General features: G+C 46.2%; 3 protein-coding genes and 1 non-coding gene across 6 annotated transcripts in view; 2 read left to right on the top strand and 2 right to left on the bottom strand.

Annotated features, from left to right (window-relative positions):
• The window catches only part of ZNF185 (zinc finger protein 185 with LIM domain), a 63,228-nt gene extending 57,362 nt beyond the window's left edge, over positions 1-5,866 (bottom strand). For all 3 annotated transcript variants that reach the window (XM_044911575.1, XM_044911577.1, XM_044911576.1), the window contains exon 1: positions 5,828-5,866. The gene's annotated coding sequence lies outside the window, so the exon portion shown is untranslated. The remainder of the gene's footprint in view (positions 1-5,827) is intronic.
• Positions 5,867-29,388: 23,522 nt separating this feature from the next.
• NSDHL (NAD(P) dependent steroid dehydrogenase-like) lies at positions 29,389-58,489 on the bottom strand. The gene is made up of 9 exons (XM_021683558.1): positions 58,403-58,489; positions 51,041-51,081; positions 48,839-48,950; positions 45,299-45,457; positions 37,661-37,807; positions 34,324-34,452; positions 32,385-32,527; positions 31,261-31,363; positions 29,389-30,365 (listed from the first exon to the last, which is right to left on the bottom strand). The coding sequence occupies exons 3-9, from the start codon at positions 48,908-48,910 to the stop codon at positions 30,033-30,035; spliced, it is 1,086 nt and encodes a 361-aa protein (XP_021539233.1). The 5' UTR covers positions 48,911-48,950; positions 51,041-51,081; positions 58,403-58,489; the 3' UTR covers positions 29,389-30,032.
• Positions 32,694-32,768, top strand: TRNAE-CUC. The gene has a single exon. It is a non-coding gene; the product is annotated as a tRNA-Glu (tRNA).
• A 211-nt stretch (positions 58,490-58,700) lies between the features above and the next one.
• LOC110574752 (centrin-2) lies at positions 58,701-62,881 on the top strand. Its single transcript, XM_021683547.1, has 5 exons — positions 58,701-58,813; positions 59,759-59,917; positions 60,244-60,372; positions 61,713-61,850; positions 62,303-62,881. Exons 1-5 carry the CDS (start codon positions 58,715-58,717, stop codon positions 62,390-62,392), a joined length of 615 nt encoding a protein of 204 aa, XP_021539222.1. The 5' UTR covers positions 58,701-58,714; the 3' UTR covers positions 62,393-62,881.
• Positions 62,882-70,942: the final 8,061 nt, after the last annotated feature.

Raw genomic sequence — 70,942 nt, 5'->3', positions numbered from 1 at the left:
ATTCCCAGTCTCAGTGGCCAGACGACAGTACGCAGACAGGTTGCTTTCCTCCAGGAGGGGTGGAGCAAGCACTGAGCTGTTGCTCCAAAGATACCCAGGATCCAGAGGGTCTCAGCAGCAATTCAGGACTGGGGGCCCTTCAGAGGCCTGCCAGAGTGATGGCTGAGTGGCTGGGTCATGTCAGAGCTCCCCCAGCCCCCAGTCTGCTGCTCAGCATGCAGCTCCCAGGAGCCCCAGAAGAGCAGGGTACCTTGACCTGCATATGATGCTGCAGTCGCAGGGACTCCTGCATGGAAGCTAATAGGGCAGGAGGAAGGAGGCGCACCACGTTGAAGAAAGAGCTGGAGGAGACTTGGATTACAGAGGGAAAAATGTAATATGGAAAAAGAATGCATGTGTGTGTGGGGGGGGGAAGTATTTGTAAATGTGCTTTACAGGTAAATGACTTCTACATGAAAGTCTGGAATTTCACCTCCCCCCCAGGCCACCCCCAACATCCCAGAATCTAGACTTCTCGGCGTCAGTGCTGGAAGGCCCTGGGAGGCAGCTGTCTGAGAGTCTGAGGCAGGCCAGCTCTTTCCAGAGGCAGTGAAGAATTCAAGCCCCAAGGGGGCAAAGAGAGCCATGGCCGCCTGTTCCTCCTGAGGGGCTGGGATTTCTCCTGGCTCTCCTGTGCCCATTTTCTAGCTCTCTATAGGCTGGATACAAGTGACTGCTTGGGGTGACTGAGCCATTTCAGAGATGGCTTAGCCTCAAGGGCCAGCAAGGGCTTCTGGGCAGGGTCCTCTGAGATGCTCTGTAGAGACCAGGGGCCTGGGCAGGGCTAAAATGATGGGGATAGCAGAGCCCAGGAGGCCTCACTCCAAACAGAACCCCTTTCCAGAACCACCTATATGAATTATTCCCATTGATTCCAGGGCCTCCTCCTCCCCTGCTGTAGCATGAGAAGGAGCCCAGCGGGACAGTGGGAGTTCTCCTTCAGGGCCTGGGCTGGCTCAGTCCTCCACTCCCTGTACCCTTGTAGCCTGGGAACCAAGCTGGTCTTAAGCCTATCGCAGTGGGGCAGAGATGCTTTCCCAATCTGCACCCAGACAGCCAAAGGGACTCAGGGGTCATGGAGCCCACCCCCAGCTCAACCAACTCCCTCTTCAGGAATACCCCTGTACCTTCACTGCTGCCCCCTAGTCAGCCTGGCAGGGAAATCCCCCCCACTTGCTCCTGACTAACATTGGCCAAAGAATTCCTTTTGTCCGCGTTACAGGTGATCATGAGTAAAGCTCAAGAGGAAAAGAGGTACCCAGCCCCCTCTCCCACACAACAAAACCTCCCACCCCAGCAGAGCTCCAACAGGCCTCCTCCCAGCTGTTTTCTCCCCTTCCTGTGTGCCCCAGACCCAGAGTCTCCTGCACTCCACCCCTACCTATTATCACTGTCCCCATTTTTTGATAAGAATATGGAGACTCAGAGAGGAGAAAGCATTTGCCCAAGGCCACAGTTTCATTTATTCAACAACCATTTATGGAAAGTTGGCAGCCAGCCTGGGTGCTGGGCAGACAGACCGACCGACAGACAGGAACCTAGAGCAGCCCTTCTAGGGCACTGCCAGACTGCTGCATTTCCCAAGGAAGTGCCCTTGGCTCAGGCCTTCCCAAAAGACTGAAAGAATGAGTAGGAACTCACCAGGCAGAAGTGGTGAGGCAAATCCTGGGTCTTTGTTTTGTTTTTTTAGTCTAAACCAGGCACTGCCTGATGTAAGCATTTTCACCCATTCCTGTGATTGGAACCCCTTGTCACATCAAGCTCTCTGGAAAACTGACCTAGTCATCAAAAAGTGGTGTGCTGAGCCAATGATCACTGGAACCAGACTAAAGGGTCCAAGGCCAGGACCATCAGCGACAACCTGTGGGAGCATGGGGCCTGCCCACCACTGGCCCCAGAGGCCAGGTCTCCTCTCTGACCCAGGGCATGGCCACGGGGCTCCACAGCCACCTCCATCATCACCACCAATGGCTCTGCTTCTTGGTTCTCTCTTGAAGTGGGAAGTGAGCATGTTTCCAATGGGAAAAACCTAGACGGTGTTTCTGAAAGTGGCCTCTCAGTCCCTCTAGAATCCAAAACTCCTGGGACATGTGCTTAAGCTGTAGGTTCCTGTCTCCCCACATTAGAGTTTGACAATGGGCCTCTTAACTTTTCACTTTTCAGGCCCTTCTCCACCCAGACCTGTCCCTCCTGCTTTCCTACCCCCACCCTTCTCAGTTCTCAGTCACAGCTGTCCCCCGTGCCCAACACAGGCAAGTAATCAGAAAACACTCACCAAATGCATACATGCTTGTCTGTGAGACAAGGTAACCTGGCTCCATTCCTAATCCTCAAATGAGTCCTGAGTGAGTGCCCCTCTGTGCCTCAGTTTCCCTTTTGGAAAAAAGAACTGACGCCAGCCCTGCCCACTTCCTGATCCCTCCATGGCCACTCCTCAACGAATGTTACTGTCACACAAGTGCTCCTGAAGAAAACCATCAGGAAAGTTCACAACAGGGAATCCAGATGAGGCTTTGAGGGAGTTCTTGGTATCATTCTCACAACTTTTCTGTGAGTTTTAAATCAATCCAAGATAAACAGTTAAAAATGAAAACAGCAAACATTAAAAAAGAAAGCAAATCAGATTTTAGTACGCATCCAGAAATGATCTAAGAATTAAGTGTTCTGTGGCAAATAATTTAACTGTGGGTAGACACCATCCACATCATTGGAACAGACTAGCAGGGATTTTTAAACCATTTGTCTTTAGGTGGGGAGCCCACATTCCTCCCAGCCTGGCCCCAACCTCACCCTGGCCACCATGGCCCCTGGGGGACACTGTGGTCCTGGCTCAAGCTGTGCTCCCAGCTTCATCCTCCCTTCTGTAGAGGTGACAAAACCGAGGCCTCCAGAAGTTGTGTGATATGCTCAGGTTTGCACAACTGGCTGGTGGCTGAGCTGGGGTTTGAACCCAATCTGACCTCTGAGCTGCTCTCTTACCACTAGGCTGTGGAGGCACCTCCCTGTTCCATCACACACTCGACTACCATTCATCTCCCTGCTCCACTTCATGAGTCTCCTGCCAGCTCACTGACTCTCAGAAGCAACGGTTCTGTCCCTCCTGCTTTCCTACCCCCACACTTCTCAGTTCTCAGTCACTGCTGTCCCCAGTGCCCAACACAGGCAAGTAATCAGAAGACACTCCCCGAATCAGCCAACTTCCCCCGAACATCACTCTCAGAAACGTGGGTCCCCCGCGTGCACTGCCCTTGTCCTGCCATCAGCCAGCTCTCTGCAGGCACAGTGGACATGAATGCAGAGTCCCTGATGACTCCCAACCCCAGGACCCCAAAGGCCTGGGGCACCATGTGGGTTGCTGTTCAGAGCTCTGAAGCCATGGAAAACAGCTCTCCTCTTCTCCAGCCATGGTTCTATCCCATCGCAGGAGGGCCCGGCAGTGGGGGCAGCCTCAGGGCTCAGCAAGCAGAAAGCAAGCTGGTGTTATGCATGAGCTGGCACCTTATGGGCTGTGGCTTGAAGCAAGATCCAGACCAAAGGGATCAGTCACCCGTGGAAGCTGAGTGGGGAAGGAAGAAGGCAGGCTTCCAGCTTCCAGAGTACATTGAGCCAGATTTGGGACTTTTCTTGGCATGAGACTGAGGACAGTTCGGGGACCAGGTGCTGATGCCTCTCTGCCCTGCTAGGTCTCAGGAGGCTACAAGGGGCACCAGGCATGCTACGGGAGGCTGAGGTGAAACACTGGCCACCGCTGGGGTCACTGCCCTCAGGTGGGGGACTGTCTGAAATCTGGACTCTGATTGAGGAGGAAGTGAGGTGGATACTTTTGATGCTGGTGGTAGCTCCCTACTGAGTGGCTGTCCATCTTCCCAGCCAGATTGTCACTCCTTGCGGCAAGGCCTGCATCTGATTTCTCTCCAGGCCCCCACTGCCCAGCTCTGGGTAGAACATATAGGGGCTTAGGAAGAACTGGTTTTGGTTTTTCAGGAACAAGAGGGAGGCTAGACTCATGCAGCCTCAAAGGACATGGAGACCTTGACCGGACAGCTGCTGAGCTCCTCCCCTTGCTTCCAAGCTCTCCTCCTCCAAGAAGCCTTCCCTGATCCTCCAACTCAGAGCTGCTTCCCTGTTCCAGGCTCCCACAGCCCCTTGTGTTTATGCCACTCAGAGCTGCAGCACCCAATACGGTCATGGGCCACCCCTGTTGCTGACTTGTGAATGTCCAAAGGGTGGAAATGAACACATCTGGAGCACCTGCTGTGTGCTGCTCTGGGTACCTTCCATCAGCTTTCCACAGCTGGGTATAGAGCCTCCAGGCAGGCCAGAGCATCTGAAGTCCAGGCCAGGAAGGCACAAGGGCTGGGGCTCATAACTGGTGGAAGGAGGGGGTAGGGCAAGTGAGGTGGATCTGCTCCTTCCCATCCTGGGATGGCCCAGGGGTAATGAGACAAACAGCACAGGCTGGCCCCTGGGCTGTGCATCTAGTCCTGGCCAGATGCTCTAAGTGGCAAGCAGGGCCTCTGAGCTGGCCCCTGGGCTGTGCATCTAGTCCTGGCCAGATGCTCTAAGTGGCAAGCAGGGCCTCTGAGCTGGCCCCTGGGCTGCCTCTGATTTTTCAGATGGAGCAGTGGAGGCTTTGGGAAGGTAGGACCGTCCCCTTCTTCCCCTTCCCAGCATGATGTGAGCTGGTGAGGAGGCAGCAGGAACCCAGAGCCCTTCCCCACTGCCCAGGCTAATCAATCAGCCCATGGGGCCCTGCTTCCTGTCCCCAGCCAGGTACCATGACCAGAAATCTAAAGGGCCATGAGACCAAAGCAAGAGTGGGTCCAGGTGAGGGAAGTCTCAACCACCGCTGAATGGGGTGTGAGGGGGCTCTCTCTCAGGGTTCACAGAGTGTGATCCTGAGATGCACAGCCTTCCACAATGCCAAAGCTAGGTGCAAACAGCTCAGTGAGAACACTATTCCTACCATACCTCAGATGTTCCAGAGCCCAGTCCCACTCACACTGAACACATCTGAGCCCCCAGCAGCCCTGGGTGGGAGGAGGCCTGATGTGTTACCTCCTTGGACTGATGAGCTGCCCAGATGCCCCCAGCTCAGAAGGGGCAGAGCAGTCAGAGATGCTGAGCATTCAGTCTTCTTGAGGCCAGGTATCAACTCTGCCTTTCCAAAGAGGACAAGGCTCTTGGCTCCCCTGCCCCCATCCAAACAATTCAGCCACAGAGCCAGTTTGCTGCAGATCCTGTTGATAACACCCAGTGACACTTGATTCGGCGCCTTCTGTCTGGGGCAGCTACCTTTCTGGTAGCCCTCCAGGAGGTTGCCCTGTGTCCAGCATATCCTCATCACAAACGACCCTCAAGCCCCCTGCTCTGGGCTTCAGGGTGAGCCAGCCTCTGGATCTCAGTGTTCTTACCTATAAAATGGACACAGTGAACTAGCTGATCTGAAATGTCCTGATTCTTTTGCCTGCAATCAACTCTCAGAGCACCCTGGCTCCAGGCCATTCACTAACAATCAAACCTTCTCTTCCAGAAGGGGTGAGGAGGCCAGACTTCTTTGGCTCTCTGGGTTAGTATCTTTGCTTACAGTGAAAACCAGAAAACCAAGTGCACTGCCTCCTGATGGGAGCCCAGGAGAAATGCGTGGAGCGGGTGAGGATTATGGAAGGGGAAACTGAGGCCCCGAATTGTCCCTGCCGCCTGGCTGGGCATGGGCCAGGCGCCCCCCCCCCCCCCCACACCGCTGCCTCTCCACCGGGCCACACCAACAGCGACTCGACAGCCCTACCTGGCAGGTGCCCGGCTCGCGGGGCGGGCAGAGGATAGGGCGGGCACGGGGCGCGGGCTCCCTCAGGTGGACAGCGCCCAGCCGGGCCGAGCCGGGCCGGGGCGGCGGGTGCGGGGCGGCGGGCGCCGAGTGCAGCGGACAGCGCGCAGGGCAGCGAGAAGGCGCGGACTGGGCTCCACCCGCAGGAGAACAAACAGGTTTTCACCGGCGCCCAGTGCCTCGCCCCTCGCCCCTCCCCTCGGCCGGCCCCCTTCCTCTGCCCTCTCTTGGGGTAGGTAGATGCGCCTGGCACATTCCGCACATTCTCCCGCCAGTGTCCTCGGCCCGCCCGCCCCTTCCCAGCCCCGCCCCGCGGGGCTGCTGGAGAAATCAAGGCCGGGGCTCCCCACGCCGAGCCCAGAGCAAGCTCCAGAAGGCTCTGCCCCGGTGGAAAACTTCCAGGCAAATTCCTTCGGGCTTGCGGCCCTAGGCCGGGAGGTCCCCGCCACATGAAGGGCTCCGGCCGCCTATTGCGCCCCTGCCCGCACCCGACGCGATCTGGCCCCCACTCAGGGCCAATGACTTCCACAGATGCTGCGGGTTCATTCTGTTGAGAACTACTGTTCCTAGATCCATTTTACAGATGAAAATCCCAGACAGGGGCGGGGAGGGGGGCCGAGGGGCCAGAGGCTGAGATCATACAGGAAGTCCCAGAGGCTGGGAAGGAGGACAAGAAAGTGAGGGAGCCCGGCTAACCGGCGGCACGAGGGAAGTTCTCACCCTGGAAAGCCATGCTGGCAGCACCTTCTCAGCAAGCCGGGCCGCCTCACCGGTGACACATCCAGACCCCTAGGGCAGTGCAGTTTGATCAGTGTCATTCATTCATGCTTTTTGAGTACTTGTGTCATTGAATCATGCTTACTGAGTACTTGCTATGTGCAAGGCAGGGGGCTAGGGGCTAGGAAGGAGGGAGCATCAAAAGAAGCCCCAGCCCTACCTGTGGGTCCAGGGAATGCCTCCGATACAAGAGACAGTTAAATCAGTCCAACAGAGGTATAGAGTTGGCCAAAAGTTGGCCTATCAGGATGACAGGCTCAAGTTTATATCCCAAATGGCCCGCCAATCTATAGACTTCTGTGCATGCCCACTGCCACCACCCTAGTCCAAGCCTGGGCTATGGGACCAGCCTCCTTGCTGGTTTCCCTGCCTCTGGCCTTCCCTTCCTTTCCATCCAGTCTCCACACAGAAGTCAGTTTAGTAGTTTACATGCTTGCAACTCTTTTGATGGCTTCCCATTGCTCTCAGGATAAAAGCCAAACTTTAAGAGAGCCCAAGGATAGGTGGCACCAACCTCTCTCTGCAGATCCAGCCACACTCCCTTCCTTCTGCCTTTCGAATATATCACAAGTCCTATCTCCTTGTGGCATTTGCTCCTGGCACTCAGACTCCCTAGAATGTTCTTTGTCCCCTTGCCTTAGTCATTCTCCAAACCTTCACTCAAGTGGCTGTAGATCCTTTTCTGACTGCATGGGCCACCCAGGCAAGTAGATTGCCTCCTTCCCCATTTCCTCTGCTGACATTGATCTAGCATAGTGGACATCACCCTCTATTGTTCTAGATGGTGAGCTCCAGGAGGGCAGTGCCCCATCTGAGTCATCACTGGGGCATAGAGACAAGCACAAGGGGTCAGAGAGGAATTGCAGAAGGAGGGGATTGAAAGGTGATTGAAACTCTGGAATCTATCTTTATGTTCTCTTCCTGGGCTTTGTCAGGTGGGAAGGAGGTGGCCCTGTGTCTGTGTGACTATGTGTGTGAGGGTGGGGATGGGGGAATTATATATAAAGTCACTTCGGTTCATCTGTCTCTTGCCAGTCAGCATTTTTCTGCTTCTAGTCTGGTGACCAGCATCTAACGCCTTCTCATCCCCCACCTTGGGCTGCTGGTGGCCATGGATTTGGCTTGGTGTCTGAACTCCTAAATATACCCACTATATGACCTAGGGTGTGTCACATCCCCTTTCTGGGCCCCCTTCCCTTTCAAAAACCCCTAGCCTAAAGATGTAGAATGTGGAGGGCACGGTGATGGGTTAGATGTAAGGGTGAGGAAGAGGGTGGCCCTTGCCTCCCAAGGCCACCAGTGGGAAAGGGCAATCTTGGTCCAGAGCCTTAAGTGTGGGTGGGCCAGCTAGAGAGCACAAGCAAGAGTGGGGTCCAAGGACCCCAATGGCCACTCAGTGAGTGCTGTCCTGGATTGGGCTGCCCTGGCGCCTTGAGCTCTTCCCATGTCCCAGGTGATTCAGCCCTTGCCCAGCCTAAGAGACCAGCCTTTCCTCAACTCCTCCCTCCCTCCCAGACTGCCAGGCCCTGCAGCTGATCTCACCTACAAACGGGTTTGACTCGAATGGCAACTGCCTTGCCCTACCCTGCCCTGCCTTGCCCCCCTGTTCACTGCCCCAACAGAACCCCCACTCCTGCCAGGGCCACCCCCAGCCACCTCAGCCAGGCTTCAAGGCCCCTGCCAACTTCATCAGCCTCTTCTTTGACCCTTTGTCCTCAGACACCTGGGCCCAGACACAGCAAGTGCTTTCATACCACTGAGCCCCTGCACAAGATGTCCCCTTGGTGGTGACCTTCTACCCACTCTCAGCCACAACACTGGCTTCTTCATGAACTTCACCTTAGCCTACAACTTGAGGGCCAAGACCCTGTGACTGTTGGCTGCCTCCAGACTGGGCTTTACCTCTGCCTGGCCTGAGTTTGGCCCTGTCCCTTTCTATTCTCAGCTCAAGCCTTTAACTAGGGTGGGCTTGAGAGTGGGGCCAGGCTGGGCTGTTTGGGGAGGCAAAAGGCCTGGAAGGTAGAGGCAGGAGAGGGTAGGTGAGAACCCCTCCGAAGCGGAGGGAGGTCACAGCCAATGAGCAGGCAAGAAGACAGATTATCTAGGAGACCAGGTTGAAGTAAGCAGACGAGTAGGGGGATAAGTGGCTCTTTGGAAAGAACGGGCCAGCGGTGCTCCTAAGCTCTAGGGAGGCTCCAGGGCCGGGAACAAAACTCGGGCAAACCACTGTAGCCAGAGTTCCCAGGCTTGGGAGGGGGATAATGGGTGGGGTTCTGAAAGCTGTCAGGCCCCAAAGCCAACCCTCAAGCAGGGTGTCCTCATATTGGAGGGACCTGGAGACGAAGCACTGACCCAAACTCTGCCATTGTATAAATAGGGAAATAGGCCCAGGCAGGGATGGCATCTAGCTGGGGCCATACAGCCAGTCTGAGGCAGAGCTAGGACTAAAGCCAGGTCTTCAGTTACTCTGGATGGAGCCCCTGTCCAGCTAGGGTGCTCAGGTTCACGTGTGGGGAGGGCTGGGCTCCTGTTTGCGCCCTAATCCTCTTCTTCCCTCCCTCCTTCCAGTGCTCACCCTGCTGCCTCATCTTCCTAAGCTCTTCAACCAGTTTCCACTTGCTGGGTGACTCTGCCAGCTCCAAGCAGGATGGGCCGCCTGGGGGCAGGGGTCCCCAGGCATGGTTGCACCCACAGCAGCCCCTACGGAGCTCTGAACCTGTAAGGCCAGACCTCTGAATCTGTAACCAGCTCTCCAGGTTACTGGGAGCTGATCCAATCTGTCTGTGAGACCCTGCCTGCCCAGTCTTGCCCTTGGGGGAGGGGCCCGCCCTGCCCTCGGCCTGTATTCCCAGCTAAGGGGCTGGTCCCCTTCCCTGGCACAAATGCATACTCTCACTCACCAAGTGTCCCCTTTGGGCCTCCTGTTCCCCACCACACTGCCACACCCTCCACCCACTCAGAGACCAGTCAGACCCAGTCCTGTCTTGGAGCAGCTCCCAGTCTGATGGGAAAGGCAGACCAGTTCAGTTCCAAGGGGCAGAATCCATGCCTTGGGATTTCTTGCTCTGTGGACAGTGGCCCCACCAGGAGCAGGGAGGTCAGGTCATGCAGGTCAGGTCAAGTTGACATCTCCCACCCCTACAGGCTGGACTCTCCACTGCCTTTTGAATCTACTATTTTGAATAAGTCCAGGAAACACTCTGCCATCAGTTTTGGCCTATGTGACCTGATGCCCCAGAACTCAGATTGCTTCTCATCTCTGGCTCTGAAGCAGCCCCAGGCCAGGCCTCCAGAGCACGAGTGCACAAGCTGAGCCAAGGCCTTGCTGGCAGATAATCCCTGAATGCCCTGAAGAATGGCTTTTTGCTGCTTTAAGAATCATCCACAGATCGGAAAAAGAATGTTCTAATTGGAAAACCTCCCCGCCATGGTTTTCCGGAGTTTTAGTACAGTTGGCCGGCAAGGAGGCTCCTGGGATGAGGAGGAAGGGAAGTCATGAGGAGGAGACAGTGGGCTCCCTGCCCAGTCCCCCCTCATCCCCAAGCTCAGCTACTCTGGGCGAGGGGCCATGCTGAGGGTCCCAGTGACCGGGGTATCTGGAAGCTGTCTGGCCCTGCTGGGAGCCCCTCCCCCAAGCCAGTCCCAAGCCCTGCCCCCTAGAAGCCATGCTGATGCCCCAGAAGCAGTCCAGGCTCCCAGGACCCACTTGAAAGACCGATTTCCACTGCATTGTGAGCACTGGCCCAGAAGAAAAAAGGTGTGGAAGCTACCACCTGCTCAAAAAACGGGAAGGCCAGAGTTGGTGTTGGGGTGTGTGGAGTGCCTCTGACTTGACTGGTGCCCAGGGCTGGGAGACCTGGCAGAGGGGGATGCAGGCTGCAAGGGAAAACTGGCCTCTGAACAGCTAGATCTGTCTGGCAAGGATGGGAGCTCTCACTCAGGGACCCTGCTAAGTCTGGCCTGGCTAAACAACTGGCCAGCAGAGCTGAGGCCACAGCAACCTGAGGGTCTGTCCAGCTCCAAGAGTTTCTGATTTGTTCCTTTTGGTTAAGCATTGCCCTTGCACTTGGGAAATGCCCACCTGGGAAGGGGAAATGCAGTGGATCCTTGAAACTCTTTTACACAGGAGAGCCAGGTTACTGTGACTCACCTCTTTCAGGATGTATGCTTCTCTATTAGTCTTTTCTGGAAACCTCCCTGGACGCTTAGCTGACTTGATCTCCGCAAGGGGAACAGCCTTTGAGAGACTGGAGGGAAAAGTTCAGAGGCTGCCTGAGCAGGATCAAGGTGCTGCTGGCCAAAGCCCTCTTTGGTGGCAACTCACATCTTCTCAGCATAGGGGAAGGGTCTGGCTCTCATTACAAGGGATCAGAAAAGCCAGGATGTGGAGCATACCCGTCCCCTGTCCATTCTACTTGGCCCCAGTAACCTGTACCTGTACCTTGACCAAATGGCTCTAGGCTCCCTGGCATCGTGTCCTGCGCCCCTTCCCTTCCCTTCCCTTCCCTTCCCTTCCTTCCCAACCTGCCCAAATGTGACTTTGAGGACTGCAGCTCCCTAAGCAGCACATTTCTCTAGAGCTTCACTGGCCATTAGAGTAGCCACTGGCTGCATGTGGCTATTTAAATTTAATTGATCACAATGAAATAAAATTGAAAATTCAGTTCCTCAGTCACAATAGCCACACTTCAAGTGTTCAATAGCCACATGTGGCTAGCAGCTCCTGTACAGATAGAACTTTCTGTATTGGATGGTGCCACTCTAGGTGCTCCACTTCTCCTTAGAAGGAAGCTCTCCCCTACCTCCTTAACTGAAACAAGTCTTCCTGCAGCCCCACCCTGTGGAGGTTCTTTCTTCTCCCACACCCCATCTACCTCTAGATAGACTAGTCTGCCCTTGGATGAAAAGTTCTCCTTCACAGGTCAGGCCAACTGGTTTACACACCATTCAACCTTCAGGCAAGATCACTTGGATGTGAGTAATAAGTGTGTGACTTCAGCATCCGTGCCTGTGGACCATTCGTCAGCACCTTTCAGGCCTCCCAGTTCTTTGACCTTGACATCTCTGAAGACCCTGTCAATTCCACTGCAGCCACCTCTTCCAACAGGCACAGCCTGCATCCTGTCACCTCTGGAATCTTCCACTTTCTGACCCCTACCTCTTCTCTTTCCAACAGGCTTGTTCATCGACTTTCGAGGAAAGATAGCAACAACTATCTGTCCAGATCACAGGGACCTCCCACCCGTTTGCTCCTCTACCTTATCCCCATTCATTAGCCCTTTCCTCTGTTCACTTCTCTCCCTATACAGCTTAGAGACAATGGCCCATCACTTTGACAACTCTCTTGTCAATACCTGAATATCCTTTATTGCACTGTCCCTCTGACCTCCACTTGACATGGCATCAAATCTGGACAAATGTAGACATCTGCTTTCTTCATACCTTCCCCAAGACAATGATGGTGCTGGCACAGAATAGTATCAACACAAATTTCTGGATCTTACCCTTTCTCACATTCACAAGGACTCCCCTCTTTGTAATTCTCCCTTTTCTCTTTTGCATCATTTGGAGCATTCCCATCAACATTAAAAAATAAAAGAAGAATCTCACTTAACCCACTCCCATCTCCAGTTCATGTCCCTTTTCTCTGCTCCTCTACTGAGGAAATCTCTGTGAAAGAGATGTCTAGACTCATAGTCTCTACTTCTCCCACTGTCTCATAAACCCATTTCCATTAGGATTTCAACCCTAACACTCTCCTAAAATGTCAAGGTTACAAATGAACTCCATGTTGCCAAACCCAGTGCTCACATCTCTGCCCTTGCTTTATTAACCTTTTAACCATAGTTGATCACACCTTCATTCTGGAAAAACATGCTGCTCTTGGCCTCCCTGACACTCCACTTATCTGGAGGTATTGAAGGTTAGGAGCACAGCTTCTGGAACTGGACTGTCTGGGTGCAAATCCTAGCTGTGCCAATTAATAGCAGTGTGACCTTGGGCCAATTACTTGCCCTTTCTGGTTTCCATTTCTAACCTGTACAATAGAGGTGAGAATAGCAGCATCTGCCTCCTGGGGTTGTAAAGGTTGCATGGGAAGTACTAAAAATAGAGCTTCTATTCTTGGTATATATACATGGAAACATGTCAATGAAATCACCACATGGCTGTGGATGGGGTTTAGGACATGCTACCCTAAAACATGGCACCTTGGTATATTAAATATTAAGATGGAGTTTGAGAGAACAGCATAAGCAGGAAGCTTTCTGACCTTCCCCCTCTTCCCCTCCCCACGCTTACCCCCGAAGCAGATCGTAAGACCCTCATGTGAGAGATGCCCTCCCTATATGCCCTGAGGAAAACAACATCCAAGGGGAAGGTGGACCCCAAGAAGTATCTGAACAAACAGGCCTTGCTAAGTTTCCCCGCAGTTTACTGCACTTAGCTCCAACTCTTTATCCTATCATATCTTTTCACAACTTTCCACTCTTCACCAAACCTGGTATGGAAACACTCAGGTTTAACCATTTCTTCAGGTCTTCTCTTCCTTAGGAAGGCTCCCATGTCACATAAAACTTTAAATAAGTGTGTATGTTTCTCTCTTGTTATTCTGTCTGTGTCAGTCTAATTTCTAGACCCAAAAAAGACCCTAAAAGGGTCAAGGAAATCTTTTTCCTCCCTTTCAATGTCTGAAGGTCAACTCAAACTAAACATGTTCAAAGATTTATTTATTTATTTATTTATTTATTTATTTATTTATTTATTTGAGAGAGAGAAAGAGAGCACAAGCAGGGGGAGTGGCAGGCAGAGGCAGGCTTTCCACGTAGTGGGGAGCCCAATGTGGGGCTGGATCCCAGGACCCTGGGATCACGACCTGAGCTGAAAGCAGACGCTTCACCGACTGAGCCACCCAGGCGCCCGCAAACTAAACATGTTCAAACAAAGGTCCATGCCCTCCAAATCTCTCTTCTCTAAGTCTTCCTCATCTTCATCAGTGACATCTTCCAGATGTGCCAGTCAAAGGATTAGGTGGCTAACTTGATTTTTCTTCCTTCCCTCATCTCTACATCCAACCAGTCAGTAGGTTCTGATTGCAGCTCTACTTTGAAAATATACCCACGGGGCGCCTGGGTAGCTCAGTCGTTAACCGTCTGCCTTCGGCTCAGGTCATGATCCCAGGGTCCTGGGATCGAGCCTCACATCAGGCTCCCTGCTCTGGGGAGAGCCTGCTTCTCCCTCTCCCACTCCCCCTGCTTGTGTTCCCTCTCTCGCTGTCTCTCTCTGTCAAATAAATAAATAAAATCCTAAAAAAAAAAAATGAAAATATACCCAAACCCTGAGCATGTCTACCCATTTCTACTGCCACCACCATGCTAGTCCAAGCCAGTGTCCTCACTCACCTCCTCCATGTCTCCCAGCTTCCACCCTTGCTCTACTCACAAGTCATCCAGAACCATGTCCCTGTATGCTGTCAGTCTGAGTGATAAGGTAACTCCATTCACCCAGCTGTCCAAGCTGGAAACTGGGGTGCCATTTGAGAATCCTCTTTCCTTCTGTCACTCCAAGACCCAGTTAAGTGTCTCTTCCTGGGCTGCCCTTCTGCCCCAGCACTCACTCTTCTGTAAAGTCACTGTCTCCTGTCTCTCTCCTTCCTTCCTCCTGGATGTGGTAGGAAACACATCTCATGCTTGCCCACTCACCCAAGCACCTGGTATAGTGCCCAAGTGGGCACATAAGAAATATTTGCCAAATGAAGGAAGGGATAAAGGTTAATTTCAAATGCAATGTATGATCGGAGTGGCATTTCACATCAGTGGATTAAAAGTATATCATTCAATAGATGATGTTGGGATAACTGGCCGTGTGGAAAAACAAGCTGGATTTCCTACCTCGCACTCCACACTGAAATAAACTCCAGATGGTTCAGAAATGTAATGTAAAAAAATTGAAACCATAAAAGTACTAGAAGGAATCCTGGGGTGTGGACGGCCTTTCTAAGTATGTCATGAAAACCAGAAATCACGAAAGAAAAGAGAGAGAAATTGAAAACTTCTGTATGGCAAAACCCACTAGAACTGTCATTAGACAAATGACAAATGAGGAAGACTTATTTGCTATTTGCACCACATATGACAGGGAAAGGCTTAATCTTCCTAAAATAAAAAAGGGCTCCTTTCAAAGCAAGCAATAGGAAAACAGGGGGCAAAGAAGGGAGCAAACAATTCACAAAAGAAGTTCATTAACATATGAAGGATATGCAAATGTAGTCAGAAATTCCAATCCCTCCCTCAGATATGGAAAAGTGAAGACAGGGTATAGGAAAATGGTCCCTCTCAGGCCCCAGGGGCCCTAGGGGTGAGAGTATTCATTGTTGCAAACTTTTTGGAATGGCCATCTAGAAATATACAACAAAATGAACAATGAAGACTCCCTTTGACCCAGCAATACTAACATTCAAAAATTCCTTTTATTATCTGATATATATAATGGTGTATATGTATATATGTACATATGTACAATACTGCTCTGAACATATGTACATATGTGTACATATGTATATAGGTAAATTATATAAAATGTGTTGCTGATAAACATCTATCCGCTAGCCAGCATCATATCTATGCCTTCTGTCCTCAGTCCTGGTACTCAGGATGACCTGTGCTGGCTTGGGATGAAAGGCCAACTTCTCTGCTTGTGCTCTTAATCCCATCTCCTGCCACCTACTCAGGAACATCCCGCTAACATTTCACCCTTTCTCTAGGGTCATCAATTATTTCCTCTTGGCTGGATCATTCTGATCAGCATGCGAATATGCTATAATTTTTCCCACCACAAAAAAGTTTTTTCTTGATCAAACCTTTCTCTTCAGCTACTCTCCATTTATTGCCCTTCTCCCCTTCTTCCCACACTCCCTGTGTCTGATTCCCTTCTAGCTCACTCCCAGCACTAAACCCAGATGGCTCTTGCCAAAGCTACCCGTGCTTTCCATGTTGCCAAATTCAACGGTTTTCAGTTCTCGTTTTACCAGACATGTCAGCAGCATTTGACACAAGAAACACTCCTTCTGGAAACACTTTCTCTTGGCTTCCAGGACACCTTACTCTCCTGGTTTCCCTTTTACTTCACTGGCTCCTTTTAAGTTTCCTTTGACCTCTTCCCATCACCCCTACCTTGTCAAACTTAACTTTGGAGGGACCCAGAACTCTCATGCCTTTAAACACCATCTGAAGGCTGATAACTCCCATATTTACATCTCCAACTCAAGGCTTTTCCCCTGAATTCCAGGTTCCTATATCACAAGACATAGGCAGTATCGCCCCTTAAATATCTATTAGGCATAGTGGCTCGGGCCGAAAACCTTGGTGTGATCTTTGACTCCACTTTCTCTCACTCTTCCCATCCAATCCATTAGGAAATCCTTCCCCCACCTTCTCCCACCTTCTCAATATATCCAGAAATCTGGCTACTTCTCATTTCTACCATTTGGTGAGTTTCTAGTTGTTTTGCTGTTAAGAACAATACTGCTCTGAACATTCTTGTACACATCTGATCACACAGGCAAGAAATTCTCTATATGAGCTGTTCTCAAACTTTGGTGGACATCAGAATCCTCTGGAAGGCTTGTTAAAACCCAGAGTGCTCGACCTCACCCCCAGAGTTCCTGATTTGGTTTGGAATCCATCTGCATTTCTAACAAGATCTCAAGTGATGCCGATGGTACTTGTTGGGGAAATTACACTTGGAGATCTATAGCTCTAGGGTATATTATACCCAGGAATGGAAATGCTGGGTCATAGGATACACACATGTTCTACCTGACAAGAGAACACTGATTTTTATTCCTATCAGCAGTGTGTGAGAGTGCCTAGTGTTTCACATCCTTGCCAACACTTGATGTTGTCAGATGTATTAGTATTGCCAAAGTAGTAGACACAAAGTGTTAGCTTTTTGTGGTTTTGCATTGTATTATTGGTATTTATCCTCAGGTGGCTATTGCATGGGATATTGGGGGGGGTGGACAAAGTAGAAGTATATTTGTTGTAACATTGTTTATGATATGAAAAAACCAGTAACAATCTAGATTTCCATCAATGGGTACTTTCAAAATTTACAACAGGATAATATATGACTGATCAAGATGATGATTATAGGGTCTCTAGTTATGGACATGGAAAATGCCTATAATATATTGTTAAACGAGAGGGGGAAAGCAGTTTACATAAGGTACATGACGGCATGTATAGTGTGATTTCATTTCTGTAAAACTGTTCAAAAGAATTGAGAAACACCTTGGAGAATGTTAATACTTGTTATCTTTAGGAGATGAATTTGGGGTTACCTTTACTTTGTTTTCTAAATTTTCTGTAATGTTGATTCTTTTTAAGTGTACGTATCTCCTTTTTCTTTAAAAGAGTGATTTTGAAAAAATACATTCTTAGATTTCTGTTTGTATATGACAGAAAGTATCTGGAGGTTTCACATGAAACTGATCAGAACCAGTGCTTCTTGGCAATGGGTTTGTGTGGGCCGAGTGGGAAGGTACTTTGAGTTTTCTCTTTATTCCATTCTGTACTCTTTGATTTTTATGACAGTGTATTACTTCAATAATAATAAAAAAAACACTAATAAAAACAAAAAAGAAAAGAGAGCTATTCTTAACACCCAAGCCAGCCCAGCCCACCCCACCTAGCTCTGCTGAGGTTCCAAAGACTTCACAAGGAACCTACTTAAGTCGTGCCAGACCTCCTCTGGCCAGGGAGCTTTCAAGCTGTGGAGCCAGGGCCAGTTATTGGGCTGCCCAAGAAAGAGTTCCTCCTGCTTCTGGGTGCTGCCTTGAGCCAAAAGTAATGTGTCACCCCCATAAAGCCTGTGGCTGTGGGCTCCCCAACCCTCTGTGCTGGAAGGAGAGGCCAGCCCCCTAGAGGGCCCAGAGAGAAATCATTAACACAGCCAAGGAGATGACGGACTGTCAGAGGTGGGCAAGCTCCGATAATGAAAACCTGTGTCTCTAACAAAGCAGTTTTAAGTCTGTAAAGATCAGAGCTAGGAAGAAATAAATACTACAAAATCAGAAAGATGTAGAGATGGTGAACATGAACTCATTTACAGCACACTTGGATGGCAGAATCAGAAATCATCCTGAACTGAGAAAGAATTAATTTGACCTAAAACAAACAAAGACTTCACAAAGGGCCTGGATCTACAATGGGACTGTCCACAGTTGTAGTTTCTTGAAAGCCACCAGAAGGGGATGCTTCCTCCTCACGGCAGCCCCTCTGAGCTCTGGGTGACTACCACGTCAACACATGTAGCTCAGTCCCTCCATGGGGTGTATCATGTGGTCATCATGTGGTTTTCCTCTGTCTCGCCCACAGCCCACAAGCTCCAGAAGGCAAAGACCAGCTCCCATTCCTCTCCTGCCTCTTTGTAACAGGCATGGGGCCTAGCATACACTAAGTGCTCAGTAACTGTTGGGACAGTGGAACAGGATCATCTCCAATATAGAAAGAAAACAAAGGGGGGCCTGGGTGGCTCACTTGGTTAAGCGTCCAACTCTCGATCTTAGCTCACGTCTTGATTTCAGAGGTTGTAGGTTCAAGTCCCATGTTGGGCCCCATGCTGGGTGTGGAGCCTACATTAAAAGAAGAAAGAAGAAGAAAGAAAACAAAGATGCCATTTTGCAAACACCCAAGTTCCAAAACTCCAGGTAGACAGTCATAGCTGGATACCTCCCAACATCACTGCCCAATCTGCTCTGCCCCAGTATGCCCACCAAGTGGGTAACACAAGGGCTTGGCTCAAACTGCTGGGTTCTAGACCGAGATAGCCTCCTTTGACAAGTGGGTCCCTCTCCAGGGAGTGGCTTGTTGGAGGTGATGCTCTTGAATATATACTTTCTCCTTAATAAAACAGCCATACAAAACAAAAACTGAAATCCAGTGGTGGGACTTCATGGTGAGCACCCCCACCTCTACCAGCCTTTAGCTGTCCTTCCATGATTACATTTGGCCACTCTTAACATTTGTATGAGGATAATACTTGTTCACAAGTAGGAGCCCAGTAAGGACTTGGTGTATTTTTAAAACAGGTTCAATTGTGTTTTAAAGTTCTTTTAAAAGTCATACATATTTGCTATAAAATAACAAAATTGTATAGGATTGTATGAAGTCACCCCAGAAGGTGCTCCCTGAGCTTCATCCGTTAGCCCCTCTCCCCGTGATACAGGACAGAGGGTAATGAATCCAGGGGCAGGTTTCACGTGGCAACACATATGTTCTGAGTGCCTGCTTTGGGCCAGGCCCTGGTCCCAGGTGGCTCTGTCTGGTAGGGGATACAAAAGTGCCTAAGAGGCTTAAAAAGTCATTGAGTCCTGGAAGACTAGGGCAAGGATGTAGTGGGAGCCAGTGGGGAGAGGACAGAGGGATGTTTGGGAAAAATGGAAAGAATAGACTGGAGTGGAGCCTGGATGTGGCAGAGACCATACCCATCTAGAGCCTCAGGCCTCAGGAAGGAGGAGGCAGAGGTAGAAGGTGAAGTCATATCTTCCTAGGGTGGCTGAGACCTCCTTCAGGTCACAGGTCTTAGCTCCTGGCTGTGCCCACAGGGGACACAGGCTGCTCTGTCAATGTTTGCAAAAAGAGGGAAAGGAGAGGGAGAGAGGGAAGGAAGGAGCGAATCTCCTATTAGTGAAATGCCACCATCAGATCAAGGTTCTTTGCAGCGCATTCCCTATGTGTAAAAGTTGGACTCAACAGCAGTTTTTTTCAGGATGAATACATCTTTATTCATTTATTATCTTTCCCTAGGGAAAAAGGCAGGGGAGGGAGAGAGGGTCAGCATGTGTTTCAAAATAATAGAAGGAAGAAAAAAAATGATAGAAGAGATAAGAATCTTAAATGCCATAAACCAACCCTAAATGGGGGTGGGTGAGAGAGGGGGCCCTCCTGCTGCATGAGCTTGGGAAGGAGGGAAGGGGATCGGGAAAATGGCACATGAAGTCAGAACTCCACATAAAGCTAAGTAAATGTGGACTCACATTCATTTATCTTTTATTAGCTCATCTGTGGCTACTTTGATATACTTTCATCTCCCCTTTCCCTGGCTGCCACTCCCAGGTTCGACAAGGGAGACCCCCAGTAGCCCTCTCCTCCCTCAGTTTAGAGGGGTTAAACTGTTAGGCCTATGCACAAAGAGGATGTTTGTTGTTCATTAGAATAAGGAATGGGCTTAACCCGGAGGGAGTTTGGGCTACGAATGAGAAAGAGAGAGGGTGCCTACTTGCTTCAGTTATTTGGACTAATCTTTTACTTGGGAATTAGATTTATTCATGTGAAATAATTGAGGAAGGGAATGGGAAGGGAATGGGGTAGGAATTTAGGACTGCCTTTCTGAGGGGCACATAATAAACATGGCTTGAGCGATAGTGAGACTGAAGGGCCCATGTGATAGCCAAGTGGAGAAGATGAGCTGACAGCAGGATATTATGGGGCTGAGGCTCAGAAGGACTGTCCAGGGTGGAGGCCTGTTGGGGTAGAGGCAATTTTCAATGAACCCTGGAGGTCACAGAAGACATGGCATCACTTAGGCAGTATGATAATGGTTGAGTGCATGTAATGATAAGGAAGGTCAGGGAGGAGCCCTGACCAGCTCCACCAAAAGGAATTCCTTATGAGGAAGGAGCCTGAGAAGAAGAGGTCAGAGATCAGGAACCAGGAGTCACATATTCCAAAACACATCCTGTTGCAAGGAACAGAAACTTGATCTGGGAGGGAGTGAGTATGGCAGAGAGGGAATAGGATGCCCACTAGGTTTCACCTGCTTGCTCCCAAAATGGCACCAGGAGCCAGTCCCAAATGATTTGTTCCCACTAAGAGCCAAGCGCTATTTTAGCCGCCAGCTAAAAATGCCCAGGATGTACAAAAGATGGCAATACAGGCCTTGCCATTGTCACTAGGGAAGGAAGGAGAGCAGGAGCTGGTTGGTGCATGGCAGGGGACTGACAGTGGAGAGGCTCCCAAAGAACCCCCAAAGAGGATGCAGTGGCGAGAGAGCCAGAGAGAATGAGAGAGAGAGAGCACATGAGAGGGGGGAGGGTCAGAGGGAGAAGCAGGCTCCCCGCCGAGCAGGGAGCCCGATGCGGGACTCGATCCAGGGACTCCGGGATCATGACCTGAGCCGAAGGCAGTCGCTTAACCGACTGAGCCACCCAGGCGCCCTGCTTCGGTTTTGATAACTGAAAGAGAAGAGAAACTTCTGAAACCTGCCCAAGATGCTGTTAATGGATGGGCAAGGCTTGCTTGATGAGAGTGATGAGCAGTACACAATAGCTGACATTTATTTAATGCCTTTTATGTTGGACACTGTGCCCACAGCTGTTCAGAAATCATCTCAGTTCACCCTCAGAGCAACCCTATGAGGTAAACACTACGATTGTCCTCATTTTACATGTGAGGAGATAAAGGCCCAAGGTCACGCAGCTAACAAGTGGTGGAGCTGGACTCTTAACCTCCACTTCTATTAGCTCAATTAGCCAGTAAATGCGGAACCAGATTGGGGGCATTTTGGGAGCTGCACTAGTCATACCACTAGTGATACTAATATTTATTGAAGGGTTACTATGTGCCAGACACAATGCTAAGTGCTTCTGTTACTAGATGTCCTGGGGAAATCCTCTTGAGGGCCTTGGCTTCCCTTTTCTCTGCCACTTTGTAAGGACACTTTCTTCCTTTGGTCAAAATTAAATTATTGGAATTGTATGGGCTTTAAATACAAGAGAGGCTGATGCAACTTGCTACTGATGCCGGAGTTTAAACATCTGCAGAAATCCACATTTGAAAGAAAGCATGTAATTGGATTTTAGCTGGGTATTTCTAGAAAGATCAGATGACTTGCATTTGGGCAGCCCAACCTTGACCATCTTGCTGCTTGCAAGGAGAAAGAGAACTACATATAGTCCAGATGACACTGAAGCTTAGAGCGATGAGGTCATTTGCCCAAGGCCACTCCACTCAGGAGTGAGAGCCTGGAGAGCAATCCAAGGTAGCCAGAGCCCTTCAGAAAAAACTCCCTGCTGGGTCCCACGAACTTTCCCCAGGAAACTCAGCTGCCTGGCTCTGAAAGCCCTAGAAGGGACAGTACACACACACGGATGCACACCTCTTGTGTGGGTGGGGTGCCAAGAGACTTTATATTTGACAAATTCTACTTCCTCTGTCAGACAGAAGGTCAAAGGTTATCTTGAGAGGAACCTTTCTGAAGGTGCAGGGCAGGAGGGGCAGGGACAACCTTTGAAACATACACATGTCCAGGCTCTACTCTTAGAGCTCCAAATTCTTTGACCTGAGGTTTGACTATTGACATTTATAACAAATGTCCCCAGAGACTCAGGTGCACTCCAAAGATTAAGGACTGTGGCTCCTGAGTAAGGCACCAGGAGAATAATGCAGGGGTGGGGCTAGAGCACCTGTAGGGCTGGGAACCTTCCTCAACCCGGTTTGTCAGCCTTGGGTCCTGGGGCATGAAGGTGTCAAGGACACCAAGGATATGAAGGATGTTATTTGAAATGCATTTCATTAGAAAGTTTGACTGTTGGCGTGTTATTGTTCTCAAATTGAATTTCATCATTTACATTAATATGAGCTGACCCTGCAAGACTTGGTTTGCAATTGCAGGATAATCTAGAAGTTCGAAACAAAATACAAATTCACAGAAAAAAATGCAACTTAGAAAGGTCCAACTAGTCTTATAACCTTTTAAAAATTGAATCAGCAATTAAAAGTCATCTATCCCATAAAGGTTGATTTTACATGCCAACTTGACCAGGCTACCTTCCCCAGTTACTCAATCACTCTTCTAGGTGCTGCTGTGAAGGCATTTTATCGATGTGATTAAAGCCATAATCAATTGACTTTAAGGGAGATTACATTGGATAATCTGGGTGGGCCTGATTCAATAACACTGAAAGGCCTTAAGAGCAGAGCTGGAACTCTCTAGCAGGAGCTGAAGTTGCCATTCCCAGGAGGCCTGCCCTTCTTCACAGCCTGTCCTGTGCATTTCAGGCTTCCTCATCAGCCCCCACCGTGATATAAACCAATTCCTGGTAATAAATCTCTTTATACAGCTACTATTGATTTTGTTTCTTTGCTTAAACCCTGACTGATACACCTCCACTCAAAAAAAAAAAATTAAAAATTATATGTAGTATTTTCTGTATTAAAATATCTTTTGAGTTTTTCATTCATTTCCTGAAACATAGTAAATGTAGTTCTTTTATAGTATGTGTCTGATAAGGAATGGTGTCACAGGTGAGCCTGGGAAAGTGACTGACAGCTGAACTGTGAGACCAGTGGACATGTTACCAGGGGGTCAGTATTCCCCACCCATTAGTTACTTGTGTGCTATCTTCACCAATTTTTGCCATATCTAAGTACCACATATATAATTATTTACTTAAAATGTGTTATTTAATTGACTCTCTTTAAAACTCATATATATTTAAATAAAAGGCAAAGTTTATATTGCTATTGCAAATAGGAAACTAGTCATTTGTCATAAATCGAAGGTAGCCATAAAAAGAAACATTACAATAAAAAGAGAATAATATGACACATTATCTAAAATATTGTAGTTTTATGAATGCTTTAAGGCTGAGACCTGCTCTCTTATTGTGAAAATAGAAGATTTACCAAGTGTTGGAGAACCTAATGAAATGCTAGCACCACCAGAAGAGGATGGACTTTCCAATAAACATTATCTATAACATGATATTAAAAACACTTTTCTTGTCATTTTGCAATCGTCACTGCAAAAATCATCAATGGATGCTGAATCTAAGGGGAGGGGGCAAGTTTTGTGAAAATTATTTGCATGGAGGGGAAATGTAACTACGCAGGGGAGAACTTGGCTATCACTTTGACTAGGTGATCAAAATTAACATCATCTAGATGATACCTTTTTTTTGAAGATTTTATTTATTTGACAGAGAGAGACAGCGAGAGAGGGAACACAAGCAGGGGGAGAGGGAGAGGGAGAGGGAGAAGCAGGCTTCCCGCTGAGCAGGGAGTCTGATGCGGGGCTCAATCCCAGGACTCTGGGATCATGACCTGAGCCGAAGGCAGACGCTTAACGACTGAGCCACCCAGGTGCCCCTAGATGATACCTTTACAAGGACACAACATCACTTCACTGGGTACTCATATAGAAAAAAATGTCCATGGATCCTGCCACATATCATACAAAAAATCAGTTGCAGGCAGATTGCAGATCTAAATGTGAAAGGCAAAACCACAAAGCTTTTATTTTGTTTGTTTGTTTGTTTAAGTGGGCTCCATGCCCAGTGTGGAGCCCAGTGTGGGGCTTGAACCTGAGCTGAGATCAAGAGTTGGACGTTCAACCTCAATCGACTGAGCCACCCAAGTGCTCCAAACAACAAAGCTTTTAAAAGATAAACAGGAGGTTGGTGGGGAGATGGGGTAATTGGGTGATGGGCATTAAGGAGGGTGATTTAAGTAAAGAATACTGGGTGCTGTATGCAACTGATGAATCACTAAATTCTACCTCTGAAACTAAAAAATAAAATAAAGATGTTAGTAGAAAGATGCTTTCTAAAAAAAAGAAAGAAAAACAGGAGAATATCTTTGTGAACTTAGAATGGTCAAAGATTTCTTACCCATAACACAAAAAGTGATTAATATAAAATAAAAATTTGATAAACTGAACTACATGAAAACGAAGAACTTCTGTTCTTGAAAACACGCTGTTGAAATGCAAGGCCACCCCAAATATGAGAGGAAATCTTCACAATACAGAAATCCAACAGAATGCTCACCCAGAATACATCAAACAAACAAACAAAATAAACAACTACTATAAATCAACACAAAGGATAGGCAAGCCTATAGGAAAGCAGGTAAAAGATCTAAACAGGTGCTCAGTATTAGTAGTTCTCAGGAAAATGCACATTAAAGGCATAAGATCTAACATTTAAAAGACAGAAAATACCAAGTGCTGGTAAGGATATGGGGGCAACTAGAACACTCACACATTGCCAGGGAGAGGGTAAGTTGGTACAACTGCTTTGGAAGAGTGTTTGTTCTTACCTATTAAAGCTAAATGTATGTGTTCTCTGACCTAGCAATCCCAGTTACAGGTATTATTATGAGTTGAATTGTGTCCCTCCAGAATTCATATACTGAAGTCTTTTCTCCTGCCCTGTATCTCACAGTGTGACTGTACTTAGAGCTAGGGTCTTTACAGAGGTAATCAAGTAAAAATGCAGTCATTAGAGTGGGCCTTAGGTCAATATGACTTTTTATAAGGAGAGGAGATTAGGGCACAGACACCCATGGAGGGAAGACCATGTGAGTCCACAGAAGAAACTGAACCTGCTGACATCTTGATCTTGGACTCCTAGTCTCCAGAACTGTGAGAAGCTAAATTTCTGTTGTTTAAGCCACCCAGTCGATGGTACTTTGTCATGGTAGCCCGAGCAAACTAAAACAGGTATATACTCAATACAATTGCATATATATGTTCAACAAAAGGCATACACAAGGAATATCCATAGCAGCACTATTTTTAATAGCCAAAAGCAACCCCAATGCCCATGATAGTAGAAAGAACAAGTCATGGTATCTCCAATCTGGAGGAAGAGAAGCCAGACATGTAAGAGCACATACTGTGTGGTTCCATTTATGTAAAATATAAATCTACATTTCTTGATCTGGGTGCTTTTACACAGACATGTTCTCTTTGTGAGCTGTGTTCAAGCTGTACACTTATGTATGACATGCATATTCTTTTTAGTGTCTATTTTGCTTCACCACAAAGTTTAAAAACATAAGAGCACCAGACTTGGAGGGTCCCACCCCCCAATAATCTGCAGGATTCAAAGAGAATTAAACAGGAATGGCCTGTCTTTATTTGTTGTAGGTACCATTGATAATGTTCCAGACTACTTGCTGGGACACAGAAGGTGAGGGCAATGGGCAACCTTTGAGAGATGGCAAGAGCAGACTGCCTGGCTCATGGAGCCCCTGGATGCTGGGCAGAGGACAAAGGGGAGCCCGAGTAGAGTCAGGGATACCTGGGACGAGACTGTTAATATCAACCCATTCCCATGATCTGTATATCACAGCATACCCACTATCTATCCATGGGGGACCCTGGTGTGGTGGGGACAGCCCCAGCCCTGCCCCTCCCCACCATGCCTTGCAGGCCTTGGTCTGAAACTCTCTCCACTCTGACTTGGAATGGGCTCCTGTCTCCAGGCCTTGCAAGCAGCTACTTGCCCAGCTCAAGTACTGCTCATCTACTAGGGTCCTGAACATAAAGGGTAAGGGGATTCTTCTTGATTCTAGAAGGAAGGGGGTACACAGGCCCCACAGGGTTATTTTGTGGAATAGCTGAAGATAGAACATCTGAGTTTTCGTAGGCTTTTGTTTAGAACTTCCATTAAGAGCATTTCGGTTATGTGGGACAGGGCCGGGGTGTGTAGTTCAGACACAGACACACAGACACACACAGACACACACACACATAATCACAGAAGCCATTTGTGTCGCATGGTCATTTTCTGAAGCCCATGGAGCTGAGGAGGATAGAGGGCCCTCCCTGATCAGTGTTCTATGGGACAGTTGTAAAAGGCATAACACGTTACCACAAGATGAGGCTCACAGCCCAGCGGTCACCAGACTGCCTGTGGCTAGATCTGGGCACAGAATGGAAATGATGTCACTAGGGCTTCACATTATTTCATCCAATTAACTGAGAGTTAATTAGTATGTCCAAAGCGCTCTGAAGCTGAGGAGTACTGACATTGGAATGGGAAGATGGGCAAGGCTTCTGCTTCTGTCTTGCTGTGAAGAACTAGGAGACATTTGTGCCAGCGTCTGTAGGGGTGTCCGGGGCTGCCACGATCAAGTGCCATACAGTGGTGGTGGTGGAGGGACTAAGACAACAGACATTTATCCTCTCATGGCTCTTGGAGGCCAGGAGTCTGAAATCAAGGGGCTGGCAGGGCCGTGCTCCCTCCAGGGGGCGATCCTTCCTACCTCTTCCAGCTTCCAGCCTCCAGCGTTGCCCCAGGCATTCATTCCTTGGCTCATGGTCACATCACTCCGGTCTCTGCCTCTGTAGTCCACATAGCTGTCTTCCCTGTGTCTGCGTCCCTATTTCCTCTTCTCATAAGGGCACCATCATATTGCTTTAGGGCCCACCTGAATGACCCCATATTAATGTAAGTGATAAAATTCAATTTGAGAATAGTAGCACACCTAGAATCTTCTGTCCAGCTCCTTCTGGAAGCTTTTGGCTCTCTCAGTCACCCCTAGGTTCCTGTGCTGAGGAAAAAGATTAGGGGGAAACTGACAGGCATGAAGCACTCATTGGCCACTAGAGATCAGATGGGCACTGTTATGGGTTGCATTACGTCCCCTCAAAAGATATGCTGATGTCCTAATTCCCAGTGCCTGTGAATGTGACCTGATTTGAAAATGGGTCATTACTGTTTTCTCATTGTTGCAGGGTTCTCTCCGGCTCTGTGGAGCACTCCTGCTGGGGTGGGGACAGGTCAGCTCCACGGTGCCATTGCCTGTGCACAAAGAGGCATGCCTAAATCCTACTTCCTCTCCTACCAGGAAATGAGACCGTCCCAGGCCTGGAGGCAGTGCTGGGACCTAACACTTGCTCACCTGGGCCGCTGGATTCTCAGGCCCTGCAGATCCACCCACATTTCTCAGCACCTTCTAAGCCAGCACCATCAGTTGGTGCCAAACTAGCCCAGTGAATTATCTGAATAGTATTTGGCAGACAGGGCTGCAGGGATCCAGCAGTTTGCTTGAAGCCCTGGGCCTGTCAGAGATAGGTTGGAGCATTGGCCCTTTACCCAGGGGCCTGCCTCTCCCTGCCAGCTTGGTGAGGGGATGCCCCTCCCTAGATTCATGACTGTTGAGCCTGTTGGGACTTGCCTGTCCTCTGGCCCCCTTCTAGCTGGAGGCCTGCCTTATACCCAGGCCCTAATACCTTCCATGCAAACTTCAGACAGAACTGTATCTGGCCAAGCCTTAGCTAGTCATCTCACTACCCTGTACTTGGGTTCGGATAGAACCTCATACTTCACTGGTTTTGCTAGGCAAACCTTAGAAGACCAGGAAACTCCTGCCCTGCTGAAAAGCCCAGAGCAGTGCTTTTCTAGACCTCATGTACCTTATTAGCCACTGTGGTAGACTGAGTAATTGCTCCCCAAAATGTCCACTTCTGGAGGAGGAGATGTGTTGACGGAAGTGGAGATTGGAGTGATGCACTCTGAAGATGGAGGAAGGGGCCACAAGCCATGGTTTTATAGTGGTGCTTGCCTCTGGCCCTTCTCCTTGAACTCTTTCCACCATCCAAACACAAATGCCACCATGTCACTCTTCAGAGGGCAGAGGGCAGAGGGCAATCAAGTCCCAGCTCCCTGACCCCTGCAACCTCATTTCCTACCATTTCCAGTCACAGACCATGGTGGTTCCCTTGGCCTGGAAGCTGGAATGCCATTCCTTATCTTCTCAAGCTGGCCAAATTGGGCTCACCCTGTTTTATTTATTCATTTATTTTTTGAAAGTAGCCATCCTCATGGGTGTGAGGTGCTATATTATTATGGCTTTGATGTCTATTTCTCTGATGATGAGCGATGTTGAGCATCTTTTCATGTGCCTGTTGGCCTATCAGTCACTCTTTTTTTCAAGTTTTTTTTAAAAAGATTTTATTTATTTCTTTGACAGAGAGAGACACAGCGAGAGAGGGAACACAAGCAGGGGGAGTGGGAGAGGGAGAAGGAGGCTTCCCGCGGAGCAGGGAGCCCAATGCGGGGCTTGATCCCAGGACCCTGGGACCATGACCTGAGCCGAAGGCAGACGCTTAACGACTGAGCCACCCAGGCGCCCCCTATCAGTCACTCTTAAGCAGACATTGGCAAGCTTTTCCTGTAAGGGGGAAGGTAGTAACTATTTTAGGCTTTGTGGGTTACAAGATCTCTGTTCATAACTGGTCAACTCTGCCATTGTAGCATGGATGTAGCCATAGACAATATGTAAACCAATGGGTGTGGCTATATGCCAATAACATTTTATTGACCAAAGCACAGGCAAATAGGATTTGACCCCAAGTTCAGTCTGTGGACCTTTGCTCTTAAGGCAAAGAGCACTTGGGTTATTACTTTCTCTGTGGGACTCTCTGAGGATAAGTGCTCTATCTTGGTCACTTCTGCATCCCTTTGGACTTAGCAGGTGCTCAGTTAATATTTTCTGAATTGATGGTCCCCCCAGAGAATAAAGCCAATGGTGTGTGTGTCTCAGTACTTACTAGAGAAGGTGTCTCATAAGAGTTGCAGTACAGGGAAAGGCTAAGAGGACTTCACCCTCTTCCCCCCTTTTCTCTCCTACCCAGCTCACTCAAGAAAGTTTTCTGGGCTGAAGGAGCTAATGTAAACACACCTCCTGGGGGCTGAGTGGGTAAAAGACAGACCTGAGAAAGGGAAGGCTCTAATTTGGGTCCACTATCATTTGGAGTCTTCCATAATTGGCAACTAGGCAGTGCTGGGGGAAAGAGGTGCATGCTGCTGATGGAAGGGTTCTAGTGTCTCTCAACATGCCTCTTTTTTTTAATGTTTTATTTATTTATTCATGAGAGTCAGAGAGAGAGAGAGAGAGGCAGAGGCAGAGGGAGAAGCAGGCTTCCCACTGAGCAGGGAGCCCGATGCAGGACTCGATCCCAGGACCCCAGGATCATGACCTGAGCTGAAGGCAGACGCTTAACCATCTGAGCCACCCAGGCACCCTCAACATGCCTCTTTTTTGTCTCCATTCCTAACTCTTCTTTGTGCCCTTTCAGCCCTTCATGTTGCAAAGTCTCAGATTAGAGCCTGTGTCCCTTCCCAGATGAGCACCAGAGGTCTTTTCCCTCTAGAGACTGATGGGGGGAGGGGTAACAATTATTTAAGCTTTTAAAAAGTTTTTGCTTTAAATTCTCCATCTATTTGAAGTTAGCAAATGGATTGTTTTTTTCCCTACAGCTTCCTTGATTATGTAGAAGGATGCTGGAAAGATAAGTAACCCAGGAGAGAGGAGGGGTGGGAGTGGGGGGAGGTAGGGGAGAGGGAGAGGAGAACACAAAACAGTAGAATATGAAGCTGCCTGCTTTAAGAAATTCAAATTCAATCCGACAAATGGGAGAAATGCCTCCGGTTTCCTCCACCCTTGAGGTCATGGAACAGCTGGGTGTGCTCTCATCTAACTGGCAGGAGGAGACCTAAGCTCAGAAGAAAGTCACTTGAAGGAGGTTAGTTTGTTGGTCCACAGGGGAGAGTTAGTAGCCGGGGAAGGCACTGCGAGGGCCCAGTCTCTGGGCTGCATCACTTGACCTTCCGCAGGTAATAAAAACTCCGCACAGTCCTTTCTATAGCGTCATCCATGGTGACCAGTGGCCGGTAGCCCAGGACCTTTTGGGCTCTCTCACAGCTGTAATAGTGGAACGTGCCAGCCAGTGCGACACGCATCGGTGTGAAAGTGGGTTGGAGCTGGATGACAGGACTGACCACCAGCACCAGGAGGGACAGCAGGAGGGCCAGGTAGTAGGCCACCCAGTAGGGGATGTGGTACTTGGGGGCCTCGTAGTTGAGGCCTGTCAGGATGCGGGACAGGAATGTCCAGAAAGGGATGGGTTCGTCATTGGTGATGTGAAATGCCTGGAGAGAGAACAAGAAGTTAGAAAATGCTCCCCAGCTGGCAGGCCACACTTGGAGCTTGGAGCTCAGGCATAAGCTGCTGGCTCAGCCTGGGACCAATATTTTGGGAAGCCAGTGGCCTCTGCCTGCCTGCCCACCCAAGATCTCCAATCTGCAAACGTCAGCCAGTAGCAGAGATGCTTTTTTGATTTGGAGCTTTTTTGATTTGGGCAGACTAAAGGTATAGACAGGAAAGGTAAGTTTTATCTATGGGCCAGGATTTTTAACTGAAGCTTAGATTACACTCAGGAAAGTATGTCTGTTAATTTAATAATCATGTTAATCATGGTAAAACTCCTTATCTTCATATGCAACAACAGGTCACATGCCTTTTCTCAAATGTGCTGTATTTGGTCTAAAACAAAAGCCATACACCCGCCCGACCTCCACCACCCTAAGTGTTACAGGAGTGGGAAAACAGCAGAGGTCCAGGAGAAAAATGAGATCCAAAGAGGGGGTTCCAAAGGGAGTAGTGAGAAACAAGGAAGAGGGGGGCCCTGTGAATGGGAGGAGAGGGTGAGGGGGCCCTAATGTGCTCTCCCCTCTCTGCATGAGAGCTCACCTCCCTGACATGTCCATCCCGCCCACCAGGTGCCAGATGCCAAGAGACTGAGATACATCCACCCCTCCGGAGGGGTGAGAGGCATAAGCAAGGGTGGGCAATGGGAGAGAATGTACATGGAACCCTGCTGGGAGCAGTCACGTCCACAGGGGATCACCTCGGACCAATGGGATCCTAAAGCAGATCAGCCAGGACCCAGGATCATGAAGGCAATTTGCCAATGAATCCAAGCACAGGGACATGCAGCCCGAAGACGGGCAAACGTGCATGGGGCAGGAGGAGGGGGTGCCTTACCTTCCCACTCACGGCCGCGTCTTGGGAGAGGTGCTCTGCAGCCAGGATGTGTCCGTGCACCACGTTCTCCACAAAGGTGAAGTCCACCAAGTTCTCCCCGTTTCTGTGGGCGTACGGGGCATGGTTCCACTGTTAAAGATGCTAAGGGGCCAGGATACCTGGGGCCCTCAGAGGCAGTGGAACATGTAAGGGCCGAGCAAGGAGTCTGAAAGCCCAGTGCCTTGCCTGCCCCATCCTGGCATGGCCCACACTCAGGGCTAAGGGCTTGCTTTGGCCTCTACACCTTTCTACCATCTCTTTCTAATCCCTCAAAGCAAGAAGACAGGGCAGCAGGGAGGCAAGGTGGCAATGGAAAAAAAAAAGGAAGGAAGCAAAGGTGTACTGGGGAAACAGCCACGTGCTGTCACCACCCACAAAGGCCTCGCCACCTGCATTTTCCTTGAGAAGGAATGTGAACACCTCTACCAGCCTTCCTAGATCCAAGGCCTGGCCCTTGACCCTGTGCCAGTCTCCCGCCTCCCCAAGCCTGTTTCCTCAATTTTCAAAAAGGGACACAAATATTTTCCCAGGCTACGTGATGGTATACTAAGTTGAACAGGGTCCTACCCAAATTCATGTCTCCCTGGAACTTTTGGATGTAACCTCATTTGGAAATAGGGTCTTTGAAGATGTAATCAAGCTAAGATGAGGTCATACTGGGGTAGAGTAGGCCCTAAATCCAATGGCTGGTATCTTTATAAGAGGGAAATTTGGATGTAGATACACAGAAAAGACGCTCACGTGAGGGTGGAGGCAGAGATTAGAGTGACTTGTCTACAAGCTAAGGAACACCAAAGACTGCTGGCCACCACCAGAAGCTGGGAGAAAGGCCTGGAACAGATTCTCCCTCAGTTTCCAGAAGGACCCCCCGCTGCCAACACCTTGATTCCAGACTTCTCGCCTCCAGAACTGAGAAAGAATTAATCTCTGTTGTTTCAAGCCCCTCGGTTTGTGGTCACTTGTTGGAGCAGCCCCAGGAAACCAACACAGAGGGCAGCAGAGAAGGCGGCATTATAAAAGAGCTAACCAAGCAAGACTGATCCTTGTGAGGGGTCAGGGAGAAGACCAACTGTGGGCCAACTTACCCAATCACGAACTTCATCTTGCCTTTCCTGGCTGCCTCGATGAGGATGGGGACCAACTGGGGGTCCCTTGGGCCGAAAATGCCATGAGGGCGAATGGCCATGGTTAAGAAATTCCCCTCAGGATCATTGGCACCCAGGACTGCCTGTAAAAGAGCAGAAGGGGCATGTCAGCAGCACCACTTACGGGGGACACAGAGGCTGACTTCTGCTCTGGTATAATTTGGGGCTACTTCTCTATCCTATCCACCCATACCACCCAAATTTGAAAACACAGAAGATACAGCTGGGTCAAAACCAGTATGATCAGGGGCCCCTGGCTGGCTCAGTCGGTGGAGCATGTGACTCTCGATCTCAAGGTTGTGAGTTCAAGCCCCACGTTGGGCACAGAGCCTACTTACAACAACAACAACAATATGATCAAAGAGAAAGGCCTGGGTTTGGGTTCCAGGACTGAACTGCACAAATGCAGCCAGGGGAAGATCTGAGGGTTCCAGGTAATGAGTCAGTCATGAGTCTCCTGCCTCTCCTGCCTTAAGTTCCACGGGCTTGTTTCCACCATTCCTGAGCTGTTCTCAGTTCTGAGTACCACCTCCTAGGAAGGGACTCTGATGAACCCAAGTGGGCCAGGAAGAAGGGACTGAGAAGGGCCAGGAAGAAGGGACTGAGAAGGTAAAGGGTCTGGGAGAAACAGGTCAAGTCTTCAGATATGTTCTGTGTCTGAGCCATGGCTGTCACTTGCACCTCCTGAGCACAGGAGGTGGGAGTCTCAGTGCCTTGGATGAGAGTACACAGGGCCCAGCAAAAGCCTCAGTGCTTCCTGGGTTAAGTCCTAGCAGGTGGCAGCTCTGTGAAGCTCTCTGTGCTCCAAGGAGCAGGGTGGCAGAACCTGGAGACAGGACTCCAGCTTACAAAAGGCCAGGCTTCCACCCCTGGATTGGGTAGGCCTTTGTGTCTTCTTGCAGACGGAGTTCTCCTGGAACTTTCTGACCTGGAGTGATAGCAAACGGATGGGAGGCAGCTGGCTCTCAGGCAGCTCAGTGGAATTCACGCCAATTCAGCCCTAAGCTCTAGTTCGGTATGTGCTGGCTACGAAATGCAACCTCAGTGGGTGTGACAAGCTGCAAACACCTGGGAGAGGTACTCACAGCTTCCCCAGCTAAGGCAAGCTGTCTGTGGTCAACGAGCATCCATGGCCTTCAAGTGAGTATGTCCTTATGGTAATATTCTCCTTGGACATTAGTCCTGGAGCTAGCTGCTGTCAGGGTCCCTGGAGCCCTGGAGTCCAAAGGCGTAGTGCTCGTTACTCAACGCAGATTGCTGTTAAAACCACGTGCTCCCTGGCAAAGTTGGTTTGCCAAGTGGAAACCAGTACCTTACCAAGTACTTTTCCTTAAAATAAAGCAAGATCCTTTCATCGTTTAATTTAAATAAGGGAGGGGGGCAGAGTGCCACTAGGAAGGTGTGTTCAAATGAAAACACTTGTGTGTTAAGCCCAAGTTCTGCCTGTGTGCTTGGGATCATCATCAATTGCCTCTGATTTCTATGGCAACTGAGTAACCTTGCATGGCCTAGAGGTTGAGTGCAGGCTCTGGAGCTAAACTGTGTGGGTTCAGCCACCTACTACTTGCATGACCTCAAGACGAAACTGAATCTCTGTGCATCAACTGTCCTCATCTAGAACCTGATGATGATAATAGTATCCACCTTATGGGGTCCTTGTGAAGTTTAAACGAGGTAGTTCCTGTACAATACTCTGAGCAGTGTATGGGCACATTAAGCTACTGTCATTATTTTTAAATTGAATCTCAGCCACAAATTTTACTTCCCAAGTTAGGTATGCAGGCCTGAGAACACTAACTGCATAAATATTCTTAAAAATCTAAACCATCCAGATGTTCACGGAACTTGCTTGTCACTCAACCAGTTCTCAGGTACATACTCTCTCCTGTAAGATTTTTGTCTCCGTGTAATAGTCAATGGGTTTCACAGCATAAGGGAGGTCTTCGGTTCCATTCTTGATGTTGACACCCTCAAAGATGACACTGGCACTGCTGGTTAAAATGAGTTTCTGGCAGAGGAGAAAGGAAGATTAAAAAATACAAGTAAGAAATAATCATTACTTAAACAAGCTGATGGTCATACATGAAAGAAAATCAAATGGCACCATGTAAATGATTTATTGCAATGCTTTGCTTTTCAGGCCTTCTTAAAATAATTCAAAGATCACCATCTTCTGTAGCTATGTGGATTCGAGACACATTCTAAAACAGAGGATTTCACCTTTTTTTTCTCCTATCACTACTGAGAGATGGAATGGACTTCCATTATTTGTGGTATCTAAGTATGGGAATGATTCCCCAAGGGAGAAGGATAGCCCACGAACTCTGAAAGAGATGCGCCGTGATTCTGAGACCAACCCTGCCGTGTCAGCACATGTACACGCCCACTTGAGAAATGCTATTTGAGAGGAAATGCTTTCTTACAAGGGTCCCAGCTTCCAGCCCTCTGGTTAAGGGCAGCACATCCAACACTGAACACCATTAGCTCAAATCACAGCTTTACCACTTTTATTCAACATTGTACTGGAATACTTTGAAAAGAAGAAACAAAACTATCACCATTCACAGATGTTGGAGAAGTCTACATAGAAAACACTATGAACATACAGAAAATTTTACAGTTAGAGTTCAGCGGAACTGGTGAGTACAAAATCAATATACAAAAACCAACTGTGTTTCTATGCATTAGCAATTAAAAATGTAATACGAAAGCTATTATTTCAATAGCCAAAAACTAGGTACATAGGGATAAACAACAAGATGTGCAAAACTTTTCAAAGTAAAGGGTAAAAGTATTGAAAGAGAGAGAAAGAGATTATGTGTCTATGGATACAAAGACTCAGTATTGGCAAGGCATCCACGCCCTCCCAAACTGCTTTTAAATTTGATGCAATTATAGTAACAATTCCAACAGGAACTCGACAAGCTGATTCTAAGATTGAGATGGATAAGCAAAGGGCTAAGAATAGCCAAGCAGGTTCTGAAGAACACGGTTCGGGGGTGACTTGTCCTAGCAGTTACTGAGATTCATCCTACAGCTTGCTTAGTGAAGGCAGAGCACAGTGGCAGGGAAGAGAGAGCTGACACGTGCTGGGTGGGGCACTGAACAGAGGGGAAAGGATGGATCACAGAATAAATGGTCCTGAACAACAAAAATTCAATTGCTACCTCAGACCATATACAAACACAAAGTCCTGGTGGATTAAAGATTTAAATGTGCACAGTAACACTTTGAACCTTTGGGGAAAAACCCCACATTAAACAATCTTTTGATTTCACTGTTATGAAATGGTTCCTAAATACAACATGAAAAGCCATTTTCTTTTCTTTTTTTTTTTACTCAAGAGAGAGAGGGAGGGACGGATAGAGGGAGCATGAGATGGATAAATCCCAAAAACATAACGTTAGGGGGAAAAAAAGCAAGTTGCGGGAAGATATATTGAATATATCGTTTCTATAAAGTTTTTAACATGCAAACTGATAACTTATACTGGCTGTACATGGAGCATAGAGCAATGATAAACCCAAATTCAGAACACTGGTTCCCCGTGGGGTGGTGGGGAAGGACAGCAATGGCATGGAGAATGGATACACACAGAACTTCAACTCTAAAAGGTAATGTTATTTAAACACTGTGATGATTATATGGGTGCTGTGTCATTCTTGAATCTTTTCTGGATAACTAGGTTATTCCATTTAAAAAACAGCAGCAGTGAAATTCACTGAGCTCTAGGTATACAAGCATGGTATAGACTAAGGAGTCTGGGATTTGGCATCAGAGTGTCTGATTTGAGTCCCACCTCTTTCATTTACTAGCAAAGAGACATCTCTTAGCCTTCCAAATCTGTTTCCTCACCTGTTAAGTGACATTAGTAGTTCCTGGTTACCTATCGAGGAGCAAATCAGGTGACAACTGCAGGGCAAAGTGTCTTGTCATTTGCAAAGCATAAGGGATGGTTTTGACCATGATCCATCCTTTCTAGGGCACTGAGCCCTGAAGAGCTCCTTCCCCACTTGTTCTTGCTGGGCCAGCTGATGATGCCGGGTGCCCCATAAGGATGATCCTGAGAACCAGCATTTATAACAAAGCACATGTGGAAATTTATATCCCCTCAGGTCTGAGCTATAACAGGTTTCCATTGGTGAAAAGTAAATAGTCTGAAAATAGAGGCAAGGTCTGGAAAATAGTTCCTCGAAAGGTTAAACATAGGATTACTGTATGATCCAGGAATTCCATTTCTGAGTATTTACCCAAAAGAACTGAAAGCAGAGACTGGAGCAGATATTTATATACCTATGTTCCTAACAGCATGATTCACAATACTTTTTCAAAAGTAGAAACAACCCAAGTGTCCACTGACGGATGAATGGCTAAACAAAATATGGTCTATCCACAGGATGAAATGTTATTCAGTGGTAAAAAAGAAGGAAATTCAGACACATGCTACAACATGGATGAACCTAGAAGACATGAAGCGGAGTGAAAGAAGTTAGACATAAAAGTACAGATACCGTATAAGTCCACTTCTTTGACGTCTCTAGATTCATGGAAACAGAATGTAGGATGGTGGGTGCCAAGGGCTTGAAGAGGAGGGGGTGGGGAGCTGGTGCTTAATGGGGAGAGAGTTTCAGTCTGGGAAGATGAAAGTTCAGGAGATGGACAGTGGGGATGTTTGCACAGCAACGTGAATGTACTTGATGCCACTGAACTGTAAATTAAAAAACAGTTAAGGGGTGCCGGGGTGGCTCAGTCGTTAATCGACTGCCTTCAGCTCAGGTCATGATCCCAGGGTTCTGGGATCAAGCCCCGCATTGGGCTCCCTGCTCAGCGGGGAGCCTGCTTCTCCCTCTCCCTCTCCCCCTGCCTGTGCTCTCCTGCTCTCTCTCTGTCATAAATAAATAAAATCTTTAAAAAAATGGTTAAAATGGTAAACTGTATGACATTTATTTAACCACAATAAAAAAATATAAGCAATATCGACATTTTATGGCTCTTTAACCAAAGACTAATAAGCCTTAGGGTCCTCAAATGGTCTATTGCGATGCAGCTCAAATTGGCCCAGCAGCAAATAGGACTCAGTTTCTAGGATCTTCACAACACTTTAGGAAGCAAGCCTGGCTAGGCCCAGGAAGAGAACGAGAAAAATCCTCACTCCCGCACACTTAGAAAGGGCCATGACATGCTCCCGACAGCACTCACTCCAGCTTTCCCCTTACCTGAACTCCAGCCTCTTTGCAAGTTTCAATGACATTCTTGGTGCCAATGTAATTCACTCTATAAAAGAGTTCCTTGTTGTTACTGGATGGTGGGGGTGATGCACAGTGGAAAACTGTGCTTACACCTTTCAGAGCTGGGTACAGATCCTGGAAAAGCAAACAAAGACAAAAAAAAAAAAAAATCACTCCCGCTTTAGACAAGTAAACAGCCTCCTCACATTCCCACACTCTAATCTGTGGTATGTAGGTGTCTTGCCCTTCTATAATTCTGTAATTAACATGAAAATACATCTCATTGTAAAAGATTCAAACAATATAGATGTACCTAGGACAGAAACCAAGTTGTCCCTTCAATTGCCCCTCTGCATTGACTGGTCCCCAGTAAAAACTGGGTTAGGGCATGAGAAACCTGTGGGATCCAGACAAAGGCAAGATCTGTACCACTGTGCACCATGGGGGTGGGGGTGTGTGACAATAGGTGTGTGACAATACAGGTAAAACTCCTGGGAAAATGAGCTCACAGATACAAATTATGAATCATATGAAAAAGTTCCGCCCCATGAAAGACAGTGCAAATAGCCAATATACAGGAGTATTCCTTTCTGTGAAAATAGATCTAGAACAGCAAGCTGAAAGGGAATGAAAACACGTCTGTTTAATTTACTGCTAAAAGGAACCAAAACTCCCGGGAGCAATGGCTGATTGCAGATCTGGGGCAGGAAATAGACAAGAAGAGCCAGGAACACCTTGTCAAATCAGAAAGTAAGGAAGCTAGCCAAGACTCCTGGGGTCCTGTTAAAAGGACTCAAGAGTCAACTTGAAGAGGCTCTCACTGTCCAAAGAAGGGACAATTTGATCACCAGGAAGAATAAGAATTCGTTCTGTAAACTAATGAGTACAGGGAAATGGCCAAGCAAAGAACTGAATTAAGAAACAAAGAGAGAATGATAGCATGTCACCATTTTCCGAAACGTTCATTAAGTAATAAGACCTAGGAATGATCATCAATAGATTAGCATTACCAAAAGAAAGACAATCATGACTTATGTGCCTAGATTCACTGATTATTAATATTTTGCCATAATTCTTTGTGTAGATACACAGACATATGATTTTTTTTTTTTTCTGAAACCCTTGGAGAGTAAGTTGCAGGCAATGTGCCACTTTGCCTCTAAACTCTTTACTACGTATCTTCTAACAACAAAGACATCCTCCTAAATACTGCTAAACAGTGATCATATACCAGAAATGTAACAGGATAGGACACTCTTATCCAATAACTTGTCTATATACAAATTTCTTCCATTGTCCCAATAATGTCCTTTAAAGGCATTTTTATATTTGGATCCAGGATCCAATCATAGATCATATTATATTTAGTCCTTATATCTCTTCTGTCTCTTTGAATCTGGAACATTCAGTGATGATTCTTACCTGGAACCATTATTAACATACTGGTTGCAAAATGGTAAAATCCTAATTCCAGCATTCTTTTTACTTTTATTAGCTGGCATTCCTCTGTAATGTAGACGATCCCCTTTATGCTAATTTACATGGATTCTTATTTTATTCAATGCATTACAATCCACTACTATTGTCTTTTGTGAGGCTTAAAAAATCCCAAATTTGGCCAGTGGGGGTTCTTAAGGTTGGTTCCTGTGTCCTTTTGACATGTTCCCATTAGTTTTTGAACACTTTTTTTTTTTTTAAAGTAGGCTCCATGCTCAGAATGGAGCCCAGTGTGGGGCTTGAAATCACAACCCTGAGATTAAGACCTGAGCTGAGATCAAGTGTCAGATGCTTAACGGACTGAGCCACCCAGGTGCCCCTGAGCACTTTTTTATTTTGTCCTAAGAAAATGTCTCAGGCTCACTTGGACTACCCCTGCTCAGAGTCCTGAATGGGAGCCCTGGTTCCTTTTATGGGCAATGGTGTCTAGAAATCAAAATATGAGCATTAGATATGCTGATTGCTATTGGTGCCCCAGAGGAAAAAACTGAACCAGAGTCAGATCCAGCTTTTAGTCCATTAGAAATATAGTAATACAAGGCACAGATGTGACTTTAAATTTAGTAGTACCCACATCAAAAAAGTAAAAAGAAAACAGATGAAAATAATTGTAATGTATTTTAATATAAGATTATCCAAAATATTATCACTTTGACATATAATCAACAGAAAAATCATTAATGAGTTATCTATATTCCCTTTTTCTATTCTAAGTCTGCTTTCCTGGACAGTGCAGTCCTAGGTCCTCCAGCTTACAGGAAACAATAGAGGAGAGAGGGACATAGCAAACAAAACCATGGGGATGCAATCTGCGAAATCCAGTCCATGGGAAATGCTATGGGACAATCAATACAGTTTAAAATAAACATCAGTTATTCAACAAACAAAATGTGAAGGGGAACTTATAGAAGAGACTTAACTAGTTCAATCAACTTCAACGTCTTAACCTTTTTGGTTCCTTATTTGGGAAGAAATCTACATAAAAATACTTATTAGACATTCAGGGATATTTGAACACAGGCTGGAAATTAAGGACTTGTCAGTATGTTTTAGGTGTAGTCATGGAATTGTGTTTTTAAAACGGCTCCTTTAAGTCTTACCAAAAAAGGTGTGTGTGTGTGTGGGGGGCACCTGGGTGGCGCAGTCGGTTAAGTGTCAGACTCTTGGGTTTGGCTCAGGTCTAATCTCGGGGTCATAAGATCAAGCTCTACCCTGGGCTCCGTGCTCAGCGTGGAGCCTGCTTGAGATTCTCTCCCTCTCCCCCTGCCTCTCCCCCTGCTCGTGCTCTCTCTCTCTCAAATTAATAAACACATCTTTAAAAAGGCTCCTTATTTTTTAGAGACAAATACTGAAATATTTACAGAGAAAATGAAAATGGTGCCTAGGATTGGCTTCAAAATAATCTGAGGGTGGGGTGGGGATATAGGTGAGACTAGACTGTCCATGAGTGGATATAAAACAGAGGAAATCTATAAAATATTACAAAGACAGAAAGTGAAAGAACACATGAAGGAGAAACTAACAGACATGTAGATTATAATGAAAGACTCTACTGTATGTCCAGTAAGGCTTCCAGAAAGAAAGAAAAGAGAGAATGGAGGTAGAGTCAATATTTGAAGAATTTTCCAGAAATGAGGAAAGGCATGAGTCCTCAGATTTTAAAGGTCCACTAGGTGTTGAGTAGGTTTTAAATATAAAACTAAAACACAGACCTAGACATATTCTCTACAAAACACACAGGATAAAAAAGAAAATCCTAAAAGGCATGAGAGGGAAACCCAGCTGACCGTCAAAGGAATGATGATCAGACTGAGTGTCAGGAAGAATAATTATGGACCGAAAATTCTGCCCCCCTCCCAACAAATCAGCATTTATGAGAGACGGTGAAATAAAGACATCCTCAGGCATACAAGGACTCAGAAAGTTTAGTGCCCAGATATTCAGTGAGGGATGCTAAAGGAAATGCTTCAGGAAGAAGAGGAAGGAACCTGGAAGAAAGAAATGGGAAACAAGAAGTACTGATGAATGAATTCAGGAATATGGCACAAAAACTCAGTTGTGACTTACAAACCCATTTCTAAATGTCCTTTGCCCTCTTCATGTCCTCCTTAGCCTGGACTTCATGATCCATCATTGCAATCTTGGCCTTGTCCATGTCTGTCTTTATCAAGTTGGTCTGGCAAACTCTGGCCCTGGTTAAGTGCAACTCTCTCCTTCTCCCTGCTGGTGTCTGAGAAAAACACACCATGGTGGCGGGTCTCGCTTTAAGTTTGTGTTTAAAAATATCTGTAAATTGGGGCACCTGGCTGGCTCAGTCGGTTAAGCATCTGCCTTTGGCTCAGGTCACGATTCCGGAGTCCCGGGATCCAGCCCTGCATCGGGCTCCCTGCTCAGAGGGGAGTCTGCTTCTCCCTCCCCGCTCACCCAGCTCGTGTTTTCTCTCGCTCACTCGCTCTCAAATAAATAAATAAATAAAATCTTAAAAAATAAAAAAATCTGTAAATAAATACTAGCAACAATATCATGGGAGTTAATAGAGAGCTGGGGGAGCAGTTTGGAGAGAAGCTGAAGTTTGCTAAGGAGCCTCATCTCCTTTGAGGGGACACAACAGTGATCCAAAGAGACAATATCCCTGCCTTCATGGAGCTTACCTTCTATGGGGGCGGTGGGCAGAGAAACCAGTAGATACGGAGTACATCAGTCAGTACCAAGTGTTATACAGAAACCTAAGGTAGAATAAAGGAGATCCGGAGGCTTGTTGCTTAGCGTAAGTTGGTCAGAGACTTAAATAAATTTAGGGAGCAAGCTCTGTGGTTCACAAAGAGCATTCCCGGCAGAAAGAGCAGTGAGTACAAAGGTCCTGAGGCAGAAACTCAGTTGGTGAGTTTGAGGAGTAGTAAAGAGGCCAGCGTGCCTGGAGCAGCGCAATGAGGGAGTACAGAAGAGGGTGAGGCCAGAGAGGTAGTGAGGGCAGGTCATGCAGGGCCTCAAAGTGATGATAAGGGCCTATATGTTTGCTCTAAACAGAACTGGACCACTGGAGGCTTCTGAACAGAGGGGTATCATGATTTGATTCATGCATTAATAGGGTGGTGGCTTGGACCAGCACAGTAACAAATGAAGGAGTGAGAAGTTGCTGGATTGGGGATCTATTCTGAGAGTGCAGTCAACAAGATCTGCTGATGAATGGGATGGAGGGTACAAGAGAAAGAATCAAGGGTGAATCTAATGTTTTTGGCCAAAGCAATTGGAAGGACATAGTGGGCCATTTATTGAGACGGACAGGACTTTAGTAGGTTTGCTGTAGTGGGGGAGGGGACTTGCAGCAGGGAACTAGGAGCTGAATTTTTTTTTTTTTTTTAGGAGCTGAATTTTGAATATGGCAAGTCCAAAATGTCTATTATGTACCCAAACAGAGATGTCCAGCAGGCAGCTGGACAGATATGAATCTAGCAGAACTACAGGCTGGAGATCTCGAGCTGGGAGCTTGTCAGCCCCTAGACTGTATTTCGTCTGTGAGCCAGGGGAAGGGGGGGATTTGATTGGACATTGAGTGTGCTCAGAGAAGAAAAGAGATCCAAGCAATAAGCTCTGGAGCCTGCCACATTTAGAAATTATAGAGATAAGGAGACAGAATGGCAGGAGAAGAAATGGGCAAGTGGGGTGTCCTAGGCTTGGCCACTGGATCTGGTCGCCTCCAGGTCCCTGGTGGTTGTGACAGGGGCTGTTGGTGACAACCTAGCTGGAGTGCTTGTAAGAGACAACGGAATGAAGCAATCAGAGGCAGCAAGAGCCAATGGCTCTTTGAGCTCTCCTGTGACAGCACAGAGAAGTGGGACCTCTCCCATCAGGGCATTTTGCTTTCTTAAGATGGGTGATCCTGCAACATGTCTGTGTGCTGTTGGCTATGACCGGGTAGAGAAGGATCCACGGCTGATGCAGGAGAAAAAGGCCAGAATCCCTAGTGGAAGCACTGAGTAGGAAGAGGGGGGTTCTGGGTGGCACCTGGAGCATTTGCACGGATGAGGCACGTGCAGAACGCAGGCGTGGTCTCAGGCAGGTCTGAGGATACGGTGCCAGGAGATAGCATGGGCCCGGCTTGAAGGCCGTGGCCATGAAGAAAGAGGCAAAAACATTGTATTTTCTTCCCCAGGCCCGTTCAGCTGCCCAGAGGCTCCCAGGGAAGAGGAAGAATCAGATTTAAACAGGGCTGGGGTTATACCTAGGAAGTACAACCTGATGCAGAAGTTTATGTGTCCCTTGGTGAGGCTCCAGTCCCATTATTCCATCAAACACTGGTTTAGGTACTGCTGTAAAGGTATCTTATAGCTGTGGTTAGCATCTGTAATCAGTCGACTTTAAGGACAGGAGATTATCCTCCGTACTCTGGGTGGGCTTCATCTAATCACTCAAAAGGCCTTAAGAGGAAACCATGAGGTTTCTGTAAGAAGAAATTCTGCCTTAGGACTGCAGCATCACCTCTTGCCTGAGTCTCCAGCCTGCTGGTCTGCCCTGCAAACTTCAGTCTTGCCAGCCCCACACTCACACAAGCCAATTTCTTTCATTAAATCTCATTCTATCCACCTCTCTCTTTCCCTCTTCCTCTCCGTCTACATACACACACAGCCTACTGGTTGTTTCTCTGGAGAACCTGGACTGATAGAGACAAGAAGAGGCAAGGGGGATAAGTGTTATGCAAGAGAGCAAGTCAGTCATGGACTCAAAGGCAGTGAGGACACAAACGGGGTGAGGGGCCGTGGCAAAGAGCCAGATGTCTGGGTGTGGTTTCAGAATTGGTACAGTGCAGGTATTAGCGGGCCCGAACTAGAAAGATAGGAGGTGGTGCTCAGAGTGGAGGGCCTGCAAGTGAGATCGCGGAGAGGACACATTTCCCGGTGACACGAGGCCTGGAGGCCAAGAGGAGTGAACGAGAGGAGGCCAAGGAGAGGTGAGGCAAGGGTACTAGCAGGGTCATGTGTGTGAATACTGAACTCATCAGCAATTATGACAAGGCTGACCTCGGCCAGGAACTAAAATCACTAAGAAATGAGATGGAGCCACCTGTGGAGGACTGTCACAAGGAAGGGCACTGGGGTATACACAGTCCGCCAGCATCACCTGCACAGCCAGAGGGATCTTCGGGCAGGGAGGAAGTGGCAATGACGAACAAGGAAGACTTCTACCCCATCTCCAGGCTCAGAGGCGTGGGCAGTGTGGGAGAGAAAACAGCCTGCGTGGGCAGTGTGGGAAGCCGTGTCCTTAAAATTCAAAGTAACAAAACTATAGCAAATGATGCCAAAGCTGAGAATAAGAACCCACTGACGGGCTGAGGGAAGCTATCTGTGACACAGCATTCCAAACAGAAAGGAATCACAGAGCCATAAGAAAACCAAGGTAAGCCAAACACAATGGACAAAGGTCACCACCCAGCAACTTCACAGAGGATCAACAGAGAGCACAGAGCCTGGCATCCTGAAGACGGAGGGCACATGACTGTAAGCCTCACCAAGGTACCATTCCACAACCTTCCCAGGGTCCTGGGATCATGACCTGAGCCGGAGGCAGACGCTTAACGATTGAGCCACCCAGGCGCCCCCCTTATGGTTTTCTTAATAACATTTTCTTTTCTGTAGTTTATTTTATTGTAAGAATATAGCATATAATACATACAACATACAAAACATATGTTAATTGACTGTTTATGTTATCAGTAAGGTTTCTGGTCAACAGTAGGCTATTGGGGACTTTTTGGGGGAGTCAAAAGTTGTACACAGATTTTCAGCTGTATGGGGGGTCCATGCCCCTGACCCACGTCATTCCAAGGTCAACTGACTACTCTGGAACAGTAGTAGGCACACTGTAGCCCGTGGACAACTTTGTTTGTAAATAAAGTTTTATTGGCACACGGCCACATCCACTCATTTATGTGTGGACCACGGCTGCTTTCACACTACCATGGCAGAGTGGAGTTGTACTGACCAAATGTGGGTTAAGTTCCTTCCTGTAACTTTAAAATTTTTCAAAAACATTTTTTTTTGAAACAGTATGGTTGACCTCTGAGCGGGGGAAGCCTGGTAGTTTCCTTTTGGGGGGCCTGTGGAAAACTGGCAAGGCTGGGTGGTCCGTTACCTGTTGGCTGCAGAGGTCTCCCAGAAAGAACTGCACCTGGGGATTGTCAAACCCTTGCCGCATATCAAATACATTGACAGTGTAGCCTCTTGCCAGCAACTGCTCCACCATGTGCTGTCCCAGGAATCCAGAACCTCCGATCACTGTGCACTTATTGGCCTGAAGAAAAAAAGGGTGGTAGGTGGGACGTGAGAACTGGAAGCTATAAAGAGCCTGGACTCACATGTTCATGAGCCATCGTAATGGCACCTCCATCTGTTTGAAATTCTTCTTGCATCCAGTTGGAAGCTTTATATAATTCTGGTGTTCTGGCGCCAGTGGCACCCTTGTCTCCTGGATCAGTTACGGAGGAAAGAGAGACAGCAAATGAGTCTGAGATAGATTTTGGCTGGATTGGATGATCTTATACCAATGATCAAAACTGAACAATACAAAAAACGCAAAAGTGATACCTTCTTGCTTCTAATAACCGATCCCTTGGCACTTCTAAGGCAAAACAAACAGAAACAAAACAAAACACAACACAACATGCCACCCACTCAATGGACAATGTCCACTTAAACTATCAGAGAGAAGAAAGCAAAGTCTCTATACTCGCAGGAGAAAGTCAGCTCCTTCTCCTCCCCAACCATTACAGGGCTGGGCTCTGTGACTTTAGGCTTGTCACCTACCCCCTTCCTGCCTTAGTGTATCCAAGACTGCTGCCGTCTCATGGGATCTCCTGAGGGGTTGCAGGGAGGATCAGTAAACTGCTAATCAGCCAGGCCTAGGGCTTTGCTTTTCCTTCTCTGAGCTCTGAGCAAGTTGAGGTATCAGGGAAGAGCCACGGTGTTTACATTTCAGCTTTTACAACATGCGCACTTTCTTGGCTAAATTCCAATTCTGGTAACTGGGGATAATGGAAGGACAGAGCACCAGATGCGGGCACTTAAATATTCTGATACCGGGGAGGCAATGCAAAACTGGGTCTGTTGCATCCTGATTAAGCTGGCTCCGAGTGTCTCCAAAGGAGGGCCTGTGATATCCCTCCCCCCTGGGGTCTTTCTAAAACCGTATCTGGGCTTTCTGAAGATGACAAACCCCCATTCTCCCTAAGTTCATGTACAGTCAATCGAAGTTGGGAGTATGGAAACTAAAGATGTTAAAGAAATTCTGCTCCTGATTCGAAAACAAACAACTAACCCCCCTATTTAATCCTTAAATACCTATACAATTGAGATATGCAGGAGACTCAACAGGTTCCAAGGCCCCTTCTACAGATTCACCCCTTCAACCTGGTGTCCCGTCTAGACTGGCACTTTTACTGGAGTCTGCTGGGCCACCTGGAGATGGCTCTGGAGCTCTGGCATTTGTTCAGGCATGTGCATAATCTACTGACATAATCAGCCTCACCATTCCACGCCACCCACCCCAACCAAATGATCTCTTCAATCCATTTCTGTCTAGGTTTTGTTTTGATTACTCTCATATACGTGTAATCATACCATGCTAAACAATTTGCACTTTCACTGAAACTTCTAAGACATTCCCAGGACACAGGCAAATTAAATTACGCAAATTCCATTTGATCCTCATTTGGGCTAGCCCTTCTCCTTTCCTCAAGTCAGCTGTACAGGAAAATGCAGTTTTTTAGAATAACTCCAAGCCTCCCTGCTCCCCAAACTGATTTTTCATGGGTTGCTAAAAGTTTGCCTGAATCCAAAGAGGTTCAGACTAGACATGTTCTGATGGTATCCCAAAGGGTTTCAGATTCTCTTGGTTATATTATCTGGCATCTCTAGTTACAGTTGTTTCAAAGTTTGATAGTCTAATTTTTTTTTTTAAATCAAATAACCTTTCTGTTACGTCCAGTGTAATTTCATTTCATGATTTTAAATGTGAGCAATCCTTTTTTAAAAAAGATTTATTTATTTATTTATTTGAGAGAGAGGGAGAGAGCGCGTGCGTGCAAATTGGGGGGACAGAGGGAGAGAGAATCCCCAAGCAGACTCCCCACTGAGAGCAGAGCCCGACTCAGGGCTCGATCTCAGGACCCTGAGATCATGACCTGAGCTGAAATCAAGAGTTGGACGCTTAAACGACTGAGCCACCCAGGCGCCCGAAATGGGGGCAATCCTTAATTCTTCCCTTTGACAGAGTGGTGTGGATCTTTTTGTTATATTGAAATGCGGCACCAATATTGCTTGGAACAAGCGAGCCAATGGCTATCCCTCAGAGATTTATGAGAACTGGCATTTACCCCAGAGAAGTCAGGTATGTGATGGGACAATGACTTTAATCACACCTATAATACTACATGGTTAGAGATCATGTGAAATAACTACTTGCTTTTTATGGCCATGAAAGATGATGCAGAGGAAGTGGGCACAGTGGACAAGTAGGAATATGTACTAACAAGTAAGAATAAAACTCCAAATTGAAAACAGGTAGTGAGATTCAAGAATGGGTTACTGGGGGGAGTTACAAAATCAACATCTTGGAGAGAGTTTTAAGAATAGAAAAGAAAGCCATCCAAATGATTTCAATTGCACTATGATCTTGAGCTAAGAGAATAGTCTAGGGCCCTGGGTTTCTTTTAACCTGTTCTGTTTTCCTTTGTCTCTAGCAGTGGGCCTCTTTTCAGAGAACTCTTACACAGAACATATTATAAGGTAAGATGAAAGTGTTCTTTTTATTTCAGTAGTTTAAATGTATAACTTATACTTCTTATAAAGTCAACCAATGAGAACACCACCGATACAACCATTGAAATGTACATTTTCTTGGCAACTAGACTCTCACATTAACCTTCAACTACAGAGGCACAGTAGAGGCTTTATTCTGAGCTACACACGAAAACCAGGAGGATCTGGTGGTCCAGGGAATCTTCTGGGCATCTATAATTTATTAACATTTGATATAAACACATTTTACCTTGGTGTGATTTCATTTCTGAAGTGTTAGCATTCATTAAAAGTGAATCAAAGAATCAAACCCAACATCTGCAGATCTACACAAACAACCTCCAGGGGGCCTGACAATTCCTTAAAGTCCTTTGTGATACTTGCAACACTAGATCTTAGGAGTCCTTGCTATTGCCATTATGATTACAGGGGAAGCCTTCTGCCAAGCCTAGTCTAGCCTGCTGGAGGCCACATAAAGGCAAACCAAGGCATCGGGCTGATAGCCAGCAGTTACCGCCAGGCATGTGAGTGAGGCTGTGTGGAACAAACACCTCAGGGGGTCCCCATGACTGCAGGTGAGGCCAGACGAGATCAGCCAAGGACCCCCAAGCCGGGCCCAGCCTGAATCACAGAATCATGAGCAAAGAAATGGATGTTGTTTTAAACCACTATGTTCTGACATTGTTACACAGCAAGAAGTAACTGATACCTTAAATAAATATATATATCTTATATAAAAAGTCAACTTTGATTGATTTAATAAATGTACTGAATACAATTTTTGACCCACAGCTAGTATCAATGGTTTGCTGGTGTATGTGTGCTTGAGTTTCCCCTTATCTGGTTTTGGTTAACCTTTTTTTGTGTCAGTACTTACATTTGGAATGTCTTCTGTCAAATATGTCCGTGTGACCTGATCTCTCACTGGCTCATCAAATGCTTGTTCCATTTCAGCTCCAAATACGGTTATGCTTGTGATGAAGTTTTCTCTTCATAAAGACATATTTAGAGACAGACATTTATGTTACATAAACTGAAACATCTTTTAGGTGTTCGTGTTTTTGTGTGGATGCCATTCCCGTCGAGTTTTCACAAAGAGCTGAACTATAGCTGTAGCTGTTAAATAAAGCCCTCTGCTGAACACCCCTGTGACAGGCTTCTCTCTGACACAAGGGTATAACTGGGCCCATAACTCACCATACACTTGGATTAGAGGCAGAGTGGAAAGCGAGTTAAATGACCTCATTGTCCATTTACAACAAAAGGAACATCTGTGGCACTGTAGCTTTTTCCATGGCGCTCACATGCTCCAATTGTCCTGTTTCTCTGTGTTGATCATTGCATTGCGGTAGCACAGTGGGAAAATGCACAGACCTTGGGAGTCCTGGGTTCTGGTGCCAGCCCTACTACAAACTAGGTAAATATGCTCAAGTCCTGTCTCTTTGCTGCAGCTGAGTTTCCCTTAAATGGACTAAGTGCTCATCCCCATGACGCTAGGGCAGGGGCTGCTGGCAGCAAAGAGTGTAATAGGAGACAGAGCTCTTCTTCTTGTTGAAATTAAAGCCACCCTAACTATATGCAGAAGAACTCAGTGTCTGGGGCCATCAGAAACCCTCAGGAAATGGTCCCAGTATGGTGGGGACCGAGCACTACACAACTGGGAGACAACGCCAAACAGAAGAGTAGTTTATAAGAGAAGCTTTACATCTAAATATATTATACCATGAAGATCCCCAAAGCGCTCAGTTAGGTCCCGTTCAACAAAGGAGAAACCCAGGCTCAGAGAGGTCAACTGACTTGCCGCAAGTCAGGCAGATGTTACACAGCCAAGGCAGGCTGGGGAGGGGAAAGAGCAAATCGAAGAAAAGAAATAATACTGCCTAAAAAGATGCTAAATGTCAAGTCCTCCTCTCTTCATTCACCCATAATACTGACTTGCAAACAAAAAGCAGCGTTCAGTTTTGAGTTAGATGTATTTGGTCTTGTATCTGTTTTCTTCATAGTGGTCAATGTACTTAAGTCATGGATCTCCTAACATCTGGAGATGGTGACATCCGTGACAAAGAAAACAGTAGCGGCAGTCTAACTGCTTGCAAAAAGCTAGATTCAGAGAACACTCATTGGTGAGAAGATGGCTGCTACTTATGCGCGTGCGCATACACACACACACAGACACACACGTCCTTGTAGGAAATTATTCTGTGGGTGGATGAAATGGCCTTGTAACTGATATTACGAACCTCTATGTCCCATGGGGGACATTTTAGGGTAACATATCTCTGAAATCATAATGGAAGTTATCAGGAAAATGTATTTCAAAACTTCACTTATGACCTTTTCAGATGCGTATTATGAATAAGCAAAGCTGATCTGTACTTCTATGCCTATCCCATCCCTCCCTCTATCTCATAATCCTCTTTATATTCGTAAGGGGCTCTGTCACCTGTTCACTCTAAACAGATGTGACTGGTGAGCTTTAATTCATTTGGTTCAATGTGTATCAGATGGGGAACGAGGATTTGGGCACTTTGGGGTACTTGCACCAAGGCTGAGCAAACAGCTCCCAGAATTCTGTCTGTCTTGCTCACCACTGTATTCTGGCATGAAGTGCAGGGCTACACTCACAAATACCCACTGCTGGCTTCTTACTCTATTTCCCAGATACTTGAAGCAGCATGAGGAAATGAGAGGGCAGATGGTATTTGGAGTGATGTGGCCATGAGCCAATGAACACCTGGAGCCATCAGAAGCTGGAAGAGGCAAGGAAGTTTCCTCCCTTAGTGCCTTCGGAGGGCGCATGGCTCTACAGACACCTTCATTTCAGACTTCCGGCCTCCAGAACCGGGAGAGAAGAAATTTCTGCTGTTTTAAGCCAAGTTTGTGGTTGGTTGTTATAGCAGCCATAGGGAATCAAAACAAGTATTCTTTGCAGTTCTGAAATCCAAATAGCACAGCTGCCAATTCCAAAGCCCCCTGTACTATTAGAAAAGCAAAGAAGCCTTTAAGCCTGTTCCCTACTTGATCTCTAGCGGAAGATCTGGGAGGTGAAAGAAACCCATTTTGCTGCCATGATCCATACCGTTCAAACAGCGCTCACTCAATCCTCAGCAAACCAGCTTCCTGTAGAAACAAAAACAAAATCAAATCTACTTTGTCTCAAATTATATACAAATTATTTTAAAGTCTGTAAATACTATGAGCCAGTTCAGAATGTTGGTGATACTTTAGTTGTCTCTAGGGACTAGGGTACCCAAGACTAGCTCAGGAAATGAGTCAGATTCCACTGGTAACCCTCCCCAACCTAAATTCCCCATATGATATACACTCAGATTAAAATGAACACCAAGAATAGCTCTGATTGAATAGACACTTCTTCAAAAAAGATACACTTTACAGATGGCCGATGAGCAGATGAAAAGATGCTCTATACCACTAATGATTAGGGAAATGCAAATCGAGACCACAATGAGATACCACCTCATACCCATTAGGATGGCTATTATCGAAAAAGAACCCAGAAAACAGAAAATGACAAGTGTTGACGAAGCTGTGGAGAAACTGGAAGTCTTGGGCACTGCTGCTGGACTGTGAGAGACAGCATGTAGTTCCTCAAAAAATGAAACATAGAATCACCATAGGATCAAGGAATTCCATGTCTGAGTATATAGCCCAAAAAACTGAAAGCAGGAATTTGAACAGATATTTGTACACCCCTGTTCACTGGCACCATTATTCACAATAGCCAAAAGGTAGAAGTAACCCAAGTGTCCATCAATGGATGAATAGATAAACAAAACGCAGTATTATTCTGCCTTAAAAAGGAAGGAAATTCTGGCAACTATGGAATGGGAGAAAACATTTGCAAACCATGTATCTAATAAGGGTTTTTAAATAATGGGCTAAGGACTTGAATAGACATTTCTCCAAAGAAGACCAACAGGCACATGAAAAAATGCTCAATGTCACTAATCATTAGGGAAATGCAAATCAAAACCACAATGAGATAGCACTTCACTCCTGTCAGGATGGCTGTTATCAAAAAGCCAAAAGATAAGTGTGGGTGAGGATGTGGAGAAATTGGAAGCCTTGCACACCGTTAGATGGAATGCAAAATGGTACAGCTCCTATGGAAAATGGTATAAAAGATCCTCAAAAAATTAAAAATAGAACTACCATATAATACAGCAATTCTACTCCTGGGTATATATCCAAAAGAATTGAAACCAGGATCTCGAAGAGATAAATATTAGCCCTCCGATGCTCATTATAGTACTATTCACAACGGCCAAGATGGAAACAACCTATATACTCATTGACAGATGAATGGATAAAGGAAATGTAGTCTAACCATACAATGCAATATTATTCAGCCTTAAAAAGGAAGGAAATTCTATTATATGCAACAACATGGATGAACTTTGAAGACATTATGCTAAGTGAAATAAGCCAGGCACAGAAAGACAAATACTGCATATTCTACTTATATGAGGTACCTAAAATGGTCAAATTCAAAGATTCAAAGAGGAGAATGGTGGTTGCCAAGGGTTGGGGAAGGGGGGCAGTGGGGAGTTACTCATCCATGGGCATAAAGTTTTAGTTTAGCAAGATGAGCAAGCTCTAGAGATCCCCTACACAACACTGTACCTATAGTCAACAATAATGTATTGTACACTTAAACGTTTGCTAAGAGGGTAGATCTCATGTGCAGCGCTCTTACCACAGCAAAATAAAAATGAAAAAAAAGGCAGGAAATTCTGACATGTTATGACATGGATGAACCTTGAAGACAGTATGCTAAATGAAATCAGCCAGTCACAAAAGGACACATGCTATATGATTCTACTTATATGAGGTAATTATAGTAGTCAAATTCATACACATAGAAAGTAGAATGGTAGGTGCCAGGGGCTGGGAGGAGGGGGGAATTGGGGAGTTAGTATTTGGTAGCTATAGTTTCAGTTCTACAAGATGAAAAGTTCTGGAGATGGATGGTGATGACAGTTGCACAACAATGTGAAATGTACTTGATGCCACCCACTAGACTCTTGAAAATGGGCTCAGAATAGCTCTGAATGGGAAAAATAAGACCCCAAAGAGCAACACTCATGGGGCTGGGATTGTTAAGGTTCACATATCAGAAGCCTCACGTCTTTCTCCTTTACAAAGTTATGTCTTTGAGTCCATTAAAAACCAGTATGTATGCCCTCCATACACACTGGGACAAAGCCTTAAACTAAAACAACAACAACAACAACAACAACAACAACAACAAAACCTAGGAAGAGACCAAGTGAGCCCAATCTCCTCCTTCCTGCTGGGTCAAGTCCCCAACAACTAAGTCCTGGAGGCAAAAGGAAAGGACAGTCTGTCCACTTCAAACCAGACAGAAAGACAAGTGTTTTCTCCTTTGAAAACATGGGAGATTGGCTTCTTTGTAAAGATGAAATGCAGAGCAATTCAGAGGGGCGTGTTAGGGTGTGTGGGGGTGGTCGGGGCCCTGCCTGCTGTCTTCCGTGGAGTCAGTGCTAGAAACTAATATTCTCTGGCTCCATTCAAGTTCATCACTCTAGTCTGTGGACAGACAATGCCTGTGTGCACAAGAAAACTGCAAACAGGAATCAAGGCAAAATGCACTTCTCTAAAGGATTCAATCAGCTCAATCTTGTCCTTTCATAGATCTAAGGTATCTTGTTTCTGTCATTCATTCGTCTCTCTGCTTGTCTATCTCTAGGACACAGAAAGGTCCTGGCTTTGATTTTGTTGTGGCCCCTGAGAAAACCATCAGCATGCCTGCAAGCTTTAGCTTATGTTGTTCCCTCCACCTGCAGTATCTTCCCTCTTCTTGGTGAGTTCCTCAAACAAGTCCCAAGGGTAAAGGGGACCTGCAACTTGTAAAAGAGCACCCGGGTATCGGCTCACTCACCGAATGCTGGCCACTGCCAAGCAGAACCTGCACAGGACACAGCACCAGCCTCCAGGGAGCCCACCATGTAGTATGGGAGACAGACGTAGCAGGGAACTGTGGAAGTGCTTCTGGGCTCTGAGGAAGGTAAACCCGGAGCAGGGAGGCTGGCCCGAGGTGATCCCTGAGCCAAGTTCTCAAGGCCACAGAGGAGTGAGTCTAGCACGGGGGTTGGGTGTCCTGAAAGACATTCCATGGCCAGCAATGGGAAGGACAAGGTGATGACACAAAGCCAACATGTTCTGGCAACTGTGACAAGTTGTGTCGCAGCGAGTGTGAAGCAAGACTGGGAGCAAAGTTGAGAATAGGAAGGGGCTGTGTGCCAGGTTAAGGGGTTATACTAAGAGGAGATGGGGGAGCCCCAGGAAGTTGTAAGCAGGGTGAGTGTTAAGATTGGAAGCAACACTCTGGCTGCAGTGTGGAGAAGGGATTTTACCCAGGTCTAAGGCTTTGGGCATGCTGGGGAGGGGAAAGAGCAAATCGAAGAAAAGAAATAATACTGCCTGAAAAGATGCTAAATGTCAAGTCCTTTTACATCTAAATATATTATACCATGAAGATCCCCAAAGCGCTCAGTTAGGTCCCGTTCAACAAAGGAGAAACCCAGGCTCAGAGAGGTCAACTGACTTGCTGCAAGTCAGGCAGATGTTACACAGCCAAGGAAGGCGAGGTTGTTCTTCCTACTCTGCCGGGCTGCCACCCTGCACGCTGGCTGGGAAATAGGGTGTGGAGAGACATGATGTATAAGGACTAGCAGAGGCAAAACTGGGCAGGAGGCTCAGATGCCAGGTTGAGTCTGGACTTTACTCAACAGTCACACGAGAAAAGGGCAAAAGGTCAGCAAACACTTTCACTTAATGGATGTTAATATATTTCATGCCTTTCTCAGCCTGAGAAACTTATGCTCTGTCCCCTGCCTCCCTAAATACTGCCCCAGTGCCCAGAGGGGAAGCAGGTAAGGGCCGAGAACCCTTTTACACTGGGCTAGCTGCAGAGGGCAGATCCTGGATCTCTAGTTCCACTGCTTTAGCCCATACCTTTGCACACCCCCCTTGTAATTCTCCAAGCATGCATGAAACCAGGAGCTGGTTCTTTGAAAAGATCAACAAAATCGATAACCTTCTGGCAAGACTCGTTAAAAAAAGAGAGGACCCAAATAAGCAAAATAACTAATGAAAGAGGAGAAATAACAACCAACACCAGAGAAATACAAACAATCGTAACAGAAGATTATGAAAAAATATATGCCAAAAAATTGAACAACTCAGAAGAAATGGGTAAATTCCTAGAAACATATAACCTACCAAAACAAAGCAGGAAGAATTAGAAAATTGGAACAGACCAATTACCAGCAACGAAATTGAATCAGCAATCAAAAAACTCCGAACAAGCAGAAGTCCGGAACGAGACAGCTCCACAGGTAAATTCTACCTATTCTTCTCAAGTTATTCCAAAAAATGCAAGAGCAAGGAATACTCCCAAATTCATTCTATGAGGTCAGTGTCACCCTGATCCCCAAACCAGATAAAGACACCACAGAAAAAGAGAACCACAGACCAATATCTCTCACGAATATAGATGCAAAAAATCCTACACAAAACCTTAGCAAACCTAATTGAACAATACATTAAAAAAAAATCATACACCACTATCAAGTAGGATTTATTCCTGGGATGCAAGGGTGGTTCCATATTTGCAAATCAATCAACATGATATATCACATGAATAAAAGAAAGGATAAAAGCCATATGATTATTTCAATAGATGCAGAAAAAGCATTTGACAAAGTACAACCCCCATTCATGATAAAAACTCTCAACAAAGTAGGTCTAGAGGAAACATGCCTCAATATAATAAGGGCCTTACATGGAAAACCCACAGCTAACATCATACTCAATGGGGAAAAACTGAAGCTTTTCTCCTAAGGTCAAGAAGAAGACGACAAGGATGTCCACTTTCACCACTTTATTCAAACATACTACTGTAAGCCCTAGCCACAGCAATCAGACAACATAAAGAAATAAAAGGCATCCAAACTGGAAGGAAGAAGTGAAACTCGTGTTATTTGCATTTGACATGATACTATAAATAGAAAACCCTAAAGAGTCCACCAAAAAACTATGAGAACTGATAAATGAATTCAGTGAAGTTGCAGGATATAATATCAATGTACAGAAATCTCTTGCATTCTTATACACCAATAATGAAGCAGCAGAAAGTGAAATTAATAAAACACTCCCATTTACAATTGCACCAAAACAATAAAATATCTAGGAATATACTTAACCAAAAAGGTGAAAGACCTGTACTCTGAGAACTATAAAAAGTGAGGAAAGAAATCCAAGATGATGCAAAGAATGGAAAGACATTCCATTCTGATGGGTGGGAAGAACAAATATTGTTAAAATGTCCATACTACCCAAAAGCAATCTACACATTTAATGCCATCCCTATCAAAGTACCAACAGCATTTTTCACAGAAGTAGAACAAACAATTCTAAAATTTGTACGGAACCATGAAAGACCTCGAAGAGCCAAAGCAATCTTGAAAAAAACCGAACAAAACTGGAGGTATCATAATCCCAGATTTCAAGTTATATTACAAAGTGGTAGTAATTAAAACAGTATGGTACTGGCATTAAAACAGACCACATAGATCCATAAAACAGAAGAGAAAACCCAGAAATAAACCCACAACTATGTGGTCAATTAATCTCTGACAAAGCAGGAAAGGATATCCAATGGGAAAAAGACAGTCTCTTCAACAAATGGTGTTGGGAAACCTGAACAGCCACATGCAGAAGAATGAAACTGGACCATTTCCTTACACCACACACAAAAATAAACTCAAACTTTGGATTAAAGACGTAAATGTGAGACCTGAAACCCTAAAAATCCTTGAAGAGAGCACAGGCAGTAATCTTTCTGACATCGCCTATAGCAACATTTTTCTGGATATGTCTCCTGAGGCAAGGGAAATAAAAGCAAAAATAAACTATTGGGAAACAATCAACAAAACTAAAAGGTGACCTATGGAATGGGAGAAGATATTTGCAAATGACATATCTGATAAAGGGTTCGTATCCAAATATATAAAGAACTGATACAACCCAACCTCCAAAAAACCAAATAATCTAATTAAAAAGTGGGCCAAAGACCTGAACAGACATTTCTGCAAAGAAGACATCCAGATGGCCAACAGACACATGAAAAGATGCTTATCATCACTTATCATCAGGGAAATGCAAATCAAAACTACAATGAGGTACCACCTCAGCTGCCAGAATGGCTAAAATCAACAACACAGGTAACAACCAGTGTTGGCAAGGATGTGGAGAAAGGGGAACCCTCTTGCACTGTTGGTGGGAATGTAAACTGGTGCAGCCACTCTGGAAAACGGTATGGAGGTTCCTCAAAAAATTAAAAATAGAACTATCTTATGATCCAATAATTGCACTACTGGGTATTTACCCAAAGAACAAAAATAAAAATTCAAAGGGATACATGCACACTGATGTTTATAGCAGCATTATTTACAACAGCCAAGATACTGAAACGGTCCAAGTGTCCATCGACAGATGAATGGACAAAAAAGGTGTGGTATATACACAATGGAATATTACTCAACCACCAAAAGGAATTAAATCTTGCCATTTGCAATGACATGGATGGAGCCAGAGAATATTTTGCTAAGCAAAATAAATGAGAGAAACACAAATACCATATGATTTCACTCATATGTGGGATTTAAGAAACAAAATAAATGAGCATGGGAGGGGGTTAAAAAGAGAGGCATACCAAGAAACAGACTCTTAACTATAGAGAGAACACACTGATGGTCACCAGAGGGGAAGTAGGCGAGGGGATGAGTTACATAGGTGATGGGGAGTAAAGACTGCACTTATCATGATGGAAAAAAAAAAACAACAAATTTTAAAAAAAGAAAAAAAAAAAAAAAAAACAGTCTCCAAGCACCCCTCACACTTCCAAAACTCTTGTGTGACTTTGCTCACGACAGTATCTCGGCCTGAGTGTTTGGGTGTCAAAAAGAGTATATTTTGATGACCTCTCTCTCCCTCATGCTCGCTCATATCTCTTTCACTCCCTTCGAAGTCCGTTCCCAAGCCTCCACCTCACCTTCCTGGGCTGCTTTTAGCCAGAAGAGAAGAGATCCTCTCTTAAAATCTGTTCGGGGGAGAGGGCGGTGCTCTAGAATGGACACCCTCAAAGGAAGAGCCTCAGCTGGATTCGGTTTCTAAGTACCAGTCGTCCAAACCTCTGTGACATTCCCGTTCCCTTCTCTGGGTCTCAGTTGCCCCTTGAGTACAGTCTCCGCTCTGACACGAAAGGTCACGGTCTTCTCTGGCCCCTCTGGCCCTAATTCAGAAAGGCCCCTACCGAAGGCCCCACCCAGCCCCCTACCCTCCCGCCCAGTAGCCGATAGAACGCAGCCTCCAAGGGCGAGGTCGTGATCCTCACCCGTTCGTAGGTGATCCCCTGGTCAGCCTCAGCGCGCCTTCAGCTTGCACCCAAAGACCTACGGCCCCGGGAGCCACCCTTTTCTCCCCGCCCGCATGAGCAGAGGATCTGCCGAGACGCCTCCGCCAAGAGGATTGGCTCAGCTCGGCGCTAGCTCAGCCAATCGGCGCTCATAACATGATTCTGCCCAATGAAGCCAGGTCTCGGCTGTGAGCGCACAGCCCCCAAGCCCTGGGCCTGGCTTTTGTCCGGTTAGCCCCACCCACCACAGCCCTACGCCAATGGGGAGCAGCGGCGGCAAGCGGGCCGCCAATGGGGAGCGGCGCTGCGCGCGCGGGGCGGTGGGAACGGCGCCGAGTCAGTATGTACGTCGGTTGCCGTAACAACGGGCAGCGGGGTCCATCGGCAATGGTGAGTGGGGGCGGCCCTTTGGTGCCCCGCGCCCAGAGGCCAAGCTCTTTCCAGGCCTCATCTGGCCCTGCCAGCTCTCCTGCTCCGTTCTCGGCTTTGGAGTGACCCTACTTCCTCTGAGCTCTTTCCCGGAAGGGTAGGGTAGAGACGCCGGCCGCCCAGCTGGGCCTGTGATTCTCCGCTGTCTCCCCGTCATCCAGTCTGCGCCCCCCACCCCATCCCTCGGGCTCCCCTGGCCTTCCCCTGCCAGCCCCCTCGGTGACCGCCCTTGGTCGGAGAAAACTCGGGTTACCTGCATGCCCTGACCCTTCAGACCCTGGCCGCCTTGCGCTACCAAAGTTTACCCACAGAAACGGCGGGGGGGGGGGGGGGGGGTACTTTTTTTTTTTTATCATGCATTCTAAGTAAGTAAAGGGACATTCGGGAGACGTTTTGAGCTTCTTGACGGAGGCACAGAGGTGTCGAGTGGATTGAGTTTTATTATTCGGTATTGGCAGAATATACACCTTAGCTACGTAGTAATATTTAGCCAAATGTAGAAGTAATCACAAAGTCGGAGTACATAGAGGGAAGCGGACTACTGCGAGCAGGTGTTGTAAGGACATTTCTAGACTTAGGATCCCCAAATTCAAGGACAGCTGATTATCTGTACGGTTATCCACAGTCAGCTCCTTGGCTAGATCTCTTTGGGGATGATTTTCAATAAGAGATGCCCAAAGGAACAAGGGGTCTCCTTGCTTCTAGAAACAATAGGAAAGAAGAGGGAGGGATAGAGGTGCATGGAAAAGATTCATTGTTCTTTCCAGTAAAGCATATTCTTTCCTGTTAAGCAAAGCTTTGGAATTGCTTGGTGTAAATATTTTTAAAATACTTTGTAACTATTTTATGTAAAATATGGATTGTATTACATAATATTGTGCTTCTGTGTTTGTAAAATATCTAAAGGCCTCTAACTTTAAGAAGGCAAGCATGGCATCATCTGCCCAGCGAAAAAGGATGAGTCCTAAGCCAGAGCTTACTGAAGAGCAGAAACAGGAAATCCGGGAAGCTTTTGATCTCTTTGATGCTGATGGAACTGGGACCATAGATGTTAAGGAACTTAAGGCAAGCCCTTTACATTCCCACTGTGCTGTTTTGCCTTTCCTCTACTTCTTTGTCTTCTTTCCCTGTTACTGCTCTACCCCTTTGGCCCTCTTCTCCTTGCAAAAAGTAACAGCAGAGTTTGTACTATACTCTGTTTTCCTGTCTTTATTTACCTCAACTGTTATAAAATAAAATTGAGCACAGATCTCAATCTGCATAATGTTATAGTGTTTCCTAGTCATTTTGACGTGATTGTGTCAGATGCTGGCTTAATGCTCTCAGTGCTGTCATTTTTGCTCCCGCTAGGGTTAGATGTGCATATTGAGATAATCCTGTTTTCATTGTAGGTGGCAATGAGGGCACTGGGCTTTGAACCCAAGAAAGAAGAGATCAAGAAAATGATAAGTGAAATCGATAAGGAAGGGACAGGAAAAATGAACTTTAGTGACTTTTTGACTGTGATGACTCAGAAAATGGTAAGTTAGCTGGGATAACCAGCATATTTTCCACGCGTAATAGTGAAGAAATTTGAATCTAGATATAAAAATGTCTTCACTGAAGAAAAGTTAATACAAACTGGAGGGTTCAGCTGAAAAAGGATGGTATTTATGACTGACAATTAGGATGCTTAGGTTCTACTTGGCTTTCTCCAAGGCCACAGAATCACAGGAAAAGTCCGTTTCCCCTCTGTAAACTCATAAAAGTACGACTGCTGTCACTCTTGTGATTATTTTTCTCCAACTGATACGTCACTGTGATAGCCACAAGCAGTAAAACCTGTAAACACCAGCAGTATTGCACTGACTGACAAGACGAAATGCCTATACTTTAAAGGTCAAAATTCTTTTCTCTCTCGTTTCTTGTTCTGGGCAGCTTTAGCCTGAGGGCAGGTTACTTCAACAGCTGTGTTTTTCATTGCACCGAATTTGGCCTTTCAGCACTTTCAAGGTTGAAGTCACCCATTGTCTGGTCCCACAGGTGTCACCATTTTACAGGATCCAGAGGGCCAAGAAAGACTCTGTCACCCGAACAATCCACCTCACTCCTCTGCATGCCATCCCACCTAGGATGTATGTTTATGTTCCCCTTGGGCCATTGCTCTTTCATTGGCTTTCTGGCTCCTCTTTTGTGTGGCTCAGCTATGCTCGACTGGCCTGTGGAAAAGTAACTCCATGTATGTCTCAGGTCACGGGTCTGTTCCTACTCTGATAATTCTGTTGCTTTGAAAACATCTAATCATACCTATTTTTTGTGTGTGTCTACTAATTTAAGAGATCAGGAAGCTTAATGTTCTGTAACTACCTAGTAAAGCCGTCCCACATTGAGGGTTGGTTCCCAAATTGCTCTTATTAGAGGGATTCTCTCTATCTTTAGCTACCTTTCAGGAATTTCTGGAGTTTGAGTTCTTGGAGATTTTCCTTTCTTCCTCTTTTATAGTACTTGGGATCCCAATAACTCTCCATGATCCCATAACAAGTTAAATAGCCCTCTCTGTCCTCCCTGCATCTCCCTACCCCCGCCAAGAAGATCCCTCTTCCACCAGCTTAAGCAGTATATTTCCCCTAGCTTTAACTGTACCTTCTACTCCTATTTCTCTTTGGTTTGTACAGAAAGAATGTTTTATATTTCCTTTTTAGCCACTGTGTTTATAATAATGTCACTGAGTTTGTCCTCTTCTACCCTGGGTGATGTTTGATCTCCTGTGAGCTAGGACTTATGTCATGAAGGCCATCATCAAGACCATGTAAAGGGGTTAGGTGTTAGTGGGGTTGCTGCACAAGTAATTGCTCCTGTGTTTTCTGTTTTACTTGTTAAGTCTGAGAAAGATACCAAAGAAGAAATTCTGAAAGCTTTCAAGCTCTTCGATGATGATGAAACTGGGAAGATATCATTCAAAAATCTAAAGCGTGTGGCCAAGGAGTTGGGTGAGAACCTCACTGATGAGGAGCTACAGGTTTGTAAGGCATCAGACTGGAGCTCAATTCCTGCTTGGAGCCCCTGTGTGACTTCTCTGAGTTTCATTTTCTCTGATGTGAGCCCCACTGAAGGAAAAGTAGTGTTCTCTTGTCCCTCTGTTGACCACTTAATTTCTCCTTTGATAGCGTGACAAATCTATGTGCCCTGCTCCCAGAAAAATGCACACATGTACAATTTTACTTACTATTTTAGGTTTTAGGAATTCCCCTGGACAGGATGATCTTCAAGTTCCCTTCTAGATGATATGTGTGACAAAGTATTGCTTGATTTTTAAATAATTTTTTGGGAACCAAGCTGTTATAAAAAGCGTATATTTGCATTGGGTGGACCACAACTGTCTATTCATGTAACATTATAAAGACCTATTGCTCAGTTATATTTTAGTTTCATTTATGAATTAATCTAAGCTGAGTCTTCATTATCCTGCAGGAAATGATCGATGAGGCTGATCGAGATGGAGATGGAGAAGTCAATGAGCAAGAGTTCCTGCGCATCATGAAAAAGACCAGCCTTTACTAAAATCAGTCTCTTCTTTTCATATTGTGTGAAACCTGGGTTTTGAGAACATCAACTATTTTCTCCTACTGACCTACCTGTATAACTTTAGTAACAATCTTGAATCTCTTTTAGGTATTTGAAAGTGTTCTTTGACATTTAAGTTCTCTTTAAGGTGACCTGCTGATTGCTTCAATTCCCCAGAGCAAAACAAAAGCACATTACGGTGGTGAAAAGGGTCTTAAAGCTTTCACCCACCTGCATTTCTGCCTTGTATCACCTCACTCTTGTCATGCATTTCCACACTGATGCCACCCAGAACGACTTCTTAGACAAGCACATGTTGTATCCAAGCCACCAGAAGCAGGGGGCATGTCCTTGATGTTTCTAGTTATAACTGACACCTGAGTGCCGCTTTCTCTTTTATAAAACCCAGTGAACTTACTCACGTGCATTTGGATGTGTGTTTGTGCTATTTGTTTTGTCTTAAAAATAAAGCCTTTCTTATTTTAAGCTTTTGTTCTCTAGGGATGAGTTCTTTGGCCTTGACTATGAGTTCATCTTCTAAACCACGTGTTGAAGGCAGCCTGGTAGATCCCCAACTCCTTCCCAGCCCATGGACAGAAAATGAAATCATCCTTTACTATTGACTTGAATTGTTTCTTGCCTTGGGAATCTGTCAGGGTTAAAACTAGCAGAATTTCCATTTCACCTACACCTAAATGCTGCCTTAAAAATAGTTTGGGCAAAGTGTAAGGCTGAGAGTCCTATTGGTAATTTGTGCTTGGACAAATTGGGGGCAGGCAAGTTACTATGACAGTAGGTTGAATTTAACCAACCTCTGGTCACTGTCTCAGAACTCAGTGTTAGATTGGGCTGAGTGACCTTGTCCAGCCCCCTCTTGGCCCTACATAGGATGACCTATAAGAGAAGCCCTGGCAGATAAAGTCTCTGCCCCAGGCTGAGGGTGGGGAACAAGAAGGGCCAAGGGGAAATGGAAAACCTGGAGATGGAGAGAATAGGTTTCAAACTTCTGGGGGCATCCTAATCCCAGGATAGGGTTGCCTGATTTAGATAGCAAAGAAAACACCTAAGGCAATGACAATTTTTTTTAGTATAAATATATCCCATTTGGACTTTTTGTTATTTATCCATTGTTGATCTGAAATTTACCTTTACTTGGATTTCCTGTATTTCAAGTGGTACCCCTACATGGGGAGCAGGTAAAGAGGCATGACCCTGGGCCTCATCCCTGGACACTGGCATCCTGAAGGACTTGGGAACCCTCCAGACAAGTCTCCTGCAGAGGGATCATTCCCTGAGAAACACTGGAGTGTGGTGGGGAGAGTGCAGAGTAGCCTCAGACCTGGGTTCTCTCATGGGCTCCACCACTTTCTGGCTGGGTAATTGGGGAGAAGTTCAAGTGCCTTGGTTTCCTTGTCTGCATAGTGGGGAGAGGAGTTGTGCTTAAGTCAGAGTCACTGAGGACCCAAGGCAGGGTCACACAAAGAGCCAAGAAGGCATTTCAGAAGTGTTTGTTCTCAATCTCATTTCCTTGGTGTGATTGTCACATAGCTTTGTTGTTAGATGTGGGTCTGTGAAGTTTTTATGTTTACTGTCCCCCAAAGCTGAGTTGATAGCATTTACCGGGAGGGTTTGACCTTTGTCATACTGCTGTTTTCTAATAAGAGGCATATGATCTGATAAAAGACATACAATATTGGAAAGGAATGAGAAGCCTGGGCCCTACTTCCTATTTTACTGTTAACCGTCACCCTGGAAACATTCTTATCTCCTCCTTCTTAATGTTCTTATAAATGAAATAGAGTCAGGAATATTGGGGGAAGGGAGAGTGATAAGTAACATGTTATCGTTAAGGATAAAAACAAGCATAACGTACTCATATTGGTGCCTGCCAACCATTTTAAAATAGGTTTGCCGTTGCTCAGTGGAAGGGATGGGGACAGGGGGAGCAGCACAGATCAGTGGGTGTGGGACTGGAAGAGAGTCACATGGGGGGCAAGAATATGGGGACAGAGAAGCAGCTGGGACTGCTTCATGGGGAGGCAGAAAAGAGAGCTGCAAGGGGTGGGGGAATGTGGATGGAGAGAGGGCTGGGGTCAGTTTATGAAGGGCTGGACCAGATAGTTGAAGGGAATGGAGGGGATGGGGAAGAAATGGTAGGAGAGGTCAATGCAGGTGCAGATGATGTAGAGAGTTGTAGAGCGGGTGGAGGGTAATGCGGAGGGAGGGGGCAGAGTCAGCTTAGGTGGGGTTGGACCAAGAGGTGTAAGGGAGATGGCAGGGCGTGGGGACAGAGAAGTAGAAGTTTCTGTGAGGCCGGACCAGGGAAATGTAGGAGTAGTTAGGTAAGATGTGGAGGGTGGAGGGTGGATACGGAGGGAGAGACAGACTACTCTGCCGACTCAGTTCATGGGGAGGATCTATAGAGCTGGAGGGGAATGGAGGACGAGGGGAAGGGAGAAAGAGGGAACAGGAGTCTACTAGAGAGATGTATGGAGAGTAGGGTAGGATGGAGTGAGGGAGGTAGGAGAGGTCAGTTCAACTGGGGAAGAATTAGAAAGATCCTGGAGAGTGAGAAGGGGTTGGGAAGTAGAGGGCCCAAGGCCAGTCCACTAGGGCAGGAAAGAGTGATTAGGTGGGGGGAGAGAAAGGGAGCAGGTGCGTGGAGGGGGGGGGTGGGGTGATGGGGAGGGGGGGGGGAGCAGAAGTGGGTTCACCTGGGGCTGGGCCAGGGAGCTGTAGGGGAGTGGGGTGGGATTTGACATAGCACAGAGATTGGTTCATGAGATTGGGGGGGAAGGGAGGAAGAGATTCCTTCATGTGGAGTTGAGGGGAATGAGAGCAGAGGTAATTTCATATGCGGGTGGAGTAGAGAAGTGTAGGGGTGTGGTAGGATGGAGAGCAAGAGACAGCATTCCATGTTGAGCTGGATATTGGGAAGGAGAGGCAGCTGAAGTTGGCTGATGTGCCATGGACCAGAGAGAGTCATAGGGAGGTGGCAGGGAAGTGGATAAAGAGGAAGCACAAGTGCCTTCATATGGAGCTGAGACAGAGAGGTGTAGGGGGTGGAAGGGTTGGGATGGAGAGGGAGCTGTGGTCACTTCCTATGAGGATGCAGCAGAGAGATCCAGGGAGATGATGGGAATGGGGGCTTTAGGGGAAGGATGGAAAAGGAGAAGTCGGTTCCTGTTGGGCCTTGTGGGCCTCCTTAGTAACTCAGGGATATAGTGAACTTCCTTGAAAGAACTCTGCAGTGGAATAGTCTTTTCTTTGCTCCAAAGTGTTCCAACTGCTAGGAAGAGCTGCTTTAATCAATAGCCATACTTAGCCTTGATATAAGTAAAAGCTATCTCAGAAAGTTGTTTAAAGAAAGGAGGTAGCTCAATCCCTCTCTTTCAGACATGGAATTGATGCTGAACCTAGGATGTTGATAGGGCATTAAAGGGCAGAAATGTATATTGACTGCCTTGGGGTGCCTCTTGGGTTCTGTTCACCTTCTATCAGATCTTATTTTATTTTATTTATTTTATTTTTTAAGATTTTATTTATTTGTCAGAGAGAGAGCGCAAGAGAGCACACAAGCAGGGGGAGTAGCAGGCAGAGGGAGAAGCAGGCTTCCCACTGAGAAAGGAGCCCCCACTCAGGGCTTGATGCGGGGCTCGATCCCAGAACCCTGGGATCATGACCTGAGCCAAAGGCAGATGCTTAACCCACTGAGCCACTCAGGTGCCCCTTCTATCAGATTTTAAATGCCTGTTTTTGTCACACTTTCAAATACTGAGAGTTTTGGCAGCACGCTCAAAGGGAGTAATACACTCAAAGCAGCATTTTACCAACAATTACAACTCAGGCACATCTCCACAGTCATCTCACTACACACTGAAATGTCCCTTTGACTAGAACTGCTTGCTCCCTCATGAATCCAAGTTCCTCCACAGTCCAGGTACTACCTTTTTTTTTGAGCCCTCCATGGCCATTGTGGTAATTGTCGTGTAGCAAGTGGCTCCCTCCTCCACTCCATGTCTCAAGACCTGCTCAGCTCAACACCCTATATTCTAGAGGTCACTGGAGCATTGCACATCTTCAGCTGTAGCAAAAGGAGTCAGTTTGTATTGATCACAGCTGTGAAGCAGTTAACACTACTCTAGTGGGCCATGCTGTGACATAGTGGACACATTTAGTGACGCAAATGTCCACCAGGGGCCGCTAAAACTCTCACAGAGGCTCCATCACCACGAGAACTTGTCTTCTCTAGCTTTTCCCTGCTGACCCCCAGTCTTCTCTTCTAAGCCTCCCGGTAACCACTGCCTTTCTCCTTTTGCTTTCTGATTGCTACCATTTAGAGGCTTGTAATTTTCTTTTCTTTTATCCTCTTTGCCCTGAACATCTAGTAATGTCACCAAGATTACCCTACAGTAGTCACTCTGATCCACCCCTTCCTTTTTCATTTCTGAAGCTACCACCACAACCCAAATTTGGATTGGTGTAATGTCCTTCCTTCCTTGCCATCATGGGACCTGGGATCTCTACAATGCTGTGTCTGCCCCTGTCTAGACTTCCTGGCAACTATTCACTCCTTGGAGCCCCTGGGATCCAACAACCTCACCACTCGCCTGGATTTCCTACCATCTCGCCTCTCTTCCCTCCAGCCTTTTTGAGCTTGAAAATCAATCCTCTTGAAGGAATATGTCAACAAAAGAGGATTTATTTGCTTTCAGAAAGTTGCTCTTTTTCTTCCTTGCACTGACTAAAAGGCTTTTTACTTATCTGTCTTCGGCAGTTTTTGAAAGCTTCAATCCATTTTCAGCTTTAGCCTCCCTGAGATTTTTCTTTGCAATCCACATCATTGCTTTTTTTAAAAAATGCATTATTAGATGTGTTCTCTCCTTCTAACTTTTACATTTATTTATTTATTTATTCATTCAACAAATACTTAACAAGCACCCAGGCCTTGACCCCAGGCCCTGAAGTGAAAGAAATACGCAGTTCCTAGCTTCATGGGATTTACACTCTAGTGAATGATTGAGGGGGTGCTATTTTAGACAGGGTGGTGAGGGAAGATCTCTCTGTGGAGATGACATTCTAGCAAAGATCTGGGGCCATGTGGGGATCTGGAGAAAGAGTACCAGGCAGAGAAAATACAAAGTGCAAAGTCCCTGAGGCAGCAGCGAGCTTAGTGTGAGTGAGGAACAATGAGGAGGCTCATGCCGCTGCAGCGAAGTAAGCAAAGTGCAAAATGGCAAGTTGCAGAAGGAGGCAGGGGTTGGTTAAGTTAAGGACTTGTAAACTCCAAAAGTAAGGATTATGTTGTGTGGGTGATGGGGAGTATATATCTTTTCACAGTATTAGCTCATTTAGAGGGCTCCCTGCATAGCTACATGGCTGACTTAGAATTTTTTTAAAGATCTTATTTATTTGTCAGAGAGAGAGAGAGAGAGAGAGCACAAGCAGGGGGAGTGACAGGCAGAGGGAGAAGCAGACTCCCTGCTGAGCAAGGAGCCCAATGCGGGACTCGATCCCAGTACCCTGGGATCATGACCCGAGCCGAAGGCAGACGCTTAACTGACTGAGCCACCCACGTGTTCCATGACTTAGAATTTTTTTTTTTTAATTTGGATTAGTTGAGATTGAGAAATTTCTGGGACAACTCTGAAATGTGAAGCGATAGAGGCAGATTTCTCCTTTTTAGAATCCCCATCTTTCAGCAGCCACATTCCCTTCTAGAGTCTCTAGCAGTGGGATCACAAATTATGCTCTGTGCTATTTTACTTCCTGCCTTTTTCCCAGGTGCTCAAAATGTCATTATTATTTTCTCCCAAGTTCTGGTTATTTTCTTGCCCCACAGCCAGTTATCTCTCGCTGGTCAGGTTTAATAGATCATTCTAGGGACAGTGGCTTATTAACTCCCAGACCTAGGGTTTCCCAAACTCTTTGTGGTTTAGAAAGGACTTGATCCTTGCATTATGAGTATTGGGCATGGATAATTATTACCCTATTTTGCATATAAAGCAACTGAGGCTCAGGAAGGTTAAGCATGAAAGCCAAGACTCAAGCACAGAGTTTCTGACTCTAAAGCTCATGTTCTTTCTACTCTAGCACTCTTCTAAGTAAGACAATTTGCTTCTTATTTCAATGAGTTCAAATACTTTTAAGTGGAAACTGGTTGGTTTATCCTATTCTCTTTCTTTCTGGTTTGGCTTACATGATTTCTAAATTTCTCACTTAGACTTGATTGTCTACAACACCCATCAGGATAATTACTTAAATGCACCACAGCTTCCTGCTATGGGTTTAGGCCCCCAAAGTGATTCACATGACCAGTGCAATGATTATGTATCAACTTGACTGGGTGACACGGTGTCAAACATTATTTTAGGCGTTTCTCTGATGGTGTTTTGGATGAGAGTAACATTTAAATCTATAGAGTGAGGAAAGTAGATTGCTCTTCCTAATGTGGGTGGGCCTCATCCAATCAGTAGAAGGTATGCATTTAACAAAAAGGTTGACCCTTCCCCCAGTATCAGAGAAAGAATTCCTCCTTTGAACTGGAACATTGGCTTTTTCTTGCCTTCTAACTCAAACTGAAACATCAGCCCTTCTTTGCTCCAGCCTTCAGACTGGAACTGCACCATTGGTTCTGCTGGTTCTTAGACCTTCACACTCAGACTGAGACTTACACCATTGGCTTTCTTGGGCCTCCAACTTGATGATTTACCCTGCAGATCTCTATAATTGTGTGAGCCAATTCCTTATAATCCATCCATCCATCCACCTCTGTCTCTCTCTGTCTCTGGATAGATAGATATAATATAATTATATGTATACGTATAATCTATTGGTTCTGTTTCTCTGGAGAACCCCAAATAATACAGCCAGCAGAGGGCAATCTCCTATCAAACATTGCCTGTTTCCCATTTGGAACTCTTAGACAATTGTTCTCTTCAAAGGGGAGAAAATCTTTCTAATTCTTTTTTTCCCCTCCAGACAAAAGAAGGTAACTTCAGAGAGAGAAAGGAGCATAAAGAGCTGTTGGTATATGTGATAGGAAAAGGTCATCCCCAGAACAGGTCTGAAATGCATTCTGCATGAAATAGACACCAAAGTTCTGCTGGAAATCAAAGACCATATTATAATCAGTCGGATAAGATATAAGGCAAGATTTCACAGGTAGAACTTCTCTAACAGAAAGAACAATGGAATGAGTGGGAAGAAGGATGGAAACTGACATTACTGACATAGTTTATGTGTATACATTATGTATAGTCTTACATTCATACCTAGGTAAGAATATAAATGCAGAAAACAAGGTCTGGAAGGAGGCACACCAAACTTTTAATAGTGGTTTTCTCTGGAGAGAGGAAGGTGCTTGGAGGGGGCTAGAGTGAGTGGATTTCTTCCTTTTATTCTGTTCTGAGTTTGAATTTCTTCAAGATTGTGTTGATGTATGACTTATATTTTTAAGATGTTATTAAATAACACTTCACACATATTAGGGTGGTCATACTAAAAAAAAAAAAAGCCAGAAAATAACAAGTGTTGGTGAGGATGTAGAGACATGGGAACCCTGACACATTGCTGGTGGGAATGTAACATGGTGCAGCCACTTTGGGAAACAGTTTGGTGGTTTCTCAGGTTAAACATTGAACTATCATATGACCCAACAATTTCACTCTTAGATATATTACCAAAAGAATTATAAGTAGGGGCTTGAAAAGATATTTGCACACCCATGTTCATAATAACATTATTCATAGTGGTCAAAAGGTCAAGTGTCCATACACAGATGAATTGATAAACACAACGTGGTATATATACACAATGGAATAGTATTCAGTTATAAAGAAGAATTAAATTTTTATATGTGCTGGGGCTCCTGGGTGGCTCAGTTGGTTAAGCGTCTGCCTTCAGCTCAGGTCATAATCTCAGGGTCCTGGGATCCAGCCCCATATCAGGCTCTCTGCTCAGCGGTGAGTCTGCTTCTCCCTCTTCCTCTCCATCTGTGATCTCTCTTGCTCTCACTCTCTCTCAAATAAATAAAATCTTTAAAAAATTTTTTATATATGCTATAGCATGGGTGGATCCTGGAAACATTATACTTAGTGAAAAAGCCCAGACACAGAAGGACAAATATTATATAGTTCCATTTATATGATATACTTAGAATAAGCAATTTTACAGAGACAGAAAATAGAGATTACCAGGGGTTGGAGGAAGGGGGAAAGAGGAGCTGTTATTTAGAGTACAGAGTTTTGCTGAGGATGATGAAAAATTTAAGTATAGATAGTGGTAATGGCTATACAACAGTGTGAATATATTTAATGTCACTGAGTTGTACTCTTATGAATGGTTAAATAATAAGTATTATGTTATGCATATTTCAACGACAATTAAAACCTGAACAATTCTTTTTCTTTTTAAAAACCTTTAATTTAATTTAATTTAATTTTAAAGAGATTTTATTTATTTATTTGACAGAGAGAGACACAGCGAGAGAGGGAGCACAGGCAGGGGGAATGGGAGAGGGAGAAGCAGGCTTTCCGCCGAGCAGAA

Source organism: Neomonachus schauinslandi, chromosome X (assembly GCF_002201575.2).
Source record: "Neomonachus schauinslandi chromosome X, ASM220157v2, whole genome shotgun sequence".
In the NCBI taxonomy this organism is placed as follows: domain Eukaryota; kingdom Metazoa; phylum Chordata; class Mammalia; order Carnivora; family Phocidae; genus Neomonachus; species Neomonachus schauinslandi.
Note: the sequence above shows the minus strand (reverse complement) of the source record. Positions and strands in the feature narration are given on the sequence as shown.

Coding starts and splice junctions, on each gene's coding strand:
- LOC110574752 (XM_021683547.1), top strand. CDS start 58,715: ATGGGGAGCGGCGCTGCGCGCGCGGGGCGGTGGGAACGGCGCCGAGTC. Junction 58,814..59,758: donor AGCGGGGTCCATCGGCAATG/GTGAGTGGGGGC, acceptor AAATATCTAAAG/GCCTCTAACTTTAAGAAGGC. Junction 59,918..60,243: donor TAGATGTTAAGGAACTTAAG/GCAAGCCCTTTA, acceptor TTTTCATTGTAG/GTGGCAATGAGGGCACTGGG.
- NSDHL (XM_021683558.1), bottom strand. CDS start 48,910: ATGGAACAAGCATTTGATGAGCCAGTGAGAGATCAGGTCACACGGACA. Junction 45,458..48,838: donor TGACAGAAGACATTCCAAAT/GTAAGTACTGAC, acceptor TTTTTTCTTCAG/GCCAATAAGTGCACAGTGAT. Junction 32,528..34,323: donor CAAAAATCTTACAGGAGAGA/GTATGTACCTGA, acceptor GCTCTTTTACAG/GCAGTCCTGGGTGCCAATGA.